Source organism: Protopterus annectens, chromosome 13.part0 (genome assembly GCF_019279795.1).
Source record: "Protopterus annectens isolate FY-2018-M chromosome 13.part0, PAN1.0, whole genome shotgun sequence".
Classification (NCBI taxonomy): Eukaryota; Metazoa; Chordata; order Ceratodontiformes; family Protopteridae; genus Protopterus; species Protopterus annectens.
This window is the reverse complement of record NC_056747.1, coordinates 1,130,140,654-1,130,212,742: the sequence shown is the minus strand read 5'-3', so window position 1 is coordinate 1,130,212,742 and position 72,089 is coordinate 1,130,140,654.

Sequence of the window (72,089 nt, the reverse complement as noted above, 5' to 3'; positions counted from 1 at the left end):
GATTGCATGATCCATGCATTCCTGAAGGTGTTCATAGAATGCGTTTATAAAGGATTCTAAGGATTCCACCTCGGTTTTGAGAAGTGTGAAATTTGCTTTAGAGAAGTTTTTCACTGTGGTTTTCTGTGCAGGGGGTGGGGTCGGGATGTGAATATCCAATGAGATTAGTTTATGGTCTGATCTTACCAGTGAGGGATACACTTCTGGTCTGGAGCATAGAGTCCCCATGTTGGTGATGATCAGGTCCAGTATGTTTTCCCCTCTTGTGGGAGTGGTAACAAGTTGTTCCATAGCATTTGAGTTTATAAATTCTAGGAACCTGTGGGCTAGGGTGTTGGAGCTAGAGTAATGCTCCCAGTCTATGTTTGGGTAGTTGAAGTCACCCAATATAATGGTGTTTGGAGAGACCTTCATAGTTTCCAGTGTTCTTGAGAAGGCCGAGTGGGGTTCCTGGGTTTGGGAGGGTGGTCTGTAGCAGGCTATAAACTGGAAGGCAGTTTTACCCACTGTTAGTTGCACATGGATAGTCTCTGATGCCACCAACCTGGAGGTGTGGGTATCTTTGACGAATATTGATACTCCCCCCTCCTTTTGTGGTTTGGTCCAAGTTCTGGGGCTGAAAAGCATGGTATGAGGTATAACCTGGTAGTGCTGGGGTGCTCTCGGGAGCCTTGAACCAGGTTTCTGTTACTGCACAGATATCGATGTTCTCCATGTGAAGGAGAGTTTCGAGTGCATGCATCTTGAGGTTTAGACTTCTGGCGTTGAGTAGCATTACTCTTAGTTTCTTATCCCTTGTGATACCTATGGAGGTGGGTTTGTCTTTTGAGCCTTGTCTAAAAAAGGCACTATGGGGGTAGCAAGAGCCTTTGCCAATATCTGAAAGCCCAGGGGTGACAGGTGCAAGTCGAGCATGTCATGCCAGGCTGACAGGCATTGGATCCCCTTTGAATGACACCAATACTTAAGCTAATTGTTGAAATTGATCATCTTGTCTTCATATTGTGGCATCATTCTTCGTGAGGGTAAGATGCTACTCAAGGTTAGGGTCATACCGGCCTGGGCTACATGCTCAGAGAGCTCCTCTATGTCTCTTTTCATGTAGTCCAGGGAGGTTCAGGTCATTCACACCAGCATGGACAATGACTGAGTCATATTTGTACTTGCCTTGGAGTGACCTGAGTGCGTGTGTTATGTGGCGGATCCTAGCGCCCGACAGGCAGCTCACCATGACCTTCTCCTTGTTCAGCCTGGTGAGTGGGACGTTAGTGTGCCTGACGATAGAGTGACCTATTACAAGTGTATCAGGTGTGTTGTTTAGCCTTAAGGGCTGTGACTGTTCGGCACACTGGCTTTGTGAGCTATGTGTTGCACGTGTTTTGTTTTGGGGTAGCGGTTGCTTGGGTGTCTGCTTTGGAGGTCTCTGCTGCTTAGGCAGATTTTTATTTAGTGCCTTATGTTTTTGTGTGTTTATGTGTTTGCTGTTGTGGTAGGTCTATGTGAGACTGGAATTGTAGTGAGTGTGGTTTCCTTCTACTCCGGACTGGTTACGCCAGTACTGAGTTGAGAGAGCTTAGCCTCCAGTTTGGCTATATGGTTGCATCTCTCACATGTGTTGAATTTTGTTGGGGGGAGGAGGGGGTGGTCTGTGTACATGAGGCAGTTGTAACTTTGCCTCAAGATTCCCAGATTCACCAGCTGGACCGGAGAGGAGATTGACAACTGACCTTTGGACATGCTAGAATAGTATTGGGAATTCCTTTATAATTGAAAAAAAAGGCCAATGGGGAACAAGGTACTCAAGGGGAGTTTGTGAGGGTGCAGTGCTTTTAGTTTTTTAGTGCTGACTTAGTGAGCAAGTGCCAGGTAACTTAAATGCAATGTGTTACAGGTAACTTAAATGCAAAAACGACAAACAGTAACTTTCTTTAAAGTAAAACAAGGAAATAAGTACAGTAAGCAATGCAGCTGTCACTAGGGATCCACAGAATATCTAGTATCTCCAAGGTTTGTGTTCCTGTTAATATAATCAGGTACTTCAAGTTTAGGGAAAAAGTTTCAGCTTTACCACCCAAAACATTTTTTTCTGTTATACAAGTTAGGCTGATTGGTCAAACTGCCTGAGTTCAGTTTATCATGTCCTTTAAAGATTGTTACAACTACATCCCTTTTCTGCATATTGAGTGCAAAACCATTGTATGATGTCAGTTAAAATGAATTTGTAAAAATGGATGTTGAGCTGTTGACTGTAAACTTTGTGGATATTGTCACTGCTGGCTGTGGTATATGGTTTTCAAACTTTCCATCATTTGTTTCATAACAGATGTGTGAACAGCTGGCTAATTAGCATATTCAACATCACTAGACTGAATAGCCTACCTGCCTGCTATAATAATCCTAGTAGTAAAAATCTCACTTATGAAATTAAGTATTTCTAAAGGACTGGTGACCATTAAGTTGTTACATATGAGTAAAAGAATATGTACTGTTTTTAGTATTTCTGACATACATAAACATGCTATTTTTATTGTTCACAGTATTTATAGATAGTTCTGTCTTGTATATGTGCTTCTTATGTCTGATGACTTTACACAAAGACATAGTACATTTCCTTACTCTTTGTTTTTAACGCAAGGAAACTTCAAACAGATTCACCAGTGATGGCATTCGTGAGCATGAAATTTGTTAATATGGTTGTTCCACTGGGGGCTCTGACACATGGTAATAAACTGGCTTTGTAAGAAGCCATCAGGGTATCATTTTTGTCACAGAAGAGAGGTTATAATGTATGAAGATTTTCTGAGCCAGTATACCAACTCAGCTTCCAATTCCAATAGCTTCAGTCATGACAGTGTAATTAGCCCTATAAAACTTCTTAGAATTTAATTCATCCTGACTATTCTTCTTCTTATATGATACAATAGTTTTGATACAGACATGGTCAGCATTTGGTAAAGGGGCAGAGACCATCAAAGTATGGGATTTGGGGTGGCTAGAAAATAGACCTAAAATGTTACGACTTCTAATAGCAAAATGAGTGTGATAGTCATGAGCAGAAGAGCATGAGGACATTATTCAGAAATGCTGGTAGTGGTCACTAGTGTTGCAGCCATTTGAGACTGAAAAGGAGCCAGAGACATCTGCTATAATTTTTCAACAGTAGAGAATGACCACTGAGGTAACAAGTGCTGTAGCATGCATTGTAAACTGATGACACTTAGGGGTGGGTGAGTTACATTGTTAATGGTATAGTGATGTAAGAGGTACATAAAGTTGTGGTATTTGTAGTGGCCACTGAACTGACAAATGAACCATCATCAACCTATGAGGGCACAGCACATCTCTGTTTCAGGTGTACTGTGCTCACTGCCTCTCATGTCATACCAGGATAAAAGAATAATAAGACAGGTGGGAGGAAAGTTGAGGAAGGATGGAAGCAGACAACACAGATCTATGATTATGGTAAGTACATAACTTTTGTGTCTGATGTTGTCTCTTCCATCCATTCCTCAATGGATGGGACAGAGTCCCAGCTAATTTAACCCCTGGATGATCTCATGGAAGGATATTCTGGAGGACAGCTGAAACAAAGACTGCCCTGCATCCAGAGAATGAATCCAATTTATAATGTGATATGAAGGTACGAACAATGGACCAAGTGTTGGCTGTACAAATTTCATCATAAATGCTATGGAAAAGAAAGCAGTTGATGTTGCCACATATCTAGTTGAGTGAACTTTGATGGTTTAGGTAAGGTCAAACCTTTTTTTGTATATATGCGTAATATAAGCAGACAACCATCTTGATAAAGTGGCTTTAGAAACTCCATGACCCAGCTTAGTTGCTGATAAGGACACAGAAAGCTGATCAGACTTTCTGAAGGTTTTTGTATGGTGAATGCAAAAATCTAGCTGACTATGAACATCCAAAAAAGGTAGTTTATATTCTTCTTTATTGGAAACATTCGGGAAGAAAACTGGAAGAGCGATGTTCTGATTTAAAGAAATCTTTGTAGCTACCCTTAGTAAGAAGGAAGGATTGGTTTGTAAGGAAACCCTGAACTTATGAAAAATAATGTATAGTGGTTTACAGGAAAGAGCATGAAGCTCTGATACCATTCTGACAAAAATAAATGCCACCAAAAATAATATTTTCCATGTTTAAAAAAATGGAGATCCATTTTAGCTGCAGGCACAAACAGGGGCCTAGTCAGGGCTTGAAGCAAAATAGTAATGTCCCAAGGAGGAGTACGATCTCTGAGGGGAGGTCTAAGAAGAAAAGTGCCCTTCAAAAAGACTTTAGATAACCTGAGAGAGGCATTTGGAGGTTGATGTCAAAGCAGAAAGGACACTGAAAATGGGTCTAAATTCCTTTGAGAAGCCCAAGTAGAGAACCTTTTCCATTTGCTTTTATAAATATTCCTAGCAGAAGGTCAATAAGATGAAGTATGAATGAGGACTACATGGGATGAGAGCTTAGACTGACTAACCATTATTGGAAGTGGAGAAACCAAGTAGTTAATCTGAGGGCTTGAACATTTGAGAAACATAAGCCTGATGGATGAGAAATGAGATCTGGACAGTACCCATGGAGAGTGTTTCAGATGAGGCCACAGGTGGGAGAACCATACTTGTCAAGGCCAAAAGGGACAATGAGGATCATCATGACCTTCTTCTCTGAAGACATTTTAGAATGAGAGGAGCTGAAGGAAAAGTGTAAAGGAGATTGGGGGGCAAGTGTGGATCAGAGCATCCCTTCATGACTCCCACTCTCAGGGGGGATCAATGCAAAGAATCTGCTGCATTTGGTGTTGTGGGAAAAAGCAAAAAGATAGCAGCAAAGTTGGCATCAGCAGAAAAAGATCTGCTCTGCCACTTTTTGATTGATGGACCACTCGTGAAGCAAGAGGATATTTATGCCCAAACTGTCCATTAGAACACTGAATTTCCCTGAAATGTGCATTGCAAAAAGAAAGTGATTAGAAGATATCTCCCACTGCCAAACCCTCATGGCTTCTTGTCATGAGGGGTAAGAAAAGGTCCCCCATTTGTTGATGTATCAGATTACCAATATGCTGTTGGTCTGAAAAGATATCAGTTCGTGAGGCAGGGAGTCCAGAAATACCTGCAATGCTAGTAGAACTGTCTTCATCTCTAAAATGCTGATATGAAGATTGGCATCTGAGTGGGAGCACATGCCATGGACTGTTTTTCTCTTGTCATGTTCCCTCACCCCAACTAGGATGTGTCTGTGGTCCCATCCTATGCTTTTGGTGAGGGAAAAAACAAATGGGTGACCTTGTAGTGCCATAGGGAATTCAAGCCACCAACAAATGTGAGTCCTGCAAATGTTCATCTTACATATTTGGAAAGACATTTGACACCTGACGGACCTTTGCAGTGGGTCCACTAAAGTATTCTCATGTGGTACCTCACAAGAGGAACCAAAGTGATGGACACAGCCATCAAACTCAGGAAATGAAGAACCATTCCCACCATTGGTTTCTGGGAATTAAGAACAACTTGAGCATGGTTGTGAAGAGTGGATAACCTGCTCTGAGGAAGTTTCGCTATCTAAGAAGTTGTATCCAAGTGTGCTCCTATGAATTCTATTACTATTATAGTTTAGAATTTGGACTTGACCATGTTCACTGTGATGCCAAACCCTGAGCAAAGTTAGAGCAAGGAATCTCTTGCTTGTCTGACTAGATTCCTGGTAGGGGTGGAAATGAGACAGTCATCCAAACATAGGAAAACCCAGAACTCTTGCAATCTGAGGTAAGCTGCAACCACTGCAATGCATTTGTTGACCACTTGGGGGAGGGGGGTGTGAGTTGAGACTAAAGGGCAAGCTCTGAATTGGAAGTGACTGGCTCCCAGTCAGAGGTGGAGAAACCTTCAAGACTGCCAGTCCATCTTGATGTGGTACACATCCTGTTGGTCTATGGAGCACATCCATTCATTCACTCTCAGTAGTGGGAGAATGAACTAAACAATGGCTATCTGGAACTTTGATTGTTTGACATATTGGTTGAGATGACTGAAGTCCAAAATTGACCTGAGGTTCCTGGTCTTTTTTGGCACTAAAAAGAATCTTGAGTAAATTCTGGATCCTTGCTGGTCTGGTGAGATCTCTTGGATGACTCACATCTTTTGCAGCTTTTGTATTTCTCTGAGTGCTGCTGATCTTTAAGAGGGTGGCGCATTTGGTAACTTTTTGAATTTGGAGGATGAAATTAAAAGGGGATGTTAGAGTCCCTGGTTATTAAACTCTGCACTCACTTGTCATTTGTGATGGACACCTAGGCTTTGGGGTGAAGGAATAATTGCCCTCTGGCTGCCTCCAGACAATGGCAGTCAGACAACCCTTTAGGAGCACTGATAAGGCCTCTTAGTGAAAGGACCTATGAAGCCTTGGTTTTGCAGCCCACCTCTGCTCCAGTGGGCAATGTCCATTATTAGAACTTCCCCCTCTGCCTCGGAGGGTGGGTCAGTCTCCAGAAGTGTCAGGAGAAAACCCTTGTGATTTCCAGAACCATAGTTTCTTACCTCCTTTCTGGTTTCTAGAAAAGACCTCTGACTGACAGAGAACCATATTCCAGTGGCAGAAAGAGTCTTCCCACCTTGTTCACTTCTGGTCCCTGTTTCTTTCACTTTAGTCCTAAAGAACACTGAGCCATCAAATGAACATTATAAAGGACATCTTGAAGTGCTCCACAAAGTCTCACAAGCATGTCCTGACATGTCTCCTTAGAATAATCCCAGTACCTATGGCTCTTGAAGGTGTTATATATGGCAAACTGTTGGAGCTCCTAATTTGTTAGCTTAATTTATATTTTTCTGATCCAATAACTGCAACCACCACAACCATCACCAAAAGATTAGCCTGTCCATTGACTTATTCTTCTGATGGTCAGCTAACAGTGGGAAAAAGAGTCAAATGGTGGATACAGATCCCAGTTCAGAAAACCTTATAGGAGCATTAGACCTCTGCACAAAAAAGACTTTTAATAGAAAACTGAGATGAGGTTAAGCATTCGACCAAACAAATGACACATTGGACATGAGTGTTCTGGGGAGGAATTTCCTTATCACAGGTGCATTTATGAAATCCTTACTTGTGTTGAACTACGGGCCCCTGCCCAAAATAATATGGTATACATTTCCTGAAAACAAAAAGTTGCATATCATAATATTGTAAGAAAACCCTTAAACATTGCAGTGTACACACTTTTTTAAAAAGAAAACAGCAACAACCACTTGATAAATAATCAGCTCCCTGTCAAAATGTCAGCACTCAAACTGCTGAGTGTCAACATGCTGGGGAAAAAAAGAATGAAAACACAGGAGAAGAGCAAATCTCAAAGATTGCTATTCTCCTTAAATTTTCTTTTTGAAGGGAGGGCAAGCACCCCCTGTCTGCCCCCCCCAAACTTATGTATACCAACGTCAAGATTGCCATACTTCAGAGAAAAGGGAATATTCAGAGAAATGGCATCTCAGACTTGATATTTACAAGTCTGATCTTTTGGCAATTCAGTCTCCATACTTTGGGACTCAATTTAGTGGGTTGCGGCATTTCAAAAGGTTGCCTAAATAATCAGCAAATAATAACTTAAAGTTAGATATAGCTCTAGGAAAAATACATATTTTAAAGAAAAAGTAATATATTATTTGTGGTGGCCTAGGCCCAAAGTAGAAGAAAATTTCTGACAGGACAATTTATGCAGAACAGAGAAAGATGTCTAAAACAGTAAATGAACTGAAAAGAGAGAGTGATAAACACATATAATTATCAGCCATCAATGAAAATTGTAAGAGTAACTTGGGGCCATTTTAGAAGTTCATCCTAATTCCTAACATGGCAATAAAGACATGGACATTGAAAGCTGCAAAGTGCCTTGTGAAATATGAAGAAGATATTTATTAGTTTGAAAAAGTTTGGTTTGCTGAATGGTCCTGCTATCTATGGCCTTACATCTATGAGTTACCAAGGAGAAACCTACTCTTTCCAGATCTAGAGGTTATAATTAATTCTAAGTTGAATCATGCCAGGCAATATGAAAGGGCTAACAAGGTGCTGGGGTGCATAACTTAGAAACAGGATTCCAAAGTTGATCAAGTTATCCATCCATCATACAGAATATTGGTGAGGCAGCATCTGGAAAAGACATTCTTTCTCAGATATCCAAAAACAGGATGGTAAATTAGGCTAGAAGAAAACACAAAATACAAAGTGTGATGTCCCCTCTCTGGGCCAGTAATCAAGGAGCCTGAATCCTCACCACTGACACCAGAGAGGGACATTCACTTGGAACAAAAATAGATACACACACTATTTCCAGATGCAGTTCTCTGCATCAAGCACAATTTCCCTCAACAGCACACAGGGAACACACTCAGTCTGAGGTCTGGGTTTCTCTCTCTCTCTCCAGGTCCCCAATAAGATTCCTCCACTAGCACAGCTGTAGAGATCAGTCCTCAGCTGAGAGTCCAAGCCAAATCCTCCAGCACCCTCTCTGTGAAACCAGTGCTTTGTGATCCTGCTGCAAGCAGCTGACACACTCTTTGAGATTTGATTTTCATACACACACACACACACACACACACACACACACACACACACACACACACACACACACACACACACACACACACACACACACACACACCTGGGAAAGGCTGGCACAGATTTACTAGCTATGCCCCCTTCTGCCCAAACTATAAGATAGTTACACTGCCACCAAACACTCCAAAGCCAGCTAGTCTAAGGCTCTATAAGGGTACCCAATTATACTGAGTGAAATTAATATTAATACTAATTGTTTGGCCAATGCAGTAAGGCTTTCAGGAGTGGCCACAGAGTCACCAAATAGATATAAGTACTCTCAAAGGTTAAAATATTCTCTAAAATACCAGTCACAATGAAAAGTTTAAATACAGTTAATAATAAATAATAAAAGAACATGACAATACTGAATATCTATTTACAATAAACGCCATAGTTTCAATCACAGGAAATATTAAAATAACACAGATGAATAGATTCACACAGATACAGAAAACAGTACTTAACCAATCTCACTATTTTCCTGACTGATCTAAAGAATTACTAAAGTAGTTGAGGGGTCCTTCTTTGTCAGGTTCCAAAAAACAACTGCTCTGAGACTTCAGTCTCATCTAGTATTAAATGTCATTTTTGCTCAGGATTACAGAATGACATCACATACATCTGGTCATCTGATGTCTGGTTCCCATACTAATACCTTGGCTAGAAGCTGCTGGGATTTAGTATATATGTGTCAATAATATACACACACATAGAGCTTTGCTAAGATCCATTGCAACTTCTGGAAGTCATAAAACAATTTCAAACTTCCACCCTTCCAGAGTAGCAATTAGTTCACTGCTATGGACAACACAACAAGAATTCCTAGTCCTTGTTTTCACACACATTTCATCTTTGGCTGTAATGAGAACTGATATATACAATATTTATGGCCTACCAGGTAATTTAATTTTAAGCTATTTTTTTAGTTAGCTGGACTGAGCTTAACCTCTTCTCTTCCAGTATCCTCTGTTACAGTATTAATTGGAACAGTTATAATACAGGCTGACATACATGTGTATTTCTTTGCTATCCAGCAGGACACACTGTTGGTACATTTTAACACAAGCAGCTTTACAAATATATTTTTCAACTCAAGCACCTGTACAAATCAGTTTGATATACAAATGACTTACAAAACTCCCGCTAGCTATACAGGCATATGTTTCACATCCACTGCCCTACTTCTCCTGGCATAGCTGGCAATATCTCACATCATCACAGAGTTACCAAAATATAGAGATACCATCATATAAGGCAACATAAGATAGATTGCCATGTACTGGAATTAAAAAAATGAAATTTGTAATAAACTGAATGCACTGCTCTGTTAGACAATAAACGGAGAAAGTAAAACTAAAGAGAAAAGATGGAAATAGGGGACATGAGTGGTAGCTGGAAGAGAGATATTTCAAGACTTGATGAGGAAATAATTCACAGAGAGGGTGGTAGGGGCATGGAATGCATTGCCTGGACTAGTCATTCAGTTTAAACCATCAAGAAGATTCACTCATGCATAGAAAAGATCAAGAAAATGAATATGTAGGGTTTGGGAAGGGCAGCTAAGTAAGACCCTGCTGCAATATCCACATAACTCTGCAGGCTTCAGGTCTTTTTTTAATTCTTTTTTTTTTCATTATCTGTGTACTTGTTTCTTTAGTGAATGGGGTGATTTGAACATTTTCATGATTGCAATGGCACATAATATGTGCTATAGCTGTTTTGGATGAAATGCCTGCATGCAATTCACATGCCATTTAACACAAACATAAAGAGAGTTAATAAAAATGGGAAAATGGCAAGCAACTCCATACATTGATAATGCTATCATTTTTTACTGCAGTGAATAAAGTTTGAAAGGAAGTCTATGTCTTTACATCTACCTGGTCAGTGTAGTCAGTGTAGGTTAGAGAGAGAGAAGGATGTTCAAGGCTCACAAGTGTTATTCTCCTCTGAAATATAAGGGTGATGTTTTCTGCTACAGCAGACTTATCTGGGTGACTCTAGGTGGGAAAATCCAATGGTCATAGCCCATGAACCACATGAGGACATGAAGGAAAAGAGAAAACATAATTTCTCATGAAGCATTATGGGAGTTTCCTCCACTCATATGTCTGTTACATCGCCTTACTGAATTCTACCACCTCCTGGGCTTGAAACTTAAGATGCACTACATCACACTGAAAGAAAGACAATCCATAATGCATTGATCTAATCAGAGAAAATGCCCATGGTCAAGTTCTTAAACACATGGTAAAAACAGGATGACTGAGTTAAGGTAGGAAAAGATGAGAAGGTACAGTAAACAGATTAAAAATATTAATGTGATGGACAGGGGCTACTGGTTTTTCCTGTGCCATTGCTGTAATTGTTTTAGTCACAATAGAATCACCAGTATGGAGAATGACCACTGGTATCCATTAAAATGCAAAGGGCAATTGGCCTTAGGAATATATAGTAAATGTGCACTGTTGCATTGGGTAGTGGTTTTGCCCCAGAACACAAGCAGATAAGCTCCACAATCTCAGGTTACAGATCACAGTTATCATCACCTGTTCCTTTGGACCAAGCACAGTGTCATTTAGTGTCATTTAGTACAAGTTTAGCAACAATAATTGAAACCTGACAGCAGTTATTTTGCACACACACACACACACACACACACACACACACACACACACACACACACACACACACACACACACACACACACACACACACACACACACACACAATATTTTCAGAATGGGGAGGTAAATGACAATGTTCTGGCATCCGCTCCCTCCTTCCCCAGCTGTTTAGATACACTGCCTCCAGTAAGTCAAAACTAATGAAACAAAATCCTGCCTTATTGTTTACCCTTAAAATAAGCCAACCTTTAAGTATTCAAATGGTAGCAATTTGATTTCAGCAGTCATTCTTTAATATAATGGACACCGAACCTATACTTAAACCAGTAAAATGTACATACATTAACCAGTGAATAAAATGACCATGCATTTTTCTGTGCTGTAACTCTTTACATTTTTTGGACCGCATTCTAATAAAAAAAACTTTGTAAGATTTTTTATTAAAACCCCAGCCAAATAAATTTAGGCTGTCCCATGGTGAAATCACCTTAGAAATACCATGAAGCTCATCCATAGACTATATGAGAGGGTGAGAGCTAAACAACTCCACACCAAAGTACGCGCACGCCGGATAACGTGCACGGCTCCAAAAATACATGAGCATTCAAAAAACAATGAGCCAGCACGTACGGTTCAGTCGAACCAGCTTTATTGACACCAAGATTCCTTAAATAAAAGGAATCTTAATAAACAAGCAGCATACCGGTTTCGGCCATATCATGGCCTTTATCAATGCAGTTCTGTACAAGTAAAGAAACCCGACCCCTGGTGGACCAACCTTATATACTCCATGTTTAAAGGGGTACATAATCTTATATAATAAACAAATGCATTGGAACAAAACAGCACCTTCCCCACATAATAATAAAAAAACTTCAACATAATAAACATATAGAGTGCATTAACAATGTTAAATATCATCAAAAAATAATATTGTAAAAATAATATTATGTAAAAAATAATATTATAAAATAATAATATAGAAAAAAATATAAAAAAATATATATCATGGCCAAAATGTTTGGGGACCTGAATAGTGATCAGAACAACTTGTCAGGACAGTCTCTATATACTATATAACTTTTTGATTAAGCTCACTGAATTGGTATTACGGAAGAATATCTTTTATTATGCAGGCAAGGCTTATTGGCAGATTAAGGGCACTGCGATGGGTGCTTCTTTTGCACCCATCTATGCTGATTTGTTCATGGGGTACTATGAGGCTGGGTATATATATGATGACCAACATAACAAATTTTTACAACATCTGGATATCTGGCGGAGATATCTAGACGATTGTTGGATGGTGTGGTGGAGATAAGCAAAGTTTAATACAGTTTGTGGATTATTTGAATAATAATAGTTTTGGTATTCGGTTCACTGCTAATATTGAACTTTCAGAGATTGTATTTTTGGATGTTAAGGTTTCTAAACTTGCAGATAATACTTTATTGACTACTATATATCGCAAGTTTCCCAAATACAATACTTTGTTACATGCTAATAGTTCTCATCCACGCCACACCATCCACAATATTCCGAAATCTCAATATATGAGAATCAGACGTATTTGTTCATCTGATGAAGATTATTTGGAATGTAGTCTGGACTTAACGTAGGTTTCTATATAGGGGGTATGAATCTCAACTATTAGTTAAAGCTGAAGGTCAAACTTCCAAAATGAAACGTCAGGATCTATTATGTTATAAAGTAAATAACAGGGATGGTAATAAAACAAATCATAATCAACCAATAAGGTTGGTGACTACCTATGGGAATAATACCAATCGTTTTAGGGATGTCATTAACCAACATTGGGGCATTCTTTTGTCACATGAGGTTCTAGGTAGGTTGTTGCCGGAAAATTGTCAGTTTTCTTACCGGAGGGGACGGAATATGAATTCTCACTTCACACATTATAAAAGATATGTTCCAAATATACCACAACAAAGAACCTTAAGTGGTGATATACTAAGGGGGTGCTATCCTTGTGGGCATTGTGCTGCTTGTCAACATTTGCAACAAACCAAAGAATTTTCTAGCAAAAATACGTCACGAATTTTTGAGATAAGGGTTTTTGCCAATTGCAGCACAGATTGGGTGGTATATCTGGCTACCTGTAGTTGCTCTGCATTCTATGTTGGACAAACGTCCAGACCTGTTAAATTTAGAATAGGGGAACATTTAAGTGCAATTAAGAACAAACGTGTTGCCAATGCCCTATTTAAACATACCTTGGAGCATTCTTCGGCCATTTTTCGGTTTGTTGTTATAGATAGGATCACCCTTCATAGGAGTTTCAAAGCCGGTTGGCATCAAAAACTTGATCAAATGGAACAAAGGTGGATAATTCAATTGGGTGGTCTATTTAGACCTGGTTTAAATATGTTAGAATAGAATTTTGTAGGTCATGTGTATATATATTATGACTTATGTAAAGGGATTATGTATTATTCATCGAATTTGGTTCTAGGCATATTAACAATACCAATAGGAATGTGGAGGATATATACATATTTCCAGAGGATATATGATTTGAGTTTATGGGTTTATAGATCTAGGTATATAACATATAGGATTTGGATAGTCTGACCAATTTTGTGATATAAGTGGGTATGTATGTTTGTGATAAACTTTGAGGTTTGTCATTATATAGAACAAACAATATATATAGGTTGTTTATATATAGAGACTGTCCTGACAAGTTGTTCTGATCACTATTCAGGTCCCCAAACATTTTGGCCATGATATATATTTTTTTATATTTTTTTCTATATTATTATTTTATAATATTATTTTTTACATAATATTATTTTTACAATATTATTTTTTGATGATATTTAACATTGTTAATGCACTCTATATGTTTATTATGTTGAAGTTTTTTTATTATTATGTGGGGAAGGTGCTGTTTTGTTCCAATGCATGTGTTTATTATATAAGATTATGTACCCCTTTAAACATGGAGTATATAAGGTTGGTCCACCAGGGGTCGGGTTTCTTTACTTGTACAGAACTGCATTGATAAAGGCCATGATATGGCCGAAACCGGTATGCTGCTTGTTTATTAAGATTCCTTTTATTTAAGGAATCTTGGTGTCAATGAAGCTGGTTCGACTGAACCGTACGTGCTGGCTCATTGTTTTTTGAATGCTCATATATGAGAGGGTGGCTTAATGATTAAGGTGTTTGCCTTATAAACGCAAGGTGTAGAGTTTGAGTCTCACAAGGGATAATTGGTTAGGCTTAAAATGGTTCACAAGAGCAGTTAGCTAAATACTAACCTATGAACCAGAAATAATGCAGGTGTCTTCATACGTATGGGTTCATAATGTAATTTCAGAGTCCTTACAAACAGGAATAATTTGAGCACTGTCCTAAGGGTATGCTTCAGCAGACAAAACAGTAGATCTTGAGTCTTCCAGTACCTTTTGTAAGCTTTGCTTAGCTGTTTGAATTAACAGACAGTCCTACATTTTATCATTTTGAAGTAATAGATATTCCCACTTTGTCTTCAAACAGGATTCCCTGTGGCTTTACTCTGAATTTAAAATATGTCATTCCTGATTTCACAGCTATGTGTCCAAGAGAAAAGGATAAGATTCAGCAAGCCAGAGTCCTAACAAGGAAATCATCACATGGCTTAGGCAGAATCTTCATGCAGCAGCCTCTGCAATAGGCAATAGTGCACAAAGTCAAAAAGGTTTAGTTAAGGTGTCATACATCTCCACAGTAGTAAATACACAAACATATACCATTTTAAACATCTTGATTTGTACATATCAGTGAAAAAGACTTGTAATGCACTTTCATTTTTTACTTTTTTAATTTAAACAATTATTTGCACATTTGTTTTAATTTGATACAGTATTACTATATCTACCTGACTTTTATGAAGTTTCTTTTTAAACACCAGTTAACATTCTTAGTTAACTACAGTCTTCCTCAAATAGAACAAATAAGGTTTTTGTCTTCAGATACAATTTATTTTCTTTAACAAAGACATATCACAGAAAAGTAATGACAGAACAATAATTAATTTAAGAAGCCAACATTTCTGAAAGGGCTCCAATATAGCCTTTATTTAATTGGATTGCTTTTTAGCTACTCTGCTACTTTCCGCACAACGCCACCCGTACCCAAAGTATTTTACCCAAGACTTGGAAAGGTGTGAAACTGGGAGTAACTAGGTTTTCATCAAAAAAGGAAAGAAAATTAAATTATTTTAATTATTTCAATTTTGCTTAAATATATACCTTGCACTTATAGTGACCTGTGTGGCAATACTTCTTTGTACTTTTCTACTCTAGTCCATGTTTTAGCCCAAAAAGTTATCTGTTTGCAATTTTTAGTTTGTTCTGGGAACTTAGTCTTGTGTTTTAATTAGCAGTTGTGGAAAGATTGCGTTTCTGCTTTATTCTGCACTTCTATGTCCACAAGTAGAATTACTTGTAAAAGCTAAACATTTGTATTTTAAACCCTGCTGGGCTATAGTCTTGTAGTTTAAATTATGGTTGTGGCAGGACTGTATATTACCACAGATTTCAGCCTTAGTCATTTATTACTGCATGTTTTCCATAAACAATGGTAAATTTCTGAATAATGTGGTGCCTTAAACTGTAGTAGAAATTCAATAGTGAGAGAATTGCCTCTGCTCCAGTTTGTGTTACAGTGCTTTTATATTGTGATTTTTGCCTGCTTAAAGTTGCATTCTGTGTCTGCACCATCCCACACTAACACATTAAGCTACAGTTTCTGAAAAAAAACTCCAGTATTGTCTTAATTTGATTGGATGCCTGTCTAGCTAGTCTGCTTGTTCATTGATAAATGTTCCCTACCATCCCACCTTTTTGATGTCATGATTTTATAAGGCCGTGCCTCTGACTTTCGCCTAGTAGGAATATGATTTTCAAAGTTATTACCCTCTTGCATTGCTATTGTCTGTTTTATAAGCTATTTATATACTATTCCCACCCATTGTTTTCCATAGATCCATGATACTGTGTGTCTACCCAGCATGTCTCCTGTCCACTTTTCTAGAGCTCAGCAAAGCTTGAAGTCCTAACCTGCATTCCGGAAGTGTTTTACTTGTACCCAGTGCCATCCAGGCAATGTGAAGTACCTTTGATTGCTAAATCACATTTGCTTAATTTATTTTGCGTGACTGTTGATTTTACGTGTGTATTTCACTGAATATTTTTGTAAAAAAATTTGATCTTGCTCTCACTGTTACTCCTGTAAGATTGTCTTGAAATTGCCCTCAGCAAGGGATTTCCAGCTAGCTGTTTATCTGATTTGTGGTAGCATTGCACATGTGGGTTTCTTCTATTATCTTTTTACATTAGGAGGACCGAGTTTATTCATCTTGTGGCAGGTGGTGTTTGCTGGTCTATCTGAGTTTGGAAATACACAAAAGGATTTGTAGTGTTGTCATTATATTGGCCAAAAGGCCAATTAATTAGTTTTCCGCTTTTTTTTTCTGTGTTGCTACAAATTTTGCATGTTTGCATGAGTTAGCAATGCCCTGCACAGTAGCAACCACCTAGAAAGCAAAATTTCCCTATAGAATGGTCCAGAAAACTGTACCCTATAAGGCAACAATATACAGCAAATACCTTGTGTGCCGACAAGCTTAGAGCTAGTTGGGCGTCTAATGACAACACCTACAAATTTAGAAGAATTCAGTATTGCGTAAACATTGAAGTTAGTAGAATTTAGTACTGTTTAGCATAATCTGCCCCAGTAAAGAATCCTTATTGGTCTACAACAATAAAGCACCCTTAATAGCCTTCTAATCCTTGTAGCTCACCAATCGAGGGACTGAAAGGTATGAATATGTTATTTCCTAACTTCTTTGTAGCCAGCTTGGTGGACATGGGCATCTTGAGACAATGTAGCAATTGGCTTATGTTTACAGACTACCATTTAATTTTTAGAGAAGCAGATACAGTATGTCAGAGGTGTACTTACACAAAGACAACACTCTTGCAATATTAGGGCACATCAGCTTGCCAAAACCACACAAACAACACCCACCTCACATAGCACACACAACACACACATAGACTAACTTATGCTGAGACACTTAAAAGCAATCTTCCTAAACAAGAAAAAAATTGCCTAGACCACTGCTGTCAAATCTATGTCTCAGTAAGTCCAAAGGCTCTCAGAAAAAAACACCTAACACCACACATACTGTCACTCTCAGTGGAGCCCCAAATGCTAAGTTCCTAAGGCAAGCAAACACACTTCCCAGGACTCTTGTCATTGAGACTTCATTGTAAGATATACTGACGCCCCTCTAACCAGGCTGAACAAGGAGAAGAAAACTGTTAGGTGGTTATCTGGATGTAGGATCTGCCAGATCACACACATACACACACACACACACACACACACACACACACACACACACACACACACAAATTATTATGCCACAGGTACCAGTTTGATTCCATCATACTCCATGTAGGTGCAAATGACCTGACAGGTACCTCCCTGGACTATATGAAGAGAGACATTATAGAGCTTTCCAACTGGTATGAGCCTAGTATTGAACAATATATTACCATTACCAAGCATGATGCCGTAATATGAGCAAAACATGATTGATTTCAACAACTGGCTGTCTTCCTGGTGTCATTCTAAGGGGATCCAATATTTGTCAGCTTGGAAGGACATGGTTAACAGACCACTTTGCTTTGCTTTTTCCCTCTAGGATTTCAAATGCTGGCTAAACTTCATCCACCTCCATAGTGCCTTTTTCAGGCAATACCAGATTGACAAACCTACTGACATAGCAAAATCAAGAAAACTGAGTCTCAAGCTGTTAGTGCTCAATGCCAGGAGCCTAAATAAAAAATACACTCTCTCCAAGCCCTCCTCAAAATCGAGAATATACACATCTGTGCATTTACCAACACATGGTCTAAAGTGGCAGAGAGCACCCTAGCACTGCAAGGTTTCAGTGCCTTCTGCACTTTTAGACCAGTAGCTGTACAGACAGGAGTTAAAAGTGGAGATGTCCCAGTATATATGAGTAACAAACATACATCTAGGATGGTCAAACAGGATGACATGCTGGGGTTCCTCTACATGCAGATCACCATAGACAAAATCCTGTACCATATCCTAGCCATCTATAGGTCACTCTTCATGTTCCAAGAAACTCACAACTCATACTTGGACCTACTAGACACACTTACCATCCAATCTTACACCCTACACATGGGATACTTTAATTACCCCTCTATAGACTCAGAATCCTACATGGTCTCAAATCTACAGGCACAGAAATTCCTGGACTTCGTAAACACAAACACCCTAGACCAAATAGTGAATACTCCCACTCATACCTCTCAACTGTCCAGATTTTTGTATAAAATCCAAATGTTGGCCTCATATTTTTGGTCCGTTCGTCATATTTATTTTGGTTTTATTGCAAATCACTGAGGATTGAAGTCACTAAATAATGACATGCATCTGCATCTCAAACTTCAAATCCACCAGCAAATGCATGATAACACACATCCTATTATTCCACTAACTTTTTGTTTATAAGCATAGTATTTAAAATGTGTACCTATTTTGATTGTTTCCTTATTGTTTTAGACTTTGTCCAGATTTCTTGCATTAAGAGGTTGAGAAGTACACTCCCACTAGAGGCTCAAACATACTGGACCTCATGCTCACAAATATGGGAGAATGCTGTACCCTCCCCCAGTGTCTCATCCTCCCTGGTAAGGTCTGACCATAAAGCTTTCTCTTTCAAAATCAAAATCAACACCTTAATCCCATTAAAACCAGTAACACTTAGGAACTATTCCAAGGCAAATTACCATTCATTAAGTGATGATTTGACAAAATTCAATGTCCCTCTAAACTCCAAACCCAGAGGACACAGCAGCTTATCCTGAATTTCTCTCAGAAACAATGTACAAACAATGCATCTACCAGAAGTCAGCCCAGGATTAGCCCAGAACTAGCTCAGGAACAAACTGCCCTGGTGGCATCCCAGATTAAACAAGATATACAACAAATGGCAAAAATCAGGAAGGGTAAGTCCAATAAAGATAAAAACAGTCTCACCAATGTAAACTGGAAACACTCACCATCTAACCTAATACCATATTCATGGGTGACTTTAATCATTCGGGTCTATATTATAAAGCCAAAAGCTCTAAAAGTACATCTACACATAAAGAGCGATGTACAAAAATAGCGAAACACATATTGAGTGAAAATCAAAACATCAAACGTGTTTCTTGAAACAACATCGCTATTCAGGTATACTTAAATTAACTAAATAAAAATTAAATAATACACTTTTTCAGGGGGAAAGCCTCCCCTGCACCCCCCACACCCCACCACTTAAATATACCAACTCCAAGACCACACTACAGTGGGGAAAAGGATATATTTCCTTATCCCAGGATCGCGCTGCTGGCCAAAGATATACGTTCGATGTTCTGATTTTCGCTCAATACATGTTACACTATTTTTGTACATCGCTCTTTATGTGTCGATGTACTTGTATTCGCTCTTTAGAGCTTTCAGCTTTATAATATAGACCCAATTATTCCACTATTAACTGGGAATCATATACAACACCAAACGTACAGGCACAGAGATTCCTGGATTTTGTAAACACAACCAGTGGTACAAACATACTAGAGCTGGTCCTAACTAATATGGGAGAGTGCTGCACACCCCTAGTGTAATGTCTTCTCTGGTAAGGTCAGAACTCAAAATGGTCTCCTTTGAAAAAAACATGAAACCTGGAACTCCAGCTAACACTGGATTTTTCAGGAACTACTCTAAGGCTAACCCCCTACTATTAAGTAAAAGTCTGGCAAAATTTCATGTCCTCATAAACCCTGTGAACACTACTGCCTAGGTTGACCTGTTCACAGAAACCCTATACAAGTATGTTAATAACTGCAGAGGCAGCTATAAACACCAGGAAGAAGTACAGAACTAACTCAAAAAATAAGCCACTCTGGTGGAATCACAACATCAATAGGCTGTATAACAAGGGAAGAAAATCATTGCAAAAATTAGGAGGTGCAGCACCCAGCAGGATAAAAGCACACTCATCAAATCAAACAAACAACTCATTGGACAAAGTCTATCAAAACCAAATATGAAGTAAAGTTGGCCTTCCAGGCCAAGGACAACCACAAGACATTCTTTAGATATGTCCACAATTTAAAGGCAAGACACAATTGTGTGCAGAGCTCATTATTAATTGAGCCACCTATACTGAGCCAGAAGATATAGCAGGCTTACTGGCTGACAAATTCAACTTCAACTTTACCCCTCTTTCCCCCCTCAGCCTTTCCTCAAGAAATACCATCAAATATTACTCCCCCTGCTATCACTGGGGAGCAAGTCCTAAATGCTCTCTCTAAGGCCAAGAACACTGCATCAATGGACCAAGACAGTATCCCAGGATGCCTTCTAAATAGCATGAAACATGACCTATCAGTCCCTCTGAAATTGTTATTTAACTGTAGCCTCCAAACAGGCTTCATGCCTCACGGATGGAGAACAGCAACATTCATCCCTCTACATAAAGGTGGGCCATCTGCAGACCCTGGAAAGTACAGACCCATACGTCTCACTAGTCTCATATGCAAAGCAATGGAAAGAATTGTCATGAAAATAATTGATAATGACATAGGAAATCCCCAGACACTGGACCCAGCCTAATGTGGTTTCGTCAAGGACAGGTCATGCCTTTTCAACCTGGCTAACTTCTTTGAAAAGGTCACCAAAGCAATGGATGAGGGCAAAATGGTTCACACTGCTTACCTTTACCTGGCCAAGGCATTTGACACAATACCTCACTTGGGCATTGTTGACAAACTCAAGAGGTTAGGTTTAAACTCTTATGTCACCCAGTAGATAGTCAAAGTGGATAGCCAGCTGGCTTACAGAGAGAACCCAGGAAGTTAGAACTGGGGAGATCATCTCTACAAAGAAACCAGTCACAAGCGGAGTCCCTCAGGGATTGGCCTTGGGACCTCACTTTTTTGGAATTTACTTCTCTGAAGTCAAGGCCAATGTCAGTGGCCTCTGACTGACTAAATTTGCAGATATTTGCAGATTACAAGCAGTCATAGAATCCCCCACCGACACAAATGTTCTCCAGAGTCATGAAGTAAAATTCAGGAAGGCATCCACCCCTGGTAACTATCACACCACTCCACCTATACAGTATAAGAAGGAATCAGTACTGCAAAACTAAACAAGGATATACATTTTGAGCCTCAAGAGCAGGGTCAGTCCACCCAGGCATTCTACTTGTATGTTTTATGAGAGTGAAGCTATTACATTAGCAGTATTTCTTAGTAGTTCTCAGCGTGCTAATAAAACTGACTGTTGTAGCCTTGTGTCCCCCCATCCCCAGCTAGTGCAGTAATCCTAACTGTCCAAAAGACAGTATACATTTAATTCAGATCCCTGCGACTAAAGTAACCATCAAGCAGCCCTCTCAGTGCTTTCTGCCTTAGTTTGTATCACTTGGAGGCCCACCTGTTTATTTGCATCTCTGTACATTCCCCTTCATTGCTAATGTATCTCCCTACTCTAATCTGTGCACAAACTGTTTACTAATCAGCAAGTCAATGTGAAGACACACTCTCAACCTTAATAAACTTTCCTGTCTCTTCTGTCCTTCACTTTACAGGTAGTTTGAATTATTACTTACCCCCTCTGAGGCCTTCACTGATAGATGTCCACTGATTGCCTCTCTGGTTTATTTGCATTCCACCTGGATTACACCCCTTGTGCTATCTCCCTCCCCAACACTGTCTATATTAGAATCCTGCTGAGCAAGAAGCCATCTTTAAATTTCTAGTCTCCCACCAGGGCGCAAGTGCTCTTCAGCAATTGCATTCTGCTTGCTGGTAAGCCATTAGACCTCAGGAATTTGTTTAAAGTATTCAGATTTGTAAAGTAATACTTACTTTTTACTCTTGTCTTGGTGGACTCTGCTCCGCTCCGTTCACCCTCGCTAACGCTCGGGCTGTCTCCACTCCCCTGCCCTGCCCCCTATTCCCTCCCGACCCCACTACTTCAACATTTATAGTAATAACAGCCACACCCACAGCTCACCCTCACATCACCTCCACCAATCACATCTCCTCTAGTCAGATTACATTATACCACACCAACTTGCTCCACACAAAATACTTTCATTCCCACTAGGCATTTTTTACATAACCCACATTACTTACCCATACACATATAGTGCAACCCTATAATTCGTATTCAGACCCCCACCTAGAACCAACTTAAACTTTATAACCATGACCATCACACAACTAAATCTAGTCTGTCTTCTCATAATTCTTTATAACACCACAAGGTATCACTCTAGCAATATCCCTAAACTTAGTAGCACAACACTACATTATGCACTCTCATATACAGACACCGCACATTATAATAATATCTGCCCACAATTGTTCAAGAACTACATAACGGACCAATTCAGAACTAAACACATATGCTCTCATTCCTACTCCAAAAAACACAATACTTTCTCACACTCCTCACCAAACTCCAACATCTGTATCACCATTTTAACAACAGGCTCACCATAAGTGGGGATATCCACCCCAACCCAGGCCCAGATCCATCCTGTCCAACACAAACTGCTCTAACACAAATGTCAGAACATAACACCCCCACTATCTTCATCCCTGGGCAAATCAACAACAGCAGCAAAACCAACCATCTTTTAATGCTAAATATTAATATTAGAAGTATCAAAAATGAAATACCTGAACCCCAGGCCACAATAGCACACTACTCCCTAGACATAGTTGCTTTAACAGAAATCTGGCTAAATAAAAACATAGCTAACTCAGAAGTTCTCCCTACTGGCTACAATATCATTAGACAAGACAGAGCACTTCGTAAAGGGGTGGAACTGCCTTACTGTACAAGTCCAACTTAACTGTACGTCAATTACCAAACTCCTACCCCCTCCCCCAGTAATTGGGACATACTTATCTCACAACTTCAACTTCACCCTAAAAAGGTCATCACCACAATTGTGATCTATATTCCACCTGGTAATACACCTGCTAGCCTTGAAGACATCTTATCCTGGTGTTCTTCCACAAACTCACAAGAAACCCTTATTCTGGGGGATTTCAACCTAGATTGGTTCACCTGCATATCAGAACTACCAAGTAATCTAATAAAGCTCCATGGCTACCAGCAGCTAGTCTAAATTCCAACTAGATGTGATAAAAAATCTAAAAGGGAATCCATCCTTGACTGGGTCCTTACTAACAACTCCACATTGTACCTCCATGCAGGCAGTCTCCCAGACACCCTAAGTGACCACAACATAATATACTTTATGAATAGTAGAACAAGCATATGCAAAACCACTAACTATATATCCACTAGAAACACAAAAAAAATTCTCTCCTGAGGTCCTCAGCACTTTACTCTGTAACTGTGACTGGACCCCCCCTAAAAACCCTCCCACTTGACCAGGCTGTAGCATATTTCAACAAAACATTTCTACAACACCTAGACACTGTTGCTCCATTGCACAAAATCAAGGTTAGAACCTCTACAAACCCCTGGCTCAGTAAAGAAACCAAGCAAATCTTCAAGTCCAGAGACACTGCCTGGCTTTACTATCAAAAAAACAAAGAAACACAAAGCCTAAGTACCAAGAACTGTGCAACCATGCAAAAAATGCATTAGGCTGGACAAAAAAATCCTACTACATGACATTACAAACTAAATACCAACACAACACCCAAAAATTTTGGAAAAATGTAAACCAGCTACTAAAACCCACCCAAACGGCTACCCCCAAATCAACCACCCCTGACACTAAAGTTCCCATTGAAACACAATTCAACTCCCACTTTGTGAACTCAATTCTATCCTTAGTATCACAGGACAGTTCCTTCCTCACTATCCCCCACAACACAAATAACACTAATACAAGCTTTACCCTCAAAACAGTTTCCACCACTTCAATCAAAAGCATGCTCTCCAAACTAAAAACCTCATCAGCAGCAGCCGACCTACTCCCCAGCTATTTCTTGAAACTCACAGCAGATGCTATTGCTATCCCAATCTCCATTCTCATAAACAGATCAATTGTTGAAAACAATGTGCCCAAACTCTGGAAAATATCCTGGGTTATACCCATACATAAAGGTGGGACCTCCACTGAACTTAATAACTACAGACCCATTGCTTTACTCTCCCCCCTAGCCAAAATCCTAGAAAAATGCATCTATACCCAGATGCTAAAATATCTCCTAGACAGCAACATCCTGTCACCTACTCAGCATGGTTTCATACCTGTCCATAGTACCACTACATCCCTCCTATGCTTCACAGACACAGTAAACCGTCTCAGAAATGAAGGCCTGCAGGTATCAACTCTTTTTTTTGGATATGTCCAAAGCATTTGACACAGTCTCACACCAAATCCTGCTAAACAAACTAAACCAATATCACCTATCAAATTCCACTCGGTTCTAAAGCTACTTAACTGGCAAGTACCAAGCTGTGAATTGGGAAAATTCTCTCTCTCCTCAGCAGCCCCTAACTATAGGAGTCCCACAGGGTTTTATCTTAGGACCACTACTATTCATAATCTTCACAAATGACCTCCATACCTCCACATAGCATGCATCTGTCATTCAGTATGCAGATGACACTACCTTAATCTGCTCTGCGCAAAACATTCCCACCCTCCTGCAAACAACTCAACTAGCATTCTCTGACGTTGAAAACTACCTTACCAAAGCCCAACTTATCCTCAGTCCAAAGAAAACTCAGCTTATGATTATAACCAGTTCTAACAAAAACACTGATAACAGTTAATTCACTATCTACTCCAGAAATGCTATTCCAATCGCCCCAATGGCACAGGCTAAGCTATTGGGAATAACCATAGACTCCCACCTAAAATTTGATAGTCATCTCCACTTAACTATTAAAAAAGTACATGCCAAACTGAGATCACTCTACCGTATCAAACCATTTCTTACCAACAACACAAGATCAGCCATTGCTCGCTCCCAACTTCTATCCACCCTATTCTATGCATCTCCCATTCTGACTAATCTGAACAAAACTGAACTAAGCAAAATGGAAGCCTGCTATAACAGAATTGCCCACTTTGCTGCAAATTGCTCATATAGAACTCATCACTGTACTGCTTTGAGACAGCTCCACTGGCTTGAACTACCCAACCTCCTAACCTGCAATCAGCTCTGCCTCTGTCATTTGATCTGTTACCTCCCCAATAAGTGTCCTGCCCTCAAAAACCTAGTACAACATCACTCAGCCAAAAGGCCTCTTAGATCATCAAGCAAACTTCTACTAGAAGTCACCAACAGCTACAATAGCTTTGGAGATGCACTATATAGTAGTTCAGTGGCTAAAAAATGGAACTCTGTCCCTACTAGCATTCAAAACACATCATCCAAAGCCTCCTTTAAAGACCTCATCAGGCAACATCTCAAGCAAAGTTGGCAGTGCCATGATTGCTCCCCAGGCTAGTGAAAGTGGATAAGGTACACATACTAAACCTACAGTACTTGATAATAGTTGTCAATCTTACTCACAAACACTGGCTAATCTACAATGTATGTACTGTACCTGTGTACTATGTATGTATTCTACCTATGTTCCAAATTTCAGCTGTACACCACAAATCTATTAATTACCTTTATTTTTAAATTAATATTTTTTGTTTGTTCTCGCCACTGTAATTGTTGATGTGCTGTTAATTACCTTTATTTTTAAATTAATATTTTTTGTTTGTTCTCTCCACTGTAACTGTTAATGTGCTACATACCATTGTAAAAACATGTCTTTTGTAATTTGTGTGTATACTGATCATATCTAAATAACTAAATGTATATGTAATTTTTCTATGTGGAGCTTTTCTCCCCAGGCCTCTGCTGAAAAAGGGCCTTTTGGCTCAGGCAGACATCCCCGGTTAACAAATGTAAAATAAATAAATAAAACATATTGACAACACACCCCTAAGAGATGACCCAGCAGTCAGGGTCTTGGGGACACACATAGACAACCATCTAAACTTTGACCATCACTTGTCTACAGTAGTGAGGAAATAATTCTAAGTTGTGCAACTTACAAACAAAGGTATGGCATCTAGGTCCCAGGAATTCATTGATGTCCTTACATTCACTGCTGTAGTATTCTTAACATATGGGATTCCCTGCTGTAGAATCCTGATGTCTGGCCAGTCTACCTAAGACTTCTGCTGCTTTAAAGGTATGCCGAACGTCACCCAAATGCTGCTTGCATAGTGTAGGACATAAAGGTGACATTCAGGATTACCATAGCCAGAACGTCTTTGCCATCAGTCCAAAAATAACTTTTGACTATCAATCTGTTTACCTGCATCCATTTTCTGACAGTTGAATGTATTTTTTCATTTTCCAGTGACTATGCACACCTGTTTTCTAATTTCTTTTCAGTTGCAGGTAAATGCCCCAATGGGGTTTTTGTTTTTTCTTGTCTTATTTTGTCCTTCTTGGGGTTAATGTCATCCAGGAAAGGTAAATGCCAGTGTGGAAGACAGATTCCCCATAAAAACTGTCACTATAAGTGTCTTTTTTGTCTAGGAGCTTCTCGTGACCATACATCTTGTTCAGTTTGTCAGGCGTTCATCCCAAAAACCTTCCACGGTAGACTTTCTTCCCTTTCCTTGTATTATTTATTTATTTACATTTGTTAACCAGGTAGTATCTGATAGGCCAAATAGCCCATTTTCAGCAGAGACCTGGGGAGAAAAGCTCCAGAACAGTAACAATTAGTTAAGAGTCCAAGTATCATGAACACAAATACTAGCAAAAAATGCAATTAAAGTTACAAAGGGACAATTAGTCATGAAAAAACACATAGTAATACTATAATACAGAGATATGCATAATCTATCAGAGAATAAGCATGGGATTATTAGCACTAACTACTTAAAGGTGCTGAAGAGAGGTACATGAGAAAGGGAGCTGGAAGTAAAAGGAGAAAGAAATTAGGCAGGAGCAAAACAGGGGCAGAACCAGTTGCTATTGAGATAATCTTTCAGGTTTTTTTTTTAATGAGAACATGTTGGGATTGTTTTGGATGTGCTGAGAAGAGCATTCCAGTTCTTAGTTATTTTATAGGAATAGAGGGAGTTGCCATGATAATTGTGAGACTGGGTAACTTTAACATTAATCTGTTGGAAGATCTAAGGGACCTGCAGTTAAAGTTAGGATGGACCAGGCTTAAAAGTGCATGTGTATGACTTTATAGGCAAAGGTAAGCTGGTTTAGTGTTAACAGGTTGGGGAGTTCCAGCCAGTTGAGTTGTTGAAGAAGAGTTGATTTTTTTTTATGGGGTCGATTGGCAGCAGACTTAGCTATTTTGTTATAGCAGGACTCTAGGTTACTTATTACGGTCAGCCTTATGTAGGTTGGTGAAGCTATGTGAGCAAGAGAGTAGGTAAACAGTAAGTGAGATCTAACTTTGGCTAGTCTGCTTGGTGTGTAAGGTATGGTTTGGGCCTATAAAGAGCTCCAAGATTGGTGTGGACTTTTTTGATTGTTAGGGAAATTTATCAAAGTTTGGTCTGTCATCTATAGTAACTCCTAGGAGCTTTTATCTCGAGAACCAGCATCTTAAGCTTTTCACTAAAGATACAATGGAGGATTCTCCTGCCCTGAGGGTCAGTCATTAGGGAAGAACTAGATGAAAAAGATACGACCAGAATCTTCCACTCACCAGCCTCTACCAGGTGTTTTTCCCAAAGTCATTACAAACCCGGAGGTTCACCCAGCTGTGTTGTCAGATTTCTCTGCCATGACTGTGTTGGAGACTGGTGAGGATCTGGCTAACAGCATGTCCGATGAGGCTTTGCAGGCATCTGTCATGGACGTTCAGGGGGAATCACAGTTGACTTTTTTCCAAGGGGCCCAGTGGAGTTCCTGTGTTTTTAGTTGGGGAAGAAATTCCTACTACAGTTCTCAATTGTCATCCTGGATCTGAACCTTCTCAGTTTTTTTGAGGGGGTGTTCCCTTAAGAAAGAAACAAAACTTAAACATGTTTCTCCTACTCGTAGGGATCCACAAAGTGACTGGCAAGCCTTTACTCAGGAACTATTTACTGCTTTAATGTCCTTAAAGCCTCCTCAAGGGTTTTGGTTCCTGTTCTTCCTTGGTCTTCTACTACCTTTAAAAGGCCGAGAGAACAGGATTCTTCTGAGGATAAGTCAGATTCTGATGATGAATCCCTGAATTATTCTACTCAAATTTCTTCTCCTTTGGACTATGGGTCAGAGGAGGAAGAATCTATTAGTCCTGATGTTCCTTTTGAGGAAATTTCCTTTGGGGATGCACTCTCTAGGATGATGGCTTTTTTAAGTGGGATTGTGCAAAGGTCTCTGATATCCATAAGAGGTACTGTGAGTTGCTGCAGTTGGAATCTCCTAAGCCTGCAGCTATTCCTCCTGTTTTGGCTGCTTTGCTGGGCGTTCTTTCCAAAGCCTCTCATGCGCCTGATTCTCTGCTCCCTGCTCCAAAAAAACTTGACAGGTTTTATAGGGTGCCTGAGCATTGTTCTTTTTTATATAAATGTCTTGCTGCTGACCCATCTGTAGTGTCTGTAGCCTCTGATAAGCCATCTCAATTGCTTCCTTCACCCAAGTTATTTCTTCTGACAAGGACAGCAGAGATATGGAAAGGCTGGGTAAGAAGGTTTACATTTCTGCTACCCTAACTTTTAGGGGTATTAGTTATCAGACCCATATGTCCAGGTATGTGTTGGCTCTTCTTTCTCAAGCCTGTCAACCTATTTCTGATTTTCCAGATTCTGAAGGTATAACTTCTGTTCCAATTAGTCCGTCATTCTATTAAATGTAGTTATGATGTGGCAGATGCCACTTCTAGGGCTGCTGTTTTTGGTTCAGTGATGAGGAGGTATTTTTGGCTTAGGCTTCAACCTCTGCCTGGTGATATTAAGGCTAAGTCGATGGATGGTACTGTGGAGTCTAAGCTTTTGTTTGGAGAAGCTGCTGCTGGTTTTTTTAAGTCCCTTCAGGATAAGGCCAAGACCTTGCAGGAGCTTAAACATGTTTGCTTCTCCTGTGCCTAAATTTCAGAGAAACTACCCCACCTGCCTTTGTTCATAGGCAATCCTGCCCTTCTACTAAAGGTAAGAAGAGTGGCAAATGGGCTCCTTCTGCTAAGGCTCCTCAGTTTTCAGGAACTCTGAAGCCTTCCTTTCCAGACTAACCAGGTGCCGTATGACTAGCCATCCCTTCCCAGCCACATTCCTCTTTCTGTTCACCTTTCTCCTTCTCTTCTGTTTGGCTATGGATCATTCAGGATTCTTGGGTTCTGTCAATCATTTGTTAGAGGTACTTCATGGTGTGGAAATCCCATCCTCCTTTAATAGGCATTCCTCAGCCTCCTCAGGAGCAACTTCTCTTTTTCCCAGAGGTTCTTTAAAATCTCTTGACTCAGGGTACTATTCAAGAGATGCCTGTGTCCCAAAGGAGGAAAAGTTCTACTCCAGATTGTTTCTAGTTTCCAGGAAATAGGGCACTTGGAGACCTATTCTAGACCTCTCTCATCTAAACGCTCCTTCCTTTCGGATGTTGTCCCTTCAGATTCCATTTACTCTCTTGCTCCCTCAGGCCTACATGGTGTCTCCGGATCTCAAGGATGCTTATCTTCATATTCTGATCCATCCTCTTTTCAGGAAGTTTTTGCATTTCTCTGTTGCCTACTGGCATTTTCAGTTCTCTGCTTTGCCCTTTGGCCTTTCTACTGCCCCAAGGGTGTTCACTAAATGTCTTGCTCCTGTGATTGCTTTTTCTAGGCTTCAACAGATCCAAATATTTCCTTACTTGAACAACCTGTTGATTCAGGCATCCTCTCCAGAGACCCTTTTGGAAAACCTTCATTTTGCCATTTCCCTTCTTCAGAGTCTGGGGTTCACTATACATTTCAAAAAGTCTTCTTTGACTCCTTCTCAGGATCATGTTTTTCTGGGTTGCAGGATTCAGATGGTGCCAGTGCTGGCTTTCCTGCCCCCCCAAAAGCCTTAACTCTCATTTCTTTCTTTCACACCCTTCTTCCTCTGACTTCCATTACCATCAAGGAGATTCTGAGAACTCTAGGTTTCATGGCATCCACCATTCTGATGCTCCCTCAGACCAAACTTCACATGAGCAAGTTTCAGTGGTTTCTGAAGTCAGTGTGGCTTCAACATGCATATCCTCTAGACTGTATAATTCCTCTTCTTTCTTGTCTCAGACAGGAACATCACTGGTGGATTCAGCAGTTGTCTCTTAATCCTCGGATCACTTTTCATCCACCTCTTTCCTCTCAGGAATTGTTCACAGACATTACAGCCATTGGATGGGGGGCAACATTTGGCTCCCTAAAAGTTCAGGGGTTGTGGTCACCTCATCAACAAAAGCAGCACAGCAATATCAAAGAGATGAGAGCTCTTCTGATGACTCTTCAGGCCTTTTATCCTCTTTTTCTCTCCAGGGCCTCTCAAGGTGTTCACAGACAATACCACAGTGATGTGGTATATCAACAAACAGGGAGGGTGATAGGATTTTGATTCCTCATAGACACCTTTGATATGAGGATATGCTGCAAGTCCTACAGGAGACCAGGAAACCTACTGCTAGGAAATCCTACTTATCCAAATGGAAGAGGTTTTCTATTTGGTGCCTGTTTCATAACCTGGACCCACTTACTGTGGATGTTCCTTTGGTTCCCTCTTATTTGTGTGAGTTGCTCAATGCTGGTTTGACCCATTCTTCTATTAAGGCCTACTTATCAGCTGTCTCTGCTTGCCTGCCTTTTTCTCCTTCTTTAGCTTCTTGATTTGAGGTGAAACAATTTCTTAAAGGCATCCTTAATATTAGACCTCCCTGGAAGCCTGTTCTTCCTCCCTGGGATCTTAACTTTGTTTTGGAGAAGTTGACTCAGGCTCGTTTTAAGCCTGCTGCTTCAGCTTCCTTGCAGCATTGTTCCTAGAAGACTGTTCTTTGTTAGCTCTTACTTCTACCAGACTAAGTTGCAGGCCCTTATGGCTTGTCCTCCTTTTTGATCTTTCATGAGGACAGAGTGTCCTTGTGCACTAAACCTTCTTTTTTGCCTAAGGTGGTTAATGAGCTGTCACTTAATCAGTCTATTAATCTACCTACTCCCCCCCCTTCTCAATCTGACAGTGAGAGGGTGCTGCATACCTTGAATGTTCATAGGCAGCTCAAGGTTTATTTGGATAAGACTAAGGCTATTAGAAAATCTGATCAGTTATTTCTTTCTTTTCATCTTAGATCTTTGGGACTTGCTCTGTCCAAGCAAACTATTTCTTCTTGGATTTCTATGGCTATTTCTTTTTGTTACACTTTTCATGGCAAGAGCCTTCCGTCTTCAGTCAAGGCTTATTTTACTAGAGCTGTGGCTTCTCCTTGTGCTTTTTTTTCAAGAGTTTAGATACTAATTCTGTTCTTTAAGCAACTACCTAGACTTCTATGCATACCTTTACCAAGCACTACAAGTTGGATAGTATCTCTAGAGCTAGGGGTGGTTTTGCTAGTGATGTTCCCCAAGGCTTTTTAGAGGACTCTTCTGTTCCTTCCCCCTCCCTAGTTTCCTCTTGAGCTTTAGAACTCTCCCATATGTTAAGAATACTGCAGCAGTGAATGTAAAGACATTGTTGTATAAAATCTTACCATAACAGTAGATATCCTTGCCTTCATTGCTGCAGTATTCGCTCCCTCCCTCCCCCCCCCTAGTCCTTTGCCTTCTTGGATGTACAGATTACCTCTTGAGTTCCTTGGACTGGTGTTCCTACTGGGGCAATTACTTCTGACTATGGTAGGCCTGAACATAACCTTTATGCCCTATGCTATACAAGGAGCATTTGGGTGACATTCGGCATACTTTTCATGCAACAGGAGTCTTTGGTAGACTGGCCGGATGTCGGGGTTCCATGGAAGGGAACAGCATCTGATAAGAATACTGCAGCAGTGAAGGCAAGGACATCTACTGTTAAGGATAAATTTTATACAGCTGTAGTTTCTACTGCATTCAGCAATCATCAGACCTCTCATTACCCCCTTTGCTATGTACCTAACCAGGCATATCCAATAACTGGAATGTCCATAGAGGTTTCTCACTAAAAGAATACAAGGCATACGTAACATGTCCTATGCAGACCACCTCAAGGCCCTATCCCTGTATTCTGTCTCCTATAGGCTTTTGAGGGGAGATTTATGCCTGGCATACAAGGCATTGTCAAACCCCACCCTGATGGACCTCCAGCACATCCACAAAACAAACATCACCAGAATTACCCATTCTAAAGACTTAAACCATGCCTGTGAAATATATAGGACCTGCTGGACAGACAGGTACACATCCCAGAGCCTACCCCTTCTCTGGAACAGGCTCTCCATCCATGTAAAGCAGAGTTACTCTCTAACCCAATTCAAGTGTAACTTGAACAACTGGATGGGGAACAAGAAATTCATTCTTGATTTGGCACCTATGTCACTAATGGACACAGACAGCCTTTAAATGGTTCATCTCCCAGGCCCCTGATTGTAAATGTTTCATCTTCCAAGCCCATGCTTAAATTTATCAAAGATGCCAGAATTTGGCAGTGATTTTGGGTGTATGGCTAGGCTTAAAAAGACACTTGTGGTCATTAACCTACTAAACACCTATGAACCTAAGAGAGCTACTTAAATCACACAAAGCCAACTTTGAGGTTAAGATATCCTCTCAGATGAAAGATAAAACATAGGCCTTCTACAGCTATGTCAGAAACCTCAAGGGCAGCACACAGGAATGTATTGAACTAGTGGTTAATGGTGCCACATTCACCAAGCTTGGCGATATTGCAAACCTATTAGTGGACAAATTCAGTACCAACTTTACTCCTTCTCACCCCACTATCCCCTAAAAATACCCTCAAATATAATCCCTCCAGCTATAACTAGGGAACATGTACTGGCTGCACTCACTAAACCTGATAACATTTCATGATGCCTCTTGAATGGTCTAAAATATGACTTATCAGGACCCTTGGAGTCATTATTAAATTAAACTATTAAAAAACAGGCTTTTGCCATGTGACTGGAGGACTGCAATGATATTTCCCTTCATAAGGGAGGACCTTCAACAGATCCTGGAGACTACCGACCTATTTGTCTGACTAGTCTTATTTGCAAAGTTATGGAAAGCATTATCATGAAAATTATCAACAAGGACATAGGAGACCTCCAGACACTGGATCCATCCCAGTGTGGATTTGTAAAAGGAAGGCCATGCTTATTGAATATGGTGAACTTCTTTGAAAAGGTCACTAAAGCAATGGTTGAGGGGAATATAGTACATATTGCCTATCTAGATCTGGCTAAGACATTTGATACAATACCTCTCTCGGGCATTGTCAAAAAAATTATGAAACTAGGTATAAACCTATTTATAACATGCTAGATTGTCAGCTGTGGCTCACTGATAGGACCTAGGAGGTTAGAATCATTGAGACCACCTCCATAAAGATGGCAGTCACTGGTGGAATCCCCCAGGGCTCTGTGCTAGACCCACTCCTCTTTAGCATATATTTCTCAGATGTCAAAGCCAATGTCAAAGGCCTCTGGCTAACCAAGTTTGCAGATGATTGTAAACTGGGAGCATTCATTGAATCCCCCCAAGATGAGAACACCCTTCAGGAAGGTCTAGCATAAAGAAACACTTGCTGCAAGAGTCATGGCTTAAAACTCAACAGCAATAAATGCATTATAGTGTTTAGATGGTGCACTATATGATAAATTCAACCTGACACCATGTGGTAATCACTTGATAGCTGTGCTTTTATCTTCAACCAGTTGACTCAACCAACTTATGCATTAAAAAGGCCCTGCTACCATGATGTGGTATTTTGCAGTTGAGAGACATGTTAGCTATGCTGAGGACCGACATTATTATTGACTAATTTGCATGTCACTGAATCACAGTTAAAACCAGACTGTGCAGATCATTGCTGATCTTCACATCATGGTAGTAAATTGCTGCTCTTGTAAGAACTGGCATTCCTCCCCAGTCACTCTCCCCATACACACAAGTACACACTCAAACACAAACACATATTGCTATCCTTGACTTGTCTGCCTGCTTGTGCTTTTCACCACACCTCCAATCTGTGTAATAGTTGCAGTTCCATTACATCAGGTGTCTATTTGCCCTGGTGTCTAGTGTTTCCCTTCCACCACCAGATTCCCATACTGCTTCATGTGTCATTATGGTACTCAAGGTTAGAGTAATCCTGGGTATCTCGTTGCTCCCCCATTTCCAATCCCCATAATCATTTAAGTGCCATTATGACACAATTGTAGTTGCCCTGGTGTCTAATGTTTCCCTCCACCTTCAACCCCCATACAGCTCTATGTGCCATTATGGCACTCAATGTTCGAGTAATCTCTGGTGCCTAGTGGCTCCATTCCTCTGATTGCTACAGTAGGTTAAGTGCTGTTATGGCACAATTGCAGTTGCCCATGTAGCTAGTGTACCCTCCACCCCCTACCCCATACGCTGTTGAAGCCATTATGGCACTTTCATTCAGAGTAATCCCTGGTGTCTAGTTCCTCTCCTAATTCCATGATTCTCATACTCCTATCATGTTAGGTAGCTGAATGTGGCCTCTACATCAGTGTGGTGGGATTGGCCAAATTGATCTGCACAGCTGAGAGATTTCTTGAATCATTTGGCATGTAGATGCTTTCCTACAGGTGATTCCATTGGCAGAGCACATGGCTAATCAGCTTATGCTTCTCCCCTGGATTAATTTATTAGCATTCAGCATGGCCATGGAGCAAGTCCTATGTGGTGCTGCACATTTTCATGCTAGAGCACCATGTTAGGGCCATTGCGGAATACAAAAAGGTTACTATGATATATACACAATGGTGTACACTTTGTGGTAACTTTATGAATGTCCCCCAAGAAGGGCAAAAACTATGTACCTCTGTTTGATATATAGAAACAAAAAGTTGCTGCATTTTTTTACTGAAACCTGTAGTCAGAAGGAAGAAGTATTCTCATCGACCTGGACAACTTCAGTTGCACAACCCTTAGCTATGAACGTATGAGTGCTGTTGGGCAGCTCCATAATAAATAATATGCCATTGCTGATTCTGCTGACTGATTTTAAAGCCCATGTGTTGCAGAGATGAGACTTGAATATAGCTGATCAGTACTTTCCATTTCTTGTACCAACACAAGCAGCTTCTCTGGAAATTATGTGATACTCCATGTTCCTTAAATATACTCTCGCTGCTAAGGTCTAGGTTACCTAAATCCATAACATTTTTCTCTGCAGCATGGCTGGCAATGAAACCAACAACTGCACAATTTACCATGTATGATATAAGTCAATGCAATGACTCCACTTCAGGTTATTTTTTTCTGGGTTAGTTGGTATCTGGACAACCAGGTGCTCGGTGTTGAAGAATAAACACAAGCCTAGGTCCAGAGGGGCATCTCAATAACTCTAGTCTGAATAGGGTCTTTTTACACTGATTTTTCTATACCCGGTATGCTCTTTTTTGCCAGTATTGTGAAAAAAATGAAAATTATAGTGAAGTTGGTTATTTGGCAAGAAACAACTAAGCCAAATAAATATGGGAAGATCAGTGGCAGTCATTGTTGCATTCCTTAACCACAGTGATTAGATAAACTACATACAGACTAATGTAGTTTCAGCTTAAAATTTTCTTTAGTGTTACATGGTAAGATTTTGGAGAGATGCAGCAATTTCAGTTTATCGGCCTTTCAAACGTATTTTTGGTATCATTGAGGGAGACAAGGGTAAACTGATAATACAGTGTTTAAATAGGACCGTAAGTGGCAAAGTATGGTCTGGAAATGAGAGCCAGAAATGGAACTGAGTGCCACAAATGGTTTAATGACATGTTTTCTTATTATACTTTAACTCTGTGTGAATATTTTTAAACAGAGGTAAATACTTTGAAATATATGGTAGTAACTGTGATGCCCCTGCACTTGCCCAGTAATTAAGAAGCCTCAGTATTCACCACTGGCAACAGTGGGGAATGTGCACACTGGAAGGATGACAAGTACACACACAGCAAAGTGCAGTTTCCCTTAAGACAACAATGAGATAACAGTTAGTCTAGGGCTGGTTTCTCCCTCTTTCTCCAGATCCCCAATAAGACTCTCCACAGCTATAGGGATGAGATTTCAGCCGGCTAGCCAGGCCAAAACCTCCAGCACCCTCTCTTTCCAACCAGTGCTTTATGTCCCTGCTCAAGTAGCTGACAAACACACTTTGAGATTTGATTTATATACAAACACACACACACACACACACACACACACACACACACACACACACACACACACACACACACATGGAAAGGGCTGGCACAGGTTTACTAGTTATGTCTCCTGCTGCCCAGACTATAAGGTCATTCTAGCTGCCACCAGCCAACTCTTTATCAGATACTGTAAGGCCCTTAACAAAAGGTGTCCAATCCTACTGTGTAATGTTACTAATAATCCAAATGGTAGTCTGACAAGAGCAAGACTATTTAGGAGTGGCCTGTACAGTGTCACCAAATAGATATGCAAGTATTCTAAGAGCTTAAATATATCTAACATATATCAGCCACAAAGATACGTTCAAACATATTTAATAATGTGGTTAAGGAATGCAACAATGACTGCCACTAATCTTCCCATATTTATTTGGCTTAGTTGTTTCTTGCCACATAACCAACTTTACTATAATTTTCACTTTTTTCACAATACTGGCAAAAAGAGCATACTGGGTATAGGAAAATTAGTGTAAAAGGACCCTATTCAGACTACAGTTATTGAGATGCCCCTCTGGACCTAGGCTTGTGTTTATTCTTCAACACCGAGCACCTGGTTGTCCAGATACCAACTAACCCAGAAAAAATAACCTGAAGTGGAGTCATTGCATTGACTTACCACACATTTCGGCCACAGAACACAGACTGAAACACAAAAGGAGGGGGTGTATCCATATTCATCAAGGATACCCACACCTCCAGGTTAGTGGCGCAGCATGATACCTCTGAGATCATCCATGTGCAACTAACATCGGGCAAATCTGCAATGCAAATTGTGGCCTGCTACAGATCACCCTCCATGACCCAGGACCACCACTCCACCTTTCTGGAGACACTGGAAATCATGAAAAGCCTACTGAACACCCTGATCTTGGGAGATTTCAATTACCCTACCATTACCTGGGAAAACTACTTGAGTACAAACTCCCAGGCTCAGCGCTTCTTGGAATTTATCAACTCAAATGCCCTGGATCAGCTGGTAAACTCCCCTACCAGAGGCCACAACATATTGGACCTGGTCATCACCAACATGGGCGACAGGTGCTCCGTACTGGAGGTCAACCTGTCACTGGTTAGATCAGATGATAAACTAATCACCCTGGATGTCCACACCCCACCATCACCCCCCAACCAAGGAAACCACAGTGAAAAACTTTTCTAAAGCAAACTTCACCTTACTTAAGTCAGAGGTGGTAAGTTTCACAGCCCCCACGCTAAAGGATAACACTGCCCAAGATGCAGAATCCTTTACAATTGCACTCTATGAGCACCTACAAGGATGCATGGATTGTGCCATCCCTAGCAAAACCAAGACTCACTTCCCTAAGAGAAGGAAACCAGTCTGGTGGACCCCTGCCATAAACAGGTTATACAACAAAAGGAGGAAACTAGTTCAGAAAAAAATCAAATCCCAAGAAGGAAAGACATCCCTGATCAGTATCAGTATGAAACTAAGGTCCCTCATAAAATCATCCAAGGCTAACTTCAAAATAAAAATAGCCAAGGACTCGAAAGATAACCACAAAGCCTTCTTTAGCTATGTCAAAAATCTAAGTGGCAACTCGCAGATATGCTCTGAGATAGTGCAAAATAGCACAAAATATAGTGAACCTACTGATATTGCCAACATACTGGAGATAGATTCAGTGCAAATTTCACCTCCCTCTCACCTTCAAAAGGGCCTACAACAATACCGGAAAAGTGTAGTTTCCCGGAAATCACAGAAGCACAGGTGAAAACAGCCCTTTCAAAAGCCAAAAACACAGCATCAATGTGGCCAGATGGTGGCCCAGGCTGCGTCTTGCACGAACTACAGAACAAACTAACCCCCCACCTAAACACGCTGTTCAACCTCAGCCTCTCCACAGGCTACATGCCCATAGAATGGCACACAGCAATGGTTATTCCGCTCCACAAAGGAGGAGCCACAACTGACCCTGGTAACTATCGCCCCATAAGCCTGACTAGCATGGTCTGCAAGGCTATGGAGCGCATCATCATGGAACTTATTAACAAAGACATTGGGAACCTCCAAACACTTGATCCGACCCAGTTTGGCTTTGTTAAGGGCAGATCATGCCTACTAAACCTGGTTGACTTCTTCGAGACAGTTACCAAGGCCATAGACAAGGGAAACATGGTTCACACAGCCTACCTTGATTTCGCCAAGGCATTTGACACCATTCCTCACTCGGGTATTATAGAAAAACTCACCAGCCTGAACATAAACCCTACATCACAAGATGGGTTGCCAACTGGCTTACAGACAGAACTCACACAGTAAGAATAGCGGGCTCCAGGTCTGACTCTAAACCAGTCACAAGAGGTGTCCCGCAAGGCTCAGTTCTGGGACACCTACTGTTCGGCATATATTTCTCAGAAGTACAGGCAAGCACAGGAGGACTATGGCTAACCAAGTTCGCCAATGACTGCAAACTGGGAGCCATAATTGACTCTCCGGCTGACACGGACATCCTCCAAAAAGGCCTTACTGAGACAGACACCTGGTGTCAAAGTCATGGCCTCAAGCTAAATGCCAAAAAAATGCATAGTCATCCCGTCTGGGAAAAACAAAACACCCACGAATTACCACACAGGCGGCAGTTCCCTTAATACAAAGAAGAGGTAATAAGAGATCTAGGGACCCAGGTAGATAGTAATCTCTCCTTTGCAATCATATTGCCAAAGTAGTTAGAAAATCTTTCTATGTGGCCCATCTAATTACTAAGGGGTTTGCATCTAGAAATAAAGAGGTTATAGTGCCCCTCTACTCGTCACTCATCAGACCCATCATAGAGTACAATTCCCCATTTGGGATGTACCTCACAAGACACTTCCAATAGCTTGAAAGACCACAAAAGCACCTCACCAAGAGGATTACTGGCCTCAAACATATGTCCTATGCAGCCTGACTGAAAAAACTCCGGCTGTACTCAGTGGCATATCGCTTACTCAGAGGTGATCTCTGCCTGACTTACAAAGCCATGTCCAACTCAGAATTGATGGATATGCTCCACCTAAAGAAATCCAAGCCACTGAGAGCCACGCGCTCTAGTGAGCTAAACCTCACCACAACAATAAATAGAACACGCTAGAGGGATAGATTCCTGTCACAGAGACTCCCCATGCTTTGGAACAAAATTCCTAACTACATTAGGCAAAGCCCCTCACTAACACTCTTCAAGAGAAGCCTTGACGAGTGGATGGGTAACAGAAAGTACACCCCTGGGATCACTTCATTGGTTCTGCTTGACAGAGGCTCAGTTAAGTAATCAATGGGGCAGCAAAAGCCGACACACTCTGGCTAGGCTTATAAATGCCCTCAGGCAGATAGCCTAGTACCTACCTATGAACCTATGAACCTATAATAAATAAATAGTAAAAGAACAAGGCAATACACAGTAAATAATCAGTTACATCAGAGTTCAAAACCACAGGAAATATTTAAAACAACATTGCAGGACAGCCTCAAATAAAGAAAGAAAACATCTAAGCTATACTTTACTATATTCCTATCTGAATCTAAAAGAGTTACTATGCCCTAAAAACTTACTTACAGCAAGGCAAGTGCAGAAGGTGATGATTGAATGTTGTTGCCAGGTAAAATCTAGATACAAAATGCACAGTCTCTCTCTCTCTCTCTGTCTGAGAGAGTTTTTAAATTAATATAAAATATTACTGCTGGGTTAGCTTGGATGAAATCACTTTTTGTCACCTGACTTTAGTTCCCAAGCTGACCCCCGCCCCCCCAGTTTAGCATTTGACATCTCCTTGTGAAAAATACATATCTCTCAGATGTTTGTAGATCATGGAAGTCATAAAGCAATAAAACACTTCTACATCTCAAACTTAGTAAATATTTCTCTTTCAAGACAATACAAAAAACTTCTAGCTCTAGACATTGTGTCTGCTACTGCACTGAAACTGAGATATAACATTTATAGCACAATCGTAAAACAATTTAATTTCAACTACTTTTTGAAGTTTTGCAAATTAACTCTATATGCTCTAGTTTCTACTGTCAAAACATATACATTTGCACAGATATATAGTTTATATACATTTCTGTTCTTTTCCAGTAATGTACACTGTGGACACATCCTTGAAGCTCAGTACTGTACAAATCCTGTTCGACACACACTTCTGTACCTGTAGTTTAATATACACATAACCTATAGCTCTATTACATTTGTAAGATAAGCATATGAATCATGTTGATATTTGCAAATGAAATATGATTATTTACAAAATGCCAGATTGCTGGGCTGGCAGTATTGCCTTATGCCACAGTAATAATATACTTGTAAAAATGTGAAAGTGTGCCATTTTATATAATAATCTCTATCAGTGAAGCATTGTGTATTATTCTTAATTGTATAATCCAGTTCAGGATGGAACAACAATTAGAACTGCTGCTTGTCAATGCCTGTGTATGCAATTTAGTTCTTAACTGAGCTGCCTTCTGTGTGGCACTTGTTCATCCTCCCTTTGTCTTCATACATTTTTCCCAGGTACTCTGATTTTCTCATACACCCCAAAAACAAGCCATTGCTTAATTTTTGTTTTCCATACTGTCATTACATCTATGTGCCATGTGTGAGTGACACACAGAGAAGAATGGGATGTATTCTGAGACAGACTGGCATCCTTTCCAGGATTCATTTCTCTGCCTTGTATCCACTGATTACCATGATGGCCCCAGCTACTTAATAACTTTGAAATGGATAACAGATAATAAATGAATATATTTTTATTTATTGTTTTTGCATTTTAAACATTATCCTTAAGATTTCCTTTTAAAATAATTCACATGCTATGCTTTTGTTAAATGCCGTGAACAAATGAAAGAATCTATGTGAATTATTGATACATTTCAGTTTACTTAATAGTATTTTGTTTTTCAGACAGAATAACAAAGGTTTACTGAGGAGTCAAAGCGGTCTGATTCAAAGGGTCTATATCACGCTGTCAAACTCTTAAAAGTTCGAACGTCATATGGTCAACACCATATGATCGAACTTTTAAAAGTTCAAACATTTCAACGGAGATCTCTGTACAGTGCGGAATGGGAAGATTTCCCTTTTCTGCACTGTAGTGTGATCTCATAGTTGGTATATTTAAAGAGCTGGGTGGTGGGGGGTGCGGGGGGGGGGGGCTTGCCCCCTGCTGAAACTGTTCAGGTAGGTTTTTTCTTTGGTTTATTTTTTTATTACATTTTCAAACTTTTAAAAGTTTGATCATATGGTGTCGACCATATGACGTTCAAACTTTTAAAAGTTCGATTATGTAATATAGATGCGATTCAAAGAAAGGCATGCATTTTGATGTCTAATGTCCTATGACACTTCATAGTTTTCTTACCAGCATTGTTCCACCAACCATACATGAATATTTGCAAAGTTTGTGTGTTACTCGAAGGAAAATTAAGCACCAAACTGACTAGCCTAAAGATAAAACAGTACAAAAATGAAAATTTGTCAGTTACACTCATTCTGAACAAACAGTGACAAATAAAATGAATTTTGTTATCTGGCTATAAAGAAATATTAACAAGTCATGATTTTTTATGGACTGAAAACGTTAAATAAATATATAGCTTACTTATTCAGAATGTGGTATCATCCTTCTCACTTATTTTATTAATTTGTAAACCATTAGCCATAGGATTATTTGTTTCTGTTCTCTCACACAGATGATATATATTTATATTTTGTTCATTTTCAGTGGTTCTAGTCATGTTTCATAGTTTCATAGTATAGTACTAGGCTATCTGCCCTAGGGCATTTATAAGCCTAGCCAAAGTGTATGTGGCTTTCGCCACCCCATGTAATGATACAAAAGTGTACAATTTAAATTAAATTTAGTTTACTGTGCCTCTATCTAGCAATGACACAGAGATGACCCCCGGGGTAAACCTACAATCACCCATCCATTCGTCCAGATTTCTCTTGAAGAGAGTCAGTGAGGGGCTCTGCCTAACACGGACAGGTATCCTGTTCCAGAGTGCGGGAAGCCTCTGGGTTATGAATCTGTCCCTCCAGCATGTCCTATTCATATTTGTGCTGAGGTTTAGATCTTTAGCTCTCGTGGCTCTGATGGATTTGGATTTTTTGAGGTGGAGCATGTTCATTAATTCTGAATTGGACATGGCCTTGTACGTAAGGCACAGATCACCTCTGAGCAGGCGGTATGCTACTGAATAGAGCTGGAGCTTTTTCAGTCTGGCAGCATATTATATATGCTGGAGACCCTTGATCCTCTTGGTAAGGTACTTTTGGGGTCTCTCCAGGTGCTGCAGGTGCCGGGTGAGGTACATACCAAATGGGGCATTGTACTCAATCATAGGCCTGATAAGGGAGGAATATAAGGGTACAATGACATCCTTTGATCTGGATGTGAATCCTTTCATGATAAGGTGGGCAAGGTAGAAGGTCTTTCTAACCACTTTGGCGACGTGGGTGTCAAATGAGAGGTCACTGTCAACGTGGGTCCCCAGGACTCTGATTACTTTTTCCGTACTTAATGGATTACCACCTATGTGGTAATTTGTGGGTACTTTGTTTTTTCCAAAGGGGATGACTATACATTTTTTGGCATTTAGTTTAAGGCCATGACTCTGGCACCAGTCGTCTGTTTCTGTGAGGCCCTTCTGGAGGATGCATGTGTCAGCTGGTGTGTCGACTATGGCGCCTAGTTTGCAGTCGTCTGAGAACTTTGTCAGCCACAACCCCCCTATGTTTGCCTGCACATCTGAGAAATAAATGCCAAACAAGAGGGGTCCCAAGACAGAGCCCTGTGGGACTCCACTTGTGACTGGCTTAGAGTCTGACATAGCTCCAGCTATTCTGACTTTGTGGGTTCTGTCCTTTAGCCAGTTTGCAACCCATCTTGTGACAAACAGGTTTACATTTAAGCTGCTGAGCTTGTCTATGATGCCTGAGTGGGGTATTGTGTCGAAGGCTTTTGCCAGATCCAGGTAGGCTGTATGAACTGCTTTGCCTTCATCGATGGCTCTAGTGACTGTTTCAAAAATGTCCACCAGGTTTAAAAGACAGGATCTGCCTTTTACAAAGCTGAACTGGGTAGGGTCAATTGTCTGTAGGTCCCCGATGTCTTTGTTTATGAGTTCCATAATGATCCTTTCCATAGCTTTGCAGACCAGGCTGGTCAAGCTTATGGGGTGGTAGTTCCAGGTTCTGTAGAGGTGTCACCTTTGTGGAGTGGGACTACTGTAGCTGTACGCCAGTGTTCAGGGACGTATCCTGTAGCAAGACTAAGATTAAACAGCATTCTTATGTGCGGGTTTAGCTCCTCTAGGAGTTCACGTAGCACGCAACCCGGGACACCGTCAGGTCCCATGGATGCTGTATTTTTAGCTTTGCTGAGGGCAGCTCTCACCTGGATATCTGAGATTTCAGGGAGGTTGCATTCAGCTGAGATATTTATTTCGTCTTTTGGGGGAGAGGGAGGGGAGAAATTTGCACTGAACCTGTCTGCCAGTATGTTGGCAATATCTGTGGGTTCAGTGTATTTTTTGCCATTATGAACTAACTCTGCGCATATCTGAGGGTTTCTGCCCAGGTTTCTAACATAACTGAAGAAGGCTTTGTGATTATCTTTAGTATCCTTAGCGATTTTTCTCTCGAAGTTGGCCTTTGATGATTTTATTAGCGAACGTAGTTTTTTGCTAGTGCTGATCAGGGATGCCTTCCCTTTATGGGATTTTGCTCTGTCTTGCAGTAGCTTCCTTCTCTTGTTATAAAGTTTGTTTATGGCTGGGGTCCACCAGATAGGATGCCTGCCTTTGGTGGAAAGGGTCTTGGTTTTATTTGGGATTGCATGATCCATGCATTCTTGGAGATGCCCATAGAAAGCATTTGTGAAGGATTCAGCAGTGTGGGATGTGGTTTACACTGGCCCAGGGGGCTTGAAGGATACCATTTCAGTCCTAAGGAGTGTAAAGTCGGCTTTTGAGAAGTTTCTCACTGTGGTCTTTTGTGCTGGGGGTGGAGGTGGTGAGGGGTATACTTCCAGTGTTGAGCATTTTGTCCCCATGTTTGTGATGATCAGGTCAAGTATATTATTTCCTCTTGTGGAGGAGGTGACTAGTTGTTCCATCGCATTTGAGTTGATGAATTCCAGGAACCTTTGGGCTAGGGTGTTGGGGCTTGAGTAATGCACCCAGTCTATGTTGGGGTAGTTGAAGTCTCCCAATATGATGGTATTTGGTGAGACATTCATATCCTCCAGTGTCTTCAGGAAGGATGAATGGTGTTCCTGAGGTTGCAAGGGTTGTCTGTAGCATGCTACAAGTTGTATAGCAGTTTTGCCTATGGTTAGTTGCACATGGATGGTCTCCGATGCTTCGTGCGTTGCCACTAACCTGGAGGTGTGGGTGTCTTTAATGAATATGGACACTCCCTCCTTGTGGTTCGGCCCAGGTTTTGGGGCCGAAATGCATGATACGAGGTATAACCTGGTAGGGCTAGGGTGCTCTCAGGAGCCTTGAACCAGGTTTCAGTTACTGCACAGACATCGATGCTCTCCATACTGAGGAGTGCTTCGAGAGCCTGCATCTTGAGATTTAGACTTCTGGTGTTGAGCAGCATTACCCTTAGTTTTTTTTCCTTTATTGTTTTCTAAGGTGGTGGGTTTGTCTTTTGAGCCTTGCCTAAAAAAGGCACTATGGGGGTGGCAAGAGCCTTAGCCAATATTCGGAAGCCCAGTGGTGACAGGTGCAAGCCGTCCCTTGCGAAGCACCATGGCTTGTCCAGCATGTCATCCCAAGCAGACAGACATTGGATCCCCCTAGAATGACACCAGAAATTGAGCCAATTATTAAAACTGATCATCTTGTCTTTGTATTGTGGCATCATTCTTGGTGAGGGCAAGATGCTGCTCAGGGTCAGGGTCATACCGGCCTGGGCTACATAATCAGAGAGCTCCTCTATGTCTCTTTTCATGTAGTCCAAGGAGGTACGTCTCAGGTCATTCACACCGGCATGGGCAATGACAGAGTCATATTTGTACTTGCTTTGGAGTGACCTGAGTGCTTGTGTTATGTGGCGGATCCTAGCTCCCAACAGGCAGCTCACCATTACCCTCTCTTTGTTCAGCCTGATAAGCGGGACGTCAGTGTGTCTGACTATAGAGTCACCTATTACTAGTGTATCAGGCATGGTGTTTCGCCTTAAGGGCTGTGATTGTTTAGCACACTGACTTTGTGTACTATGTGTTGCATGTGCAGAGTTTTGAGGTGGTGTTTTCTTGGATGTCTGCTTTGGGAGCCTCTGTTCTTTCGGTAAGTTTTTTATTAGAGCCTCCGAGTATGTCTTTGTTTATTATGTGTTTGGTTTGCAGTTGTGGTTGGTTTATGTGAGACTGGGTTTGTTGTGCGTGTGGTTACCTTCTCCTCCTGTCTGGTCTTGCTAGTCCTGTGTTGAGAGAGTTCAGCCTCCAGTTTGGCTATATAGTTGCATCTCTCACATGTGTTTGTGTTTGTTGGGAGGAGGAGAGGGTTGTCTGTGTACATGAGACAATTGTAACATTGTCTCAGGATTCCCAGATTAACCAGCTGAACTGGAGAGGGCATTAGTAATATACCACTCGACATGCCAGAATAGTATAAGGTGGTGATGTGTAACTGGGTCAGAGAGAGGACTTTGAAGGGAAGTGGGTATTAGCATGGGTTGTAGGTGGATGTAGTGCTTACGTTAGTTTAAGGGTGCTTCACTTAAAAGAAAGGTTTTAGGAGCAAGTGCTAGGCTTATGATAAAGCGAATAGACTGATTTTGTTGAAAGTAGAGCTTTCTTAAGGGAAAAATTGAAGTGCAGACTTGGCGGAGCCAGGAATAGTTTAAGCCTGTTTAACCAGCTGCGCTATCGCTGTCACCGCTCAAAGCCGCGCAAACGCGGATTTTAAACAGGGAACTTCAAAAGAGCTGGAAATGGTCCAAAACGACCAATTACTACAAGCTCTTGTGCTAAGGTCACTCCTTCAGGGACAGATAGGCTGCTCAAGGCTCCCCACTCCCACTGGTGAGCAAAGAAACTTCCTTCTATCCAAGTAAGGCAATGGACAACACAGAAACTACACCACAGTCCAGAATACAGCAAAGCCTGTATACTGGTCTAAACTAGTCGAGAAAGGTGGGAAAACAAGGATATTTTTTGGGGATTTTTTTTTTGTTTTTTAGGTTAGAAAGTACACAGAAATGCAGGAAAAACAGTAATAAATCACGTACACAGGCTAGCTCACTTTAGTGGGTAGCCTCAATAGTTAAATTTAACAACAAACTTTCGACCAAATGTAACTTTAAGTGCAGATAATGTACAATGCAAAAAACAGGTAATAAAGCAGTTTAAACTTGTTCAAAGTAAGAAAAGGAAGGTCTCTCAGGTAAAAACAGCAAAAAAATACTTAGATCAGGAAAGTAGTCGCTTTTCTCAGTTCTCTGCTGCTAGCACCAATCTGCAGGACCACGAGGAGCTGTTTCTGAGTAGTATAGCCAGAAAAAAACGCTCAGGGGCGGATTTTAAACAGGGAACATCAAAAGAGCTGGAAATGGTCCAAAACGACCAATTACTACAAGCTCTTGTGCTGAGGTCACTCCTTCAGGGACAGATAGGCTGCTCAAGGCTCCCCACTCCCACTGGTGAGCAAAGAAACTTCCTTCTATCCAAGTAAGGCAATGGACAACACAGGAACTACACCACAGTCCAGAATACAGCAAAGCCTGTATACTGGTCTAAACTAGTCGAGAAAGGCAGGAAAACAAGGATATTTTTGGGGGTTTTTTTTGTTTTTTAGGTTAGAAAGTACACAGAAATGCAGGAAAAACAGTAATAAATCACTTACACAGGCTAGCTCACTTTAGTGGGTAGCCTCAACAGTTAAATTTAACAACAAACTTTCGACCAAATGTAACTTTAAGTGCAGATAATGTACAATGCAAAAAACAGGTAATAAAGCAGTTTAAACTTGTTCAAAGTAAGAAAAGGAAGGTCTCTCAGGTAAAAACAGCAAAAAAAATACTTAGATCAGGAAAGTAGTCGCTTTTCTCAGTTCTCTGCTGCTAGCACCAATCTGCAGGACCACGAGGAGCTGTTTCTGAGTAGTATAGCCAGAAAAAAACGCTCAGGGGCGGATTTTAAACAGGGAACATCAAAAGAGCTGGAAATGGTCCAAAACGACCAATTACTACAAGCTCTTGTGCTGAGGTCACTCCTTCAGGGACAGATAGGCTGCTCAAGGCTCCCACTCCCACTGGTGAGCAAAGAAACTTCCTTCTATCCAAGTAAGGCAATGGACAACTCAGGAACTACACCACAGTCCAGAATACAGCAAAGCCTGTATACTGGTCTAAACTGGTCGAGAAAGGAGGAAAAACAAGTATATTTTTTTGTTTTTTTTTTTTGTTTTTTAAGTTAGAAAGTACACAGAAATGCAGGAAAAACAGTAATAAATCACTTACACAGGCTAGCTCACTTTAGTGGGTAGCCTCAACAGTTAAATTTAACAACAAACTTTCACCAAATGTAACTTTAAGTGCAGATAATGTACAATGCAAAAAACAGGTAATAAAGCAGTTTAAACTTGTTCAAAGTAAGAAAAGGAAGGTCTCTCAGGTAAAAACAGCAAAAAAAAAATACTTAGATCAGGAAAGTAGTCGCTTTTCTCAGTTCTCTGCTGCTAGCACCAATCTGCAGGACCACGAGGAGCTGTTTCTGAGTAGTATAGCCAGAAAAAAACGCTCAGGGACGGATTTTAAACAGGGAACATCAAAAGAGCTGGAAATGGTCCAAAACGACCAATTACTACAAGCTCTTGTGCTGAGGTCACTCCTTCAGGGACAGATAGGCTGCTCAAGGCTCCCCACTCCCACTGGTGAGCAAAGAAACTTCCTTCTAACCAAGTAAGGCAGTGGACAACACAGGAACTACACCACAGTCCAGAATACAGCAAAGCCTGTATACTGGTCTAAACTAGTCGAGAAAGGTGGGAAAACAATGATATTTTTTGGGGTTTTTTTGTTTTTTAGGTTAGAAAGTACACAGAAATGCAGGAAAAACAGTAATAAATCACTTACACAGGCTAGCTCACTTTAGTGGGTAGCCTCAACAGTTAAATTTAACAACAAACTTTCGACCAAATGTAACTTTAAGTGCAGATAATGTACAATGCAAAAAACAGGTAATAAAGCAGTTTAAACTTGTTCAAAGTAAGAAAAAGAAGGTCTCTCAGGTAAAACAGCAAACAAATACTTAGATCAGGAAAGTAGTCACTTTTCTCAGTTCTCTGCTGCTAGCATCACTCTGCAAGACCACGAGGAGCTGTTTCTGAGTAGTATAGCCAGAAAAAACGCTCAGAGGTGGATTTTAAACAGGGAACTTCAAAAGAGCTGGAAATGGTCCAAAACGACCAATTACTACAAGCTCTTGTGCTGAGGTCACTCCTTCAGGGACAGATAGGCTGCTCAAGGCTCCCCACTCCCACTGGTGAGCAAAGAAACTTCCTTCTATCCAAGTAAGGCAATGGACAACACAGGAACTACACCACAGTCCAGAATACAGCAACGCCTGTATACTGGTCTAAACTAGTCGAGAAAGGCAGGAAAACAAGGATATTTTTTGTTTTTTTTTGTTTTTTAGGTTAGAAAGTACACAGAAATATGACCAGTCCTTTTGAATCAACTCCTACACAAGTTTATTAAAAAATTAATTAATTTTGGAGCCTGGCATCATGTTGTGTCACATTTGACATTAGGACAAGAAGGTTACCAGTCTAGAGTTCAGCACCTACAACCTATAACCAAAACCCTCAGCCTAACTCCATCATACACACTGCACTGATTTAACACCAGACACCCAGCTCTGTATTTGCTTAGATATGTATTTATTTATTTATTCATTCATACATTTATGTATTTATCGATTGACTGATTGATTGTCTTTTGACTGGGATAATTGACTGGTTTAAAAAACAAGCATTTTAGCCACTGCCCAGGCTCATACAAACAAATATGTTTACAAATACAACAGTTCACATATATATGTACACATACAGTCATACCTCTCAACCTCTTATTGCAAGAAATCTGGACAAAGCCATAAGTTATGGAGGGACAAAGACCCAAAAATAGGGACATTTTTTAAATATTGCTCTTTCAAACTTAGAAAGCAGATAGAATAACATAAATTGTCCTAAGGGTATGAAGTCTGAAACTCAAATGTCTGTCATTATTTTCTGTCTTATATCTTCAGTGTTTTGCTAATGTTTTGCTAGAAAACCACAATTTAATGAAAAATGGACCAAAAATATGAGGCAAAAATCTGGACATTCTGGGAAAATCTGAGCAGTTGACACATCCTTAAAATGGAGAACATCAATATCTGTGCAGTGACTGAGACCTGGTTCAAGGCTCCAGAGAGCAATCCTGCATTACCAGGCTATAACTCATACCACACTTTTCGGCCATCTAACCTGGACCGGAACACCAAAAGTGGAGGTGTGTCCATATTCATTAAGGATCTCCACACCTCCAGGCTAGTTGCTCAGCATAATGCATCCGAGGTTATCCAAGTGTAACTAACTCTAGACAAAACTGCAATCCAGATTGTAGCTTGCTACAGATCCCCCACCATGTCCCAGGATTCCCACTCCTCTTTTCTTGATATACTGGAAAATATTATGGTTTAACCAAGCACCCTAATATTGGGCGATTTCAACTACCCCACCATTAACTGGGAAAACTACTCATGTACCAACTCGTTCACTCAGCGCTTTCTGGAATTCATAAATTCCAATGCCCTGGAACAATGTATCCACACCCCCACCAGGGGCAACAATATCCTAGACCTAGTCATTACCAATATGAGTGACCGGTGTTCCACACCTAAAGTCAGCTCCTCGTTGGTCAGATCCGACCATAAGCTAATCACCCTGGATATCCACTTCCTGCCCCCACCCCCCATTAAGAAAACCATGGTAAAAAATTTCTACAAAGCCAACTTCATGCTTCTTAAGACAGAAGTGGTGAACTTCATGACACCCATGCAGATGGACAATAAAGTTACGACTGCTGAATCCTACACATATGCATTCTATAAGCACTTACATGAGTGCATGGATTGTGCTATCCCAAACAGAACCAAGACACTATCCACCAAAAAAAGGAAGCCAATCTGGTGGTCCCCTGCCATAAACAAACTCTACAACAGAAGGAGGAAACTGTTGCAAAACAGAGTAAAATCCCATGAGTGGAGGAGCTCCCTGGTCAGCCTCAGTAAGAAGCCGAGATCACTTATAAGATCCTCCAAAGCTTGCTAGGAAAACAAGATCACCACTGATTCTAAGGACAACCACAAAGCATTCCATAGCTATGTCAAGAATCTCAATGGCAACACCCAGATCTGCTCTGAGTTACAGCACAATGGCACAAAAATTACAGAACCAACTGATATTACCAGCATCCTGGCAGATAGGTTCCATGCTAACTTTACCCAACTCTCACCCCCTAAAGGGCCCATATCTATACAGGAAGAATGCAGAGTCCCTGTAATCACAACTACACAGGTAAAAGCAGCACTCTCTAAAGCCAAAACCACATAATCCATGAGACCGGACAACATCCCAGGCTGCGTTTTACATGAACTTCAGAATGAACTGGCTCCATAGCTAAGCACCATGTTCAATCATAGCCTCACGTCAGGCTTTGTGCCCACTGAATGGCACACAGCAACAATTATCCCATTCCACAAATTATCTCCCTATTAGCCTGATAAGCCTGGTCTGCAAGGCCATGGAATGTATCATCATGGAATTCATAAACAAAGACAATGGTAACCTCCAAACTCTGGACCCCACCCAGTTCGGGTTTGTGAAAGGCAGATTATGCCTCCTGAACCTGGTCGACTTCTTTGAGGCAGTCATCAAAGCCGTAGACGAGGGTAAGGTGGTTCACACAGCCTATCTTGACCTCGCCAAGGCTTTCAACACCATCCCCCATTCTGGAATTATAGCTAAACTCACTAAACTAGGTATAAATCCCTATGTCACAAGATGGGTTGCCAACTGGCTCACTGACAGAACCCACACTATAAAAGTTGCAGACTCCAAATCTGACTTCAAACCAGTGACAAGTGGAGTACCACAGGGTTCAGTCCTGGGACCTCTCCTGTTTGGTATCTACTTCTCTGAAATACAGGCTAACAAAGAAGGCCTCTGGCTAATGAAGTTTGCAGATGGCTGCAAACTAGGAGCTATAGTCGAGTCCCCAAATGATGTGGCCATCCTACAGAAGGGTCTCACTGAGACAGATGTCTGGTGTCAGAGCCATGGCCTCAAGCTCGATGCCCAAAAGTGCATTGTTATCCCCTTTGATAACAAAAACTCTTTACCCATGAACTATCACATAGGCGCAGTCTTCTTAACGACGAATGTGCGATAAGAGACCTTGGGACCCAGGTGGACAGTAGTCTCTCCTTTGATAATCACATTGCCACAGTAGACAGGAAATCCTTCTACATGGCACACCTCATCACAAAAGGGTTCTCATCCAGGAAAAAAGAGGTAATTTTTCCCCTCTACTCAACACTCATTAGACCCATTATAGAGTACAACGCCCCTTTTGGAATGTACCTCACAAGACATCTGCAGCAGCTGGAAAGGCCACAGAAGTACCTCATAAAGAGGAAACTGGTCTCAAACAGATGCCCTACACTCGCCGTCTCAAAAAACTCCAGCTTTACTCTGTAGCATATTGCCTACTCCGAAGTGATCTCTGCCTAACATATAAATATATGTCAAACCCAGAGCTGTTGGACATGCTACACCTAAAGAAATCCCAATCTCTCTGAGCTACACGCTCTAGGGACCTAAACCTTGTCACTACAATAAACAGGACATGCTGGAGGGATAGATTCCTGTCCCAGAGACTTCCCATACTCTGGAACAAGCTACCTATCTATGTCAAGCAAAGTTCCTCATTTAACACTCTTCAAGAAAAATCTTGATGAGTGGATGGGCAATAGGAAATACACCCTGGGATCACTTATGTGGCTCTGCTCAACAGGGGCACAGGAAATTAACTTTCTTGGGTTGGCATAAGCCAGGGAACTATGTTGACTAGGCTTACTTAGGCCTTTGGGCTGATAGCCTAGTACCTACCTATGAACCTATGAATACGCATACAGTACATGGCTAATACAGACAGCATAGTTACAGAGGGATATAGAGAATACTATATGTGAACAGAATACATGAGCAATGGTTGTAAAGTTTGCAAAGACTTGAAAATGTAAGGTTACTTAAGCAGACATGCAAATAGTAACAACCATAAAGAACTTTAAAATACAAGATTATAGTCAATCACCATCTCCTTATAGACACACTCAAAAACCTGTCATTGGACAACCATACTATACAGTGGTTCCAATCATATCTACATAACAGGCAACAGGCTGTACTATGGGAAAATACTTTATCTTCCCACGTCCCAGTCACTCTAGGGGTCCTGCAAAGATCTATATTAGGCCCATTACTCTTCTCCATCTTTACAAATGACCTTCATTCTGTAATTCCTCAAGCTGACTGTTTCCAATACGCTGACAACTCCACACTCATATGCGCTGCTGCTTCTCAATCAGAACTTCAGTCACTAACCCAAATGACCTTTAGTACAGTTGAAAACTGACTCCTACAAAGACATCTTACCCTTAACCCCAAAAAAACAAAAATGCTACTATTTACCCCCACCCGCAGAACCTCCCCACTTAACTTTACTATTACTTCAAATGATGGAACTATAATATCTCCTGAACCAACCACCAAACTACTTGGGGTACTAATAGATACCAACTTGTCCTTTGAACCTCACATTAATAACACCATAAAAATAGTAAACAAGAAACTAGGTTCCCTCTATAGAATAAAGCCCTTTCTTACACCTCCAGCCAGGGTTACTATTGCTCGTACCCACCTCATCTCTACCTTGCTCTATGCCTCCCCTATCTATACCAAAATATGTAGAAGTAATCTGAGTAAACTTACATCCTCCTACAACAATATTGCCAGATTTGCAGCTGGGTCCTCCTATAGAACTCATCACTGTATCAATCTGAATCAGTTAGGATGGTTAGAGCTGCCAAATTTAATACTTTTCAATCAATTAATAGTAGCCCATAAGATCCTGTATTTACCTCAAAATACACCCATACTTACATCCCTAGTCATCCCCTATAATAACCTCAAGACCTTACGCTCAGCTAATAACCTACTTGTACAAATATCAAAATCCAACAACTTAGCTGGTGACACCTTGTTCTCCAATACAGTAGGTAAAGCCTGGAACATCCTCCCAAGCCAGATAACCTCAATATCCTCTGTCAGCTTATTTAAAAGCAAGCTTAAACCCTACCTCAAATCACACTGACTATGCCCTGTGTTAACCCAGACTAAGTACCTAACTATTAACTAGACTCCCACAATTCCTAGCCTCCCATGATCATGATCTTGTGTTGTCTCACTAATTTTTAGTGAGCTTAACCTTCCTTAGGATTTTTTCTCATGTAAATAAGTATATACTGTGGAATGATCAAACACCTTCATATAGTATCACAACCTATGTGTTAAATAACACTAGAAATCCATCCTTGTTTGCTGTTCTTCTATACTCTATCTATTGATCTCTAGTGTTTTTCTTTCTTAGGTTTTTGTGAGACCTTAGTATCTCTTATCATAAATTACTAGGTGTATCTAATTTTGTAATATGTTATAAAGATTTGTACTACACCATTTCTAATACAAATGTATTAGTCTTATTCATCTGTTAGATACATTTTTCCTTTTTCCTACTGAAATATAAAATATTGAATACAAACTGTTGTACAACAAAAAAAACCAGAAGAACAAGCTGGAACAGAAGTATTCAGAAAGCCAATAGTCCACTCAGCGATATGAATCTATGTATTGATGAAATTAATGTGTTGTTCATATCAGATTTTTCAAGGTAGACATCCAAGTAATCTATGGAATCTGTAGAAAAGTGAAAAGTGAACTTGAAAAAGGGTGTAGTGCCATTCATAAATTCAATAATGGCAGTTGCTTCCTGTTCAGTACCTTGGAAAAGGATGAATATATCATCCAGGTATCTCGTATAATAAATGACATGTTTCACTACTTGAGGGTTAGAAAGGAGAAATTTTTTCTCCCAGTAGGCCACTACCATATTTGCAACTGATGTCCCACAGGGTGAGCCCATAGCTATGCCCTGAGTCTGTAGGAAATATTGATTTTCAAACAAAAGAAGTTAGATGTAAGAATAATGTCAATAAGTTCAGTGACTGTGTCTATTTCCATTTGGGGAGCTCCCAGTTCTTGCAGCAAAAGACCCACCCACTCTGATGCTTCCTGATGAGGAATGGAAGTGTATAAGTCCACAATGTCAACTGTCAAAAAATTGAAGCTGTGGTCTAATTTTAGCTGGTTGATATTAGCCAGAAAGGACCAGGAATCCTTACACACACAGGGTATCATTTTAAGATATTTACTAAGTATATTATCAACCAATCGGGCGCAAGGGTGAGTCATGGAAGACCTCCCATCAATCAATGCCCGTATTGGTGGATCATAATTTTATGAATTTTCGGAATGCCGAAAATTACAGGTGTTTTAGGTAAAGTGATGTCAATAAAATGATAAACCTCATTACTGATTTTTCCTGCTAGGAGTAGGTCCCTGAAGTAACCTCTGTTTCTAGAAAAAGTGGTGTTCATTTCATTGAGTGAGGAGGGTCTATAAGCTGGGCTATTCAAGATTTTGCCCATTCGTTCAGAGTAGTCATCATTGTTTAGTATGACTAACCCCCCACCCTTATCAGGTTTAAGGACTCGTATGGGTATATTACCAAGCTCTCTAAGTAAATTATACTGCTCTTTAGTAATGTTGAAGTTAGGTTTCCTAACCAGATGTTTAGCTTGAGTGTCAAGGTGTCTAAGGTCAACCTCACAAGCTTGTTCAAATAATGCTAATGTTGGATGTAAAGGTGGGTTGTACACACTTGCCAATCTCAGGTTATTTAGTTCACACTGCATGGGGAACGAAAAAAGTAAACCCAAGTTAAGTTTTCTTGTAAAATATTTTACATCAATTATGGTTTCTGTAAGATTGAAATGACAGGAAGGAACAAATGAGTTACCTAGAGCTAGGAGATCTATCAATTCTTGCTCTATTTTAAAATCAGTAAAATTATAAATCTTAAAGTCTCCTTTGCTGTTTTTCAAGATGGAAGGTTTTGTTTGGAGTGTATTAACACCGCTATTGTCACCAGAGGTGTACCTCAGTTGTTCCAGTTCCTCCTCTGTTGTTGATACCTGGTGTTGTATCTTCTCCCTAAAAAACCAGTATGATCTTGATTCTGGTTTTGATTATGAAAAGGGGAGTTAGACCCAGGTTGTGGCAAATTGTTGTTCCTATTGTTGTTCCCATTAAATTGGTTAGTCCGCATTCTATTACTACGTTTTGGAGCTGCATTAGAGCCCGAAAAGTTTTGTGATGTAGAAGGTGGTTCAAGTGAGTCAAAGTCTTCCTCTAACCTGGTTTGTTCAGTGCTTTGTAGTTGTTCATTCACAGGGTGAGTTCGAGGCGGAAAAAGTTTTTCATATGCTTTATTTTGTTGATATGCCAAGTTGTCACGCTTGAGTTTTTTTGTCTTGTTGGCCTTCAATTTCAGAAGAAGGGCATCTATGCTGTTGAAAATACGTGTATAGTCATATTTAAAGTTGTTGAAGTCCAAGTCCTCTTTAATAGAGTTGTCAAGATCACTAAGTTCAGTGGTTAGTGTTGAAATATGTCGTGAATAATGCTTGATAATTAAATCAAGTAATTGAAAACCCTGCTGGTCAAAAAGTGTCTTTAGATCATTCAAAAAGCAGTCATCATTGATTAAACCAGTTGGAGCAAAATTACTACGTAGTCCCTTAGGTATAATTTTATCGTTCAAACATTGTTTAAAGTATGACACTTCAAGTTGTAATTTGCGAAGTTTAACCAATTTATTATCAAAAGTGTGGAGTTTGCTCACCATAGATTCCGTAGAGTTGGTATCTGAATGTGCCGGTAGTTCCTGTTCTCGCTGTTGTCCAAAAGAAACACAGTTAACATCTGAAATCCAGTCCTGAAGAGAGGGAACGCCAATAAGCACCTGGTGATGATTATTATCAATAGGACCAGGCCTAGTCCTATCTGATGAAATAGGCTGAGTGGTGGAAGCACCTCCAGATTGTGTTTGAATAGGCCTTTGACCCGCTGTAATAAAATCAGAGCTATTCAATGAAGAAGCACTGTTCTCTGGTGTACTGTTGTTTGAAGGACCTTGCCCAATTCTGGAGTCCAGTTGGTCCATGCGACCATAAAGCATGTCCAACCTTTTAGTGATAGCTGCTAGCAAATTGTTCATGTCCCTGTTGTTATCCTGCTGATCATTGTGGGACCCAAAGATGCTTGGGCTGCCAGGGCTTTCCGACATCTCTGTAACCGTACCACAAAACACTGAATACAAACTGTTGTACAACAAAAAAAACCAGAAGAACAAGCTGGAACAGAAGTATTCAGAAAGCCAATAGTCCACTCAGCGATATGAATCTATGTATTGATGAAATTAATGTGTTGTTCATATCAGATTTTTCAAGGTAGACATCCAAGTAATCTATGGAATCTGTAGAAAAGTGAAAAGTGAACTTGAAAAAGGGTGTAGTGCCATTCATAAATTCAATAATGGCAGTTGCTTCCTGTTCAGTACCTTGGAAAAGGATGAATATATCATCCAGGTATCTCGTATAATAAATGACATGTTTCACTACTTGAGGGTTAGAAAGGAGAAATTTTTTCTCCCAGTAGGCCACTACCATATTTGCAACTGATGTCCCACAGGGTGAGCCCATAGCTATGCCCTGAGTCTGTAGGAAATATTGATTTTCAAACAAAAAGAAGTTAGATGTAAGAATAATGTCAATAAGTTCAGTGACTGTGTCTATTTCCATTTGGGGAGCTCCCAGTTCTTGCAGCAAAAGACCCACCCACTCTGATGCTTCCTGATGAGGAATGGAAGTGTATAAGTCCACAATGTCAACTGTCAAAAAATTGAAGCTGTGGTCTAATTTTAGCTGGTTGATATTAGCCAGAAAGGACCAGGAATCCTTACACACACAGGGTATCATTTTAAGATATTTACTAAGTATATTATCAACCAATCGGGCGCAAGGGTGAGTCATGGAAGACCTCCCATCAATCAATGCCCGTATTGGTGGATCATGTAAATTTTTATGAATTTTCGGAATGCCGAAAATTACAGGTGTTTTAGGTAAAGTGATGTCAATAAAATGATAAACCTCATTACTGATTTTTCCTGCTAGGAGTAGGTCCCTGAAGTAACCTCTGTTTCTAGAAAAAGTGGTGTTCATTTCATTGAGTGAGGAGGGTCTATAAGCTGGGCTATTCAAGATTTTGCCCATTCATTCAGAGTAGTCATCATTGTTTAGTATGACTAACCCCCCACCCTTATCAGGTTTAAGGACTCGTATGGGTATATTACCAAGCTCTCTAAGTAAATTATACTGCTCTTTAGTAATGTTGAAGTTAGGTTTCCTAACCAGATGTTTAGCTTGAGTGTCAAGGTGTCTAAGGTCAACCTCACAAGCTTGTTCAAATAATGCTAATGTTGGATGTAAAGGTGGGTTGTACACACTTGCCAATCTCAGGTTATTTAGTTCACACTGCATGGGGAACGAAAAAAGTAAACCCAAGTTAAGTTTTCTTGTAAAATATTTTACATCAATTATGGTTACTGTAAGATTGAAATGACAGGAAGGAACAAATGAGTTACCTAGAGCTAGGAGATCTATCAATTCTTGCTCTATTTTAAAATCAGTAAAATTATAAATCTTAAAGTCTCCTTTGCTGTTTTTCAAGATGGAAGGTTTTGTTTGGAGTGTATTAACACCCCTATTGTCACCAGAGGTGTACCTCAGTTGTTCCAGTTCCTCCTCTGTTGTTGATACCTGGTGTTGTATCTTCTCCCTAAAAAACCAGTATGATCTTGATTCTGGTTTTGATTATGAAAAGGGGAGTTAGACCCAGGTTGTGGCAAATTGTTGTTCCTATTGTTGTTCCCATTAAATTGGTTAGTCCGCATTCTATTACTACGTTTTGGAGCTGCATTAGAGCCCGAAAAGTTTTGTGATGTAGAAGGTGGTTCAAGTGAGTCAAAGTCTTCCTCTAACCTGGTTTGTTCAGTGCTTTGTAGTTGTTCATTCACAGGGTGAGTTCGAGGCGGAAAAAGTTTTTCATATGCTTTATTTTGTTGATATGCCAAGTTGTCACGCTTGAGTTTTTTTGTCTTGTTGGCCTTCAATTTCAGAAGAAGGGCATCTATGCTGTTGAAAATACGTGTATAGTCATATTTAAAGTTGTTGAAGTCCAAGTCCTCTTTAATAGAGTTGTCAAGATCACTAAGTTCAATGGTTAGTGTTGAAATATGTCGTGAATAATGCTTGATAATTAAATCAAGTAATTGAAAACCCTGCTGGTCAAAGAGTGTCTTTAGATCATTCAAAAAGCAGTCATCATTGATTAAACCAGTTGGAGCAAAATTACTACGTAGTCCCTTAGGTATAATTTTATCGTTCAAACATTGTTTAAAGTATGACACTTCAAGTTGTAATTTGCGAAGTTTAACCAATTTATTATCAAAAGTGTGGAGTTTGCTCACCATAGATTCCGTAGAGTTGGTATCTGAATGTGCCGGTAGTTCCTGTTCTCGCTGTTGTCCAAAAGAAACACAGTTAACATCTGAAATCCAGTCCTGAAGAGAGGGAACGCCAATAAGCACCTGGTGATGATTATTATCAATAGGACCAGGCCTAGTCCTATCTGATGAAATAGGCTGAGTGGTGGAAGCACCTCCAGATTGTGTTTGAATAGGCCTTTGACCCGCTGTAATAAAATCAGAGCTATTCAATGAAGAAGCACTGTTTTCTGGTATACTGTTGTTTGAAGGACCTTGCCCAATTCTGGAGTCCAGTTGGTCCATGCGACCATAAAGCATGTCCAACCTTTTAGTGATAGCTGCTAGCAAATTGTTCATGTCCCTGTTGTTATCCTGCTGATCATAGATGCCCTTCTTCTGAAATTGAAGGCCAACAAGACAAAAAAACTCAAGCGTGACAACTTGGCATATCAACAAAATAAAGCATATGAAAAACTTTTCACTCGAACTCACCCTGTGAATGAACAACTACAAAGCACTGAACAAACCAGGTTAGAGGAAGACTTTGACTCACTTGAACCACCTTCTACATCACAAAACTTTTCGGGCTCTAATGCAGCTCCAAAACGTAGTAATAGAATGCGGACTAACCAATTTAATGGGAACAACAATAGGAACAACAATTTGCCACAACCTGGGTCTAACTCCCCTTTTCATAATCAAAACCAGAATCAAGATCATACTGGTTTTTTAGGGAGAAGATACAACACCAGGTATCAACAACAGAGGAGGAACTGGAACAACTGAGGTACACCTCTGGTGACAATAGGGGTGTTAATACACTCCAAACAAAACCTTCCATCTTGAAAAACAGCAAAGGAGACTTTAAGATTTATAATTTTACTGATTTTAAAATAGAGCAAGAATTGATAGATCTCCTAGCTCTAGGTAACTCATTTGTTCCTTCCTGTCATTTCAATCTTACAGAAACCATAATTGATGTAAAATATTTTACAAGAAAACTTAACTTGGGTTTACTTTTTTCGTTCCCCATGCAGTGTGAACTAAATAACCTGAGATTGGCAAGTGTGTACAACCCACCTTTACATCCAACATTAGCATTATTTGAACAAGCTTGTGAGGTTGACCTTAGACACCTTGACACTCAAGCTAAACATCTGGTTAGGAAACCTAACTTCAACATTACTAAAGAGCAGTATAATTTACTTAGAGAGCTTGGTAATATACCCATACGAGTCCTTAAACCTGATAAGGGTGGGGGGTTAGTCATACTAAACAATGATGACTACTCTGAACGACCCATTATAGAGTACAACGCCCCTTTTGGAATGTACCTCACAAGACATCTGCAGCAGCTGGAAAGGCCACAGAAGTACCTCACAAAGAGGAAACTGGTCTCAAACAGATGCCCTACACTCGCCGTCTCAAAAAACTCCAGCTTTACTCTGTAGCATATTGCCTACTCCGAAGTGATCTCTGCCTAACATATAAAGATATGTCAAACCCAGAGCTGTTGGACATGCTACACCTAAAGAAATCCCAATCTCTCTGAGCTACACGCTCTAGGGACCTAAACCTTGTCACTACAATAAACAGGACATGCTGGAGGGATAGATTCCTGTCCCAGAGACTTCCCATACTCTGGAACAAGCTACCCATCTATGTCAAGCAAAGTTCCTCATTTAACACTCTTCAAGAAAAATCTTGATGAGTGGATGGGCAATAGGAAATACACCCCGGGGATCACTTCTGTGGCTCTGCTCAGCAGGGGCACAGGAAATTAACTTTCTTGGGTTGGCGTAAGCCAGGGAACTTTGTTGGCTAGGCTTACTTAGGCCCTTGGGCCGATAGCCTAGTACCTACCTATGAACCTATGAATACGCATACAGTACATGGCTAATACAGACAGCATAGTTACAGAGGGATATAGAGAATACTATATGTGAACAGAATACATGAGCAATGGTTGTAAAGTTTGCAAAGACTTGAAAATGTAAGGTTACTTAAGCAGACATGCAAATAGTAACAACCATAAAGAACTTTAAAATACAAGATTATAGTCAATCACCATCTCCTTATAGACACACTCAAAAACCTGTCATTGGACAACCATACTATACAGTGGTTCCAATCATATCTACATAACAGGCAACAGGCTGTACTATGGGAAAATACTTTATCTTCCACGTCCCAGTCACTCTAGGGGTCCTGCAAAGATCTATATTAGGCCCATTACTCTTCTCCATCTTTACAAATGACATTCATTCTGTAATTCCTCAAGCTGACTGTTTCCAATACGCTGACAACTCCACACTCATATGCGCTGCTGCTTCTCAATCAGAACTTCAGTCACTAACCCAAATGACCTTTAGTACAGTTGAAAACTGACTCCTACAAAGACATCTTACCCTTAACCCCAAAAAACAAAATGCTACTATTTACCCCCACCCGCAGAACCTCCCACTTAACTTTACTATTACTTCAAATGATGGAACTATAATATCTCCTGAACCAACCACCAAACTACTTGGGGTACTAATAGATACCAACTTGTCCTTTGAACCTCACATTAATAACACCATAAAAATAGTAAACAAGAAACTAGGTTCCCTCTATAGAATAAAGCCCTTTCTTACACCTCCAGCCAGGGTTACTATTGCTCGTACCCACCTCATCTCTACCTTGCTCTATGCCTCCCCTATCTATACCAAAATATGTAGAAGTAATCTGAGTAGACTTACATCCTCCTACAACAATATTGCCAGATTTGCAGCTGGGTCCTCCTATAGAACTCATCACTGTATCAATCTGAATCAGTTAGGATGGTTAGAGCTGCCAAATTTAATACTTTTCAATCAATTAATAGTAGCCCATAAGATCCTGTATTTACCTCAAAATACACCCATACTTACATCCCTAGTCATCCCCTATAATAACCTCAAGACCTTACGCTCAGCTAATAACCTACTTGTACAAATATCAAAATCCAACAACTTAGCTGGTGACACCTTGTTCTCCAATACAGTAGGTAAAGCCTGGAACATCCTCCCAAGCCAGATAACCTCAATATCCTCTGTCAGCTTATTTAAAAGCAAGCTTAAACCCTACCTCAAATCACACTGACTATGCCCCTGTGTTAACCCAGACTAAGTACCTAACTATTAACTAGACTCCCACAATTCCTAGCCTCCCATGATCATGATCTTGTGTTGTCTCACTAATTTTTAGTGAGCTTAACCTTCCTTAGGATTTTTTCTCATGTAAATAAGTATATACTGTGGAATGATCAAACACCTTCATATAGTATCACAACCTATGTGTTAAATAACACTAGAAATCCATCCTTGTTTGCTGTTCTTCTATACTCTATCTATTGATCTCTAGTGTTTTTCTTTCTTAGGTTTTTGTGAGACCTTAGTATCTCTTATCATAAATTACTAGGTGTATCTAATTTTGTAATATGTTATAAAGATTTGTACTACACCATTTCTAATACAAATGTATTAGTCTTATTCATCTGTTAGATACATTTTTCCTTTTTCCTACTGAAATATAAAATATATAATCTTAGGCTTGTACTATAATTGTTAAAACTTATGTACCAAATTATACTGTTATTGTCTTTGTCTTGACCTTTTATGTTGTTGTAATTTGTGGAGCTTTTCTCCCCGGGCCTCCACTGAAAATGGACATATATCCAGCTGGACTAGCCTGGTCAACAAATGTAAAATAAAATAAATAAATAAAACAAAATACAAACATTGCTAATACTGCAACAGTGTACACTATTTTCCATTAGATTCAGCATTCCTTTTTTCAAACTGTGTTACAAACTTCTTGAAACTGTTCTCCTGTCTGGCTGCAACATCTCAGCAGAGCTTGCTAAGAGGCTAGCTGAGCTTGTTACATTTATCTGGCTTGGCTGCTGTCATCATAACAGCAGAGGGCTTAAATGTCAGAATTTTAGCATTCCTCGGCATAGCTGAAATCCAGAAAAGGATAGTGAGAAGGGGAGCTATAGCCCATCCCCTAAAAAATTAACTCTTTCCCTGCAGGTAACTTTATAAGATGTTTTAATAGCCCTTATACCTTTAAACTGAATCTATATTTATTTTATGTTTGTGTGTTTATCTGAATGTTTTGCTAATCAGCTCTTGACAACTGTTAAGATGTGTTAACTGCACTTTATCTCATAGAATGCAAAACATGCAAACCAAAGCTGTGCAAATAAAACATTAGAATGACTGAAATGAAAAACACAAAAAAGCACAAAATCCCTTAGCAAGGAAAGATAGTGCAAAGCAAAGTGTGATTCAGAGCTTAAAACAATGCCTATATGTACATGTATTGTACTGGATCTACTTCACATCACCTAAAACCCATTGACTAACTTTTCTTTTCACCAAGACCAAATCACCTAATTTTCAAAATACTGAAAATTCATTTGACTGAATCTCATTTCACTGAATTGTAAGCCATAGACATGATATGGATTTCCTTTCACCTGTGACTTGTTTGTGATAAAAAGAATTTCCGTAATTTACAGGGCTGATTGCCAGAATAGTGATAGTCATGTAGAGAATAGTGTTGTAGTGTTTTTAAATGTGGGTATGTCTCTTTACATTTTTATGGAAGTATCTAAAGTAATATGGCGGATGTTTTGTGTGTTCCCAGCAGGAGTGGCAGCATGTAGAGTACTGTAAAGCAAGTAAAAGGTAAATGCTTTTTTCCCCACTATAGTGCGATCCTGGCGTTAGTATATATAGTATGGGGATTAGTTTATTTATTTATTTATTTTTATTTTATTTTTACATTTGTTGACCGGGATAGTCTTACTGGATACTTGTCCATTTTCAGCGGAGGTCCAGGGAGAAAAGCTCCATGCATACATACAGAAAAACTGTTACATTAATCAAGTTAAAGCACTGTTACAGATACAATACATAGGATAAAAATCATTCATTCTGTCATATATAAATCTGATTTGTTATAGAGTAACAATTAGGAAGCAATGTAGGGGTGGCCAAAAGACCTCTTTAGCACATGTTTATATTGTCAGCATATACCTTTTACTTGCATTACAGTACTCTACATGCTGCCATTGCCTTTTAAAATACTGTTTTAGATTTTTTATTGAATTGGGTTAGAACGGGTTCTGAAGTAAGCACAGCAGGAAATGAGTTCCATATTTTACCAACAGAGTTGGCATATAGAGAGTCTCCAGACGAGTTGTTGCTTTTGAGGGTTTGGACTAGTAATTTGTTGGATGAGAGAAGTGTCTTGAGGTTGCTGTAAGGGGTGATAATTTTTGTAAGTATGGGTGTGTTTTCAGGTTGGTAGAGAATTTCATGTGCTACTATTAGCTGATTGTACTGAACCTGGATAGGCAATTCTAGCCACTCTAGATTATTTATGTTCAGACAGTGGTGTGTTCTGTATGCTGCTCCAGTGGCAAATCTAGCAATATGATTAAAGCAGCTAAAGAGTTTATTAAGGTCAGATTTTCTCAAGTTCGTGAAGAGAGGGGAGGCATAAAGGAGGGTGGAAAGTAGATGTGTAAGGCCAATTACTGTCCTAGCTAGTGGAGTGAGGAAAGGTTTGATCTTGTATAGTGAGCCAAGTTTTTATTAACTTTTTTAATAGTTTGATTAATAGCTATCAAACATGAGGTTATTATCAACTGTTACACCTAAGAGTTTGGTACAGGGATCTGGGACAATGACAGTGCCATTGTTAGATTTTATAGCAAAGGTTGGAGCGGAAGCTTTACGAGTGTGGGAGAAAAGCAGTAGCTTCTTTTTGTTAGGATTTAATAGAAGATGTCAATTACAGAGCCAATTTTCGATAGTATTAAAAACATTTTGGGATAGAGTCTGCAGACTTAAAGGGAAGGTGGCAGAGCAAATCAAAGAGGAGTCATCTGCATACTGAATGCAGGTGGCTGTTGGGATGTCTGTGTACAGGTCATTAATAAAGATTAAAAATAATAGGGGCGCTAATATAGAGCCCTGAGGGACACCAAGGGTGATAGATAGAAGGGAGGATAGTTTGTTCTGCCATAGTACAGCCTGTTGTCTACCACTCAAATAGGATTTGAACCATTGGGTAGCCTGGACATCTAGGGGAATAGTTTTAAGTGTGTGTATGAGTAGTTGGTGGTTGACCATGTCGAAGGCTTTGGGGAGATCAAGAAAGAGGGCAGAAGCAAGCTTATTGTTGTTTTGATTTTGATTAATAACATTGGAGAAGGAGAGGAGGGCTGTGGTTGTACTGTGGAATGGTCCGAGTTAGCCAGGAGATTGTGCTGAATGAGATGGCTCAGGAGTTATTTATGGATGCACTTCTCCATAATTTTAGCCAGGGGTGACAAAATAGCTATAGGTCTGTAATTTGACAGTACAGTTGAACTGCCCCCTTTGTGGAGTGGAATAACATGGGATGTCTTTCAGCTGGAGGGGATAGTGGCTTCTGATATAGTTCTAGTGATCAGGATAGAGATCGGGTATGCTATGGCATCCGCAGCCTTTTGTCGATACTCAGCTGCGAGGACATCTGCTGCAAGGTTGGTAGGTTTTAGTTTCTTGATTAGAGCACGGATAAGTGATGTGGAAACTGGTTGAAAGTTAAAGGGAGTTGAGAACTAGGTGCAATGGCATTAGGATTTGGACAACTTGGAGATAGTTGGTTAGCTAGTGACTGGATAGTTTCTGTGAAGAAACTATTGAAGGAATTGGTAATGTCTTCCGAAGGTTTTTTGATGGTAGCCAAGGGGGTAGGAATTGTGCGTTGCCCTAGGTGAATAAGTTTATTTATGCCTGCCCGGATCTTTTACGGATTGTTTTGATGCTTCTTTTGTAAATGGCAGTAAAAGTTTTTTTTTTTATCTAGGGTGGTAGAGTATTTAGCGTTGTTCCTTAGTTGTCTAAATCTAAGTTGATCTAAGGGGGATTTTGTGGTACACCAAGTGGTCCAAGCTTTGTTTCTAAGTAAGATCATTTGTCTGGTTTCTTTTGAAAGCCATGGAGCAACTTTTGCTTTATTTCTTATAGAAAGTGCAGGTGCATGGGTACCAAGGATGGCTAGAAATTTGGTGTTGAAATATAATACAGCTTCTTCAAAAGATAGATGTTTTAGGACTGCCTAATTACATGCTTTGAGTTCATTTTGGAAATTAGCGGGGTTAAAGTTCTTGTTGTTTATAACTGTTTTGTAAGTAGGTTGGTGGGGAATGTCAGTCTTATGCCTGATTATATAGGTAAAAAAATGGTTACTTATGTCTTCAGGTCAGGTACCGGCCCTATACATGTGGGGAATGGCTATTAATGAGTATCCAATCTAGGATACTATCTTTGTTGTTAGGTTTACTGATCCTAGTAGGGGAGATTATGATCTGAGTAAATCCGTATAGATTTATATGGATGGTCGGAGATTCTGAGGAACGAATATTCCAGTCAATGTTGAAGTCTCCTAGAACAATGGTTTCTTGAGGGTAGTTACTAGACAGCCAAGACAGGATATCTTCTAGGGTGTATGCGTTATTACCTGGGGGAATATAGACACAGGCTATGTTAATACTTTTGTTTTTATTAGTTTGAAGCTTGGTAATGAGAATTTCAGCATTATTAACACGGGGTGGTTGTGTGGAATCAGAGGTCATATCTAGAGTAGTTTTGTATAGTACAGCTACCCCTCCTCCCTTCTTAGTGGTACGGTCTAACCTTAGTATGTTATAACCTGGGGGTAAAACCTCAATATCTGCCGTTGATAGTTTTAGCCAGGTTTCAGTAAGACAAAGTATATCGGGGAATGTGTATCTAAGAGTACATGCAGGTGGTGGACCTTGTTATTTAAGCTTCTAATATTTAGATGACTGACCAGGAGTGAGTTTGTGGTATAGTTTGGTTTTATAATGTCTGGTTTCTGTTAAGAGTGTAAGTAAGTAGTTTTTAAGGTCTGGAAAGAGGTAGTTATTAGTGTTGTGAGTATGTTTGTTTATGGCTTAACGTCAGTGAAATGAGATTCTGTCAAATGAGTTTTCAGTATTTTTAAATTAGGTGATTTGGTCTCAATGAAATGAAAGTCAGCCAAATGGGTTTTAGGTGATGTGAAGTAGACCCATTGTACCATATGTTATTTTCTCATCTAGGCACAATAGACAAGCATTACAGCAGCACATAAAGTAAAACTATGAGGAAAGCTCAGCAAATATAGAAATAGTGGCAGCAATCCAATAAGTATGTTCAATATGTATACCTAAATCAGTGTCAGTAATCTTCCCGAGTGAGAAAGTAATTACTTGAATATCTGCATTTATAACAACTGCCATCTTTATGCAGAACCACACTACCACAACAAACAAGGGAAAACAATAACAGGTACAGAAGCTTTGATGACATTTTGCAGCAGGAAAGGAAAGTAAACTTGTATTAGAGCATTCACCAAAGTAGCAAATGTTTAAATTATAGAATCATTGCTGTACGATGTTATTAAAAGTTTGAAAATCAACAAATAGTGGCAGACATCAGTGTTCTTGCCATATCCTTTAACCATTCAGACATCTCTATGTGGATGCAGTCTAGTCCATGGTTGTTTGACTGCAGGGCAGCTGCAAAATCCAATGCACTGTGCACCTCACTCTGTTGTTTTATGGTACCCAGAAGACACAAACTGAGTTGTTGCAGCAACAAATGTCCTTAAGAAAGACTAAAGGAACTTTAGAAGCTTAAAAGGGTTAATAACAAAGCCTCTCTAAAGTAGTGTTGTAATAAAACAAGAAATCACAACTTCCCTAAAGTCATGACATAATGAAAAATATTACCTGTGTATCAAAGGGAAATACTGCCAGCTCAGCTATCTGGAATTTTGTAAATGATTCTATTTCATTTGTGAATATTAATATGATTTATATAGAAGTGTGACAGAGGGAGATACTGCCAGCCCAGCTATCTGGAGTTTTGTAAGTGGTTATGTGTCATCTGTGAATGCCAACAGGTTTCATGTAAGATGCTTGTGCTACAGTTGTGTTAGAAATGTATGTTATGTACTGAGCTAAAATGTAACCACAGCATGCACTGCTGGCTTAGAAAAGAAATTTATATAAACTATTGTAATTATGTAAATGTGTATGTTTTAATAGTGGAAACTAGAATATAGAGGGTTAACTTTCAAAATGTCAAGAAAATAGTTGAAATTAAATTGTTTTATGATTGTGCTATAAAAGTTATCTTTCAGTTTCAGTCAACAGGAGACATGATGTCTACACTAGGGGACTCTCTGTGTTGCTTTAAGTATTTTATTGTTCTATGTCTTCTAGCAGTTTCTAACATCTGAAGGCTATGTATTTTCACAGAGAGATGTTAAACACTGATAGGTTCTGACAATAGGAGTTTAGCTTGGGAACTAAATTCAGGTGACAAAATGTGATGTCATCCAAGCTAAGCCAGCAGTAATATTTGATATTAATTTAAGAACTCTCTGAGGGAGAGAAACAGTGCATTTTGTATTTGTCTTTGACTTGACAGCATCAGCTGGGAAACATCGACTCCCCTTGTCTTGCTGTAAGTAAGTTTATAGGGTATAGTAATTCTTTTAGATATAGCTAGGAATATAGTAAATATTAGTTTAGATGTTTTCTGTATTTATTGGAGACTGTCTTGCAATGTTGTTTTAAATAGTTCCTGTGAGTTTGAACTCTGCACTACTGTGATGATTTATTGGGTATTTTCTTGTTCTTTTATTATTTGTTATTAAATATATTTAGTAGTGGAAGCAAGGTTAAGAAGGTATGTGATGATTAGTGATCAGCAGTATGGTTTCATGCCAGGAAAGAGCTCTACAGATGTGATCTTTGCTCTGAGAGTGTTGATGGAGAAGTACAGAGAATGTCAGAAGGAGTTGCATTGTGTTTTTGTAGACTTAGAGAAAGCATATGACAGGGTGCCTAGAGAGGAGTTGTGGTATTGTATGAGGAAGTCAGGAGTGTCAGAAAAGTATGTAAGAGTGGTACAGGATATGTACGAGGGTAGTGTGACAACGGTGAGATCTGCAGTGGGAGTGAAGGATGCATTTAAGGTGGAGGTGGGGTTACATCAAGGATCAGCTCTGAGCCCTTTCTTATTTGCAATGGTGATGGACAGGGTGACAGACGAGATCAGACAGGAGTCCCCGTGGACTATGATGTTTGCAGATGACATTGTGATCTGTAGTGAGAGTAGGGAACAGGTGGAGGAGACCCTGGAGAGATGGAGATATGCTCTAGAGAGAAGAAGAATGAAGGTCAGCAGGACTAAGAAAGAATATATGTGTTTGAATGAGAGGGAGGATAGAGGAATGGTGAGGATGCAAGGAGTAGAGGTGGCAAAGGTGGATGAGTTTAAATACTTTGGATCAATAGTTCAGAGTAACAGTGAGTCTGGAAGAGAGGTGAAGAAGAGAGTACAGGCAGGATGGAGTGGGTGGAGAAGAGTGTCAGGAGTGATTTGTGACAGACAAGTACCTGTAAGAGTGAAAGGGAAGGTCTACAAGAGGGTAGTGAGACCAGCTATGTTATATGGGTTGGAGACAGTGGCATTGACAAAAAGGCAGGAGTTTGAGCTGGATGTGACAGAATTAAAGATGTTAAGATTTGCACTGGGTGTGATGAGGGTGGACAGGATTAGGAATAAGTATATTAGAGGGTCAGCCCAGGTTGGAAGGTTTGGAGACAAAGCCAGAGAGGCACGATTACGTTGGTTTGGACATGTGCTGAGGAGGGATGCTGAGTATATTGGGAAAAAGATGCTAAGGATGAAGCTACCAGGTAACAGGAAAAGAGGAAGGCCTAAGATAAGGTTTATGGATGTGGTGAGAGAGGACATTCAGGTGGTTGGTGTGACAGAGCAAGATGCAGAGGACAGGAAGAAATGGAAACAGGTGATCTGCTGTGGCGACCCCTAATGGGAACAGCCGAAAGAAGATGATGATGATGATGATTAAATATATTTAAACCTTTCAATTGTGGCTGGTCTGTTTAGAGATATTTAAGCTCTTGGAGTATTTGCATATCTATTTGGTAACACTGTACCAGGCCACTCCTAAATAGCCTTGTGCTTGGTCAAACTACCATTTGGATTAATAGCAACATTACACAGTAGGATTGGACACCTTTTGTTAAAGGCCTTAAAGTAGCTGATAAAGAGTGGCTGGTGGCAGTCTGAACTATCTTATAGTCTGGGCAGAAGGGAGCAGGTGAAATCCCTCATTGCCTTCTTAAGTCTCCCTCTCACCACAATTCCCACACCCATTCTAGCATATCCTACTCCTAAGTAGTAGACTCTGGATCCCAACCCAAATATCTTTGCTGCACTGCCATTCCATCTTGACTTTTGGATATACAGGATGTCCAGTCTGCTCTGTACCATCATGTCATCCACTTCCAAGCTGCATCCTGTCAGTGAACCTACAGTGAGTTTAACAATTCTTAGGTCATGTTTGGTAGGTTGGTTTCACATCCAGCTTTATCTCACAGAGCTATCTCAGGCTACCCAGGCAACTGGACACTGGCCAGCCAGTGGCTTATTGATGCAGGGCTGCTGGACTTTATGGTGGGCAAACACTGGCCATTAGGGGCACATACACCCCTCCCACTGTTAGCATGTGTCCCTGGTGTAGTTTGGAGAAGGCCGGGTCCTCAACCCACTTATCACTGGCAAATACCCATGCCCATTTGGTGACATTGCTCAACATGACTGAATCACCTAGAACCATATTTTACACCATTGAGTGGCTAGCTCTGCCATGGTCTGTAATCTTTGTTTTCCTGTTTTGGGGATACCGTGCACTACAATAGATGCCCAAAGCAGTTGATTGTATAGGGCACCATGTAGAGTCTGTGCTGCTGGCCACAGCTCCATTCATTGGTGAGACCGAGATAGAAACACTCAGCATGTTTTTTTTTTTTCAAGGTGGGAAGAACCAGACAAAGACATAGGGAGAACACGCAAACTCCAAACAGGCATTGGATGGAGGTCAGGATTGAACTTTGTACCTTATACATTGGAGGCAAAGACTTAACTATTATGCCAGCTGGTCTCTCTCTCTATCTCTACTATTATGCCAACTGGTCTCTCTCTCTCTCTCTCTCCCTCTCTCTTGTTTTTTTTTTTTTTTTGCAGTTCCTCAGTCGCTTATTTTTCCAAATGGCTCAAAGTTTCTTGGTCTATGTAATGTTTTTCATGGATTTGCTGCATTAATGAACACAAATTTGCATTTGAAGCTTCTGACAGCTTTTTTTGTGTGCAAGTATTTTTCTTTCCTCTAATTTCTCTCTTAATATTTTTGAATATCTTCTATCTGGAAGTTCTGGGCTTCTTGCATAATAGTAAACTACATAATTTCTTTCTTATCCTTAGTAATCCACTCTATCATCTTTATGGCTCTTTTTTTGACTGTCACTTTTTGTGTTTTTTTTTTGTAGACTACTACTTCCTTCTAGAGCAAGAGGGGCCACCTTCTCCCTGAGCCTGGCCTAATCTCATTGTAGGAATGTTTCTGTGTATGGCTGTATATGCAATAAGCCTATGTGAGTGCGCATCTCACTAGACTTCAACTAAATGTATTTAAAATTTTACATTTGTTGACTAGGGAAGTCTGTCTGGGAGCAA